The sequence below is a fragment of the Amblyomma americanum genome, chromosome 2, assembly GCF_052857255.1.
Source record: "Amblyomma americanum isolate KBUSLIRL-KWMA chromosome 2, ASM5285725v1, whole genome shotgun sequence".
Classification (NCBI taxonomy): domain Eukaryota; kingdom Metazoa; phylum Arthropoda; class Arachnida; order Ixodida; family Ixodidae; genus Amblyomma; species Amblyomma americanum.
Window position 1 is genome coordinate 126,619,189 of NC_135498.1, and position 72,089 is coordinate 126,691,277.

Below are 72,089 nucleotides of genomic sequence, written 5' to 3' on the forward strand. Positions count from 1 at the left end.
AGATGAGTTTGATGGTCGGGGGTTGGTGAGGGGGCGCATTGGCAGGGGTTCGCACAAGGTACCGATTGAGGTAACGCCGGTCCTCAGTGACAGGATGGCAAGCGAAGATAAGGGGCATAGCTAGACAGTTGTGTCGGGCGATGTTGTTCAATAAGATGGAAATTTGGGCTAGTTCGAGCATGTGGCAAAAAGATATGATGTCAATGTAGCTCTTTCCGCGCCATTAAGGTTAGGTAGATGATACCCCGATTTGCAAAAAAAGACAGAAAAATTTGATCATCACTCCCGCACCTGCAAGATCAAACAAAGAATGAATTTTGTGCAGTGTCACTATGATGTGGTCTACAAAATTCCCTTCTCTTGTGGACTAGTTTATATAAGCCAGACCGGACGGTGTAATAACGTCCGCCTTAGAGAGCATAAGAACGATTGTTCGTCAGGAATAGCTGAGCACGGCCGGGTATGCAGGAACTGCCGGTCTTTATTTTAGGGGAACATAAGTTTTGTTTCGTCATCCGCATCAACTCACGAGAGGTGATGGAAGCATTCTAGATCGCATCGTATGGTAATTGTGTACGCAGGCCACCGATACCGCTAACAAAACAAGAAATAGAATATCTCCGATATCTGAATTTTGTTTTTGCTTTTGTGCAGAACTGATTACCATTACGTTTTTTTGGTCTTTGGTTGCTTTGTCTTTGTATTTAAGGAAACCGCTATTTCTCAATAAACCAGTTTGAATACCACGCGTTTCCTGTGTCTTCTTTTTCTTTGTGGCTCGTTCAGGTTGCGCCCACGTATTTCCATAATGACGATGTAGCGCTCGCGAAAATTGTCAGCAGATTAAACAGGGGCGGAAAAATGCAAGGAATACCAACGCGCAGCTTATATTCATTCTTGAGAAAAAGGACGCTTTTGAGCATCTGCAAGTTGCCACCTATGTTTGGACAATGCCCCGTAGCGGGTACGCGCCATTTATCCTTTGACGACGACGACTCGAGGAGGAGTTGCACGGCCGAGTCACATTAGTCTTTTTCTTGGGCGCGTGATTGAAAATTGAAAAAAATATCTTTGGCGCAGTTTTCCGCTACTGTCGCAGCGCATGGAAATTGATAGCTGAGATAGCACATTAGGTCATTTTTGTGGTTCATGCACGACGAAGGCAAAAGAAACAGAAAATGAGTCGACCTTAAAGAGCAGAACACTGATTACCACACACCCCAGTCATCCAGAGATCCCCTGGTGCATAGAATATCCGATGCCTACGGAATTTTCGGAGCACCTGAAATAGCTAGAGAGCATAAATGTTTCAGTTTAAATCTTGTAACCATTGCCAGGATGATTCGTGTAGTTCAGGAGCGACAAAAGAAAATAATCTTTCGAAGCGACTAAAACAAGGCACAGTTACAAAAACGATACGGTTATTTCATCTCGTCTATTCTATTCGTTTTTTTTTTGCTGTAGTTCACCGCGAGGACCATGAATGCGAGGTGAGAAGAAAAAAGAAGAGGTCACCTCTTGCGCCGGAGTCCAGCAGCATGGCAATGAATTTTCTTCGCCTTTGGATTCGCAACGAGCGCAAGACTGCAAATAGCGACAGGTATGCACTGCACAAGCATTTCTTTCTGACTTCGATACACGGTGCTCAGATGGAAATCAATGCCGCGCCTAACTGATAACAAAGCCTTCAATGGAAGCAGCTGGCTTTGACGCAGAGCCAGGCATGTTTCGCGGTTGGTGACTAGTGTGCTGAAGGCCGAAGCACGGCTACCTACATGACTTAGCAGATGACATACTAAGTAGTTTTGAACGGGGGGGGGGGGGGCTAGTAACGGCATGGCATGACAAGAATTCCTGGACATCAACATTTAGCGCGGTTTGTTGGCTGTCAGTAGCGAACACTGCAAACGTAAAGTTGAATCTTAAACGTGCAATTTTAAGAAAACTAGAGAGGAGAGTTTTCAGCGATTCTGCGCGAACAGTGTGATTATCTTTGAAGAGTATGGCCTACAATATGCTGTGCGCGCTTACACCAAATATATCTGACGGCCACAGAAAATCAGTGTGATGTACCGGAGATTCCACGTTTCCACGTAATTATGAATGTTTAGTGCTGCGCGGCACGCGGCGCAAGTCCCGCATGCTAGAAGCGTTTGTGCAGATTTCCTTGGCTTTTTTATAGCCAGCATGAAAGAAAGCCGACGGCACTCATCCCGATTCTTTGCATCCGACACAAGGTTGTCTAACCGCAAAAATGCATGTCGATAGTTAGGAAAAAAATATGCCAGACTGACACATGTGCACGAAAGTGTGCTTAGGAAACTAGCTTTTGGGGAGTGGAAGCGAAAACGTATAAGAGCTATGTTCGAATCAACCTTGACGGAGGTTGAAGAACGTGGGCAGTGGAGTATTGCATATAGCAATTGAACGAAATTATATCGTGCGTCTTTCAAGATGTACAGGGAGCCGTGTGCTTCAATAGGGAGTGGGTGAATATTTAGGACATCATACAACCTTTGTCCGTAAGGTTCCGAGATTGAGTCCATTAAAAAAGATGCGGGTAACATTGAAATAATGTGTGCAGCAGCCATTCGAAATAGTCTCCCTTGCAGTCTATATACAGCTTCCAACGCCTCTTGAGATCTTGGAAACAGTTGGAAAGCGCTTCTTTTGGCAGGGCTATGAGCTCCTTTGTCGTGGCGTCTTGAATGGCCTCCACTCTCCCCATCCAGCGATCTTTTAGGGCTCTCTTCACACCAGGAAAAAGGAAAAATCCCATGAGGAGAGGTCAGGCGAGTATGGCGGATGGGGAAGTAAAGTAGTGCTGTGCTTGGCGAGAAATTTTGTTACGCTGAGAGCAGTGTGCGGCCTTGAGGTATCGTGGAGAAGGCTCCATAGTCCAGACGCCCATAAGTCACGGCGACGGCGTCGCAGTGCATCACGCATGTGTTGGAGCACGCGGATAAAAACTCCAGATTCACCGCCTGCCCTTGTGGCACGAACTCGTGGTGTATGGCACCTTTGGCATGGAAAAAAACTATCAGCATCGTCTTTGTTTCAGTCTTCTGTCGCCACACCTTTCTCGATGCCGGATAGCTTGTGGACCGCCATTCGGCGCTCTGCCTCTTTGTTTGAGCGTCGTATTAAAAACACCATATTTCTTCTTCAGCAGTGATGGTGTCGATGAATGCAGTATCCTTCTCTGCCTCGGTGAGCAAGGGAGTGAGTAAGTGCGGCACAAGTCTGGCATTCTGCTTTTGTTTCCTTGTGTTCTCACTGAAAATTTGGTGGCATGTTGCCTTACTAATGTCGAGAGCATCTGATAGCATGCGGACTGTAATGGTGCAGTCTTGCTGTACGATTTCCCTGATCCGAGCCACGTTGTTTTCATTCCGTGAAGTTGAAGGACGCCCCTGCCTTTTGCAGTCTTCCCCCGACGTTCTTCCCGAAACAAACTTCGTGTGCCACTCGAAAACTCGCGCCCGCGATAATGTCTCGTTGGATAAAGCAGCACAAGGAGCTCATACGCCTGTGTGGCTGTCTTGCCAAGCTTCACACATAATTTTATGTTTACACGCTGTTCGAGGTGGACGTCCACCTCTCCACATTCGCTCAGAGTAGAATGCGCAGGCGACTAGTTACAACGTATTTTTTTTACATGTAATGCCATCTAGCGGGTGCACAATAATTAACATAAATAGCTCAGGTTAGCCCGAAAAAATGGTGCTACACATACGCACCAACATTTGTTTTGTGGAATTATTTCTAGACAAGAAAATAATTTAGTTTTGAAACTTTACGGACAAAGGTTGTAGAAGCATTCATTCACGGTGTCATTTCCGCGATCCGCTCGTGCTCGCGCAGATACTTAGAAGACTGCCTGGATACTCGCATACGGAAGCAAGACAGGAAAACTCGTTCAGTTTTTGTATTTTGGTACACAGTGAATAAGCCTCTCCCGTCATGTTTTTGGTATTGCTCCTGTTAGTACGTCTGCTCAGCACCGTCTCTGTGTAGCTATGTTTCTTCCAGCGGCATTATCGAGTGCTCAAGTTGTTAGCCTTTGCCGAGGCCGCCAACATGTTCATCTAATTTTCACATTTTTGTAATTTTAGGCCATTATTACTAACAGGGTGCGCAAGATCGGATAATGGGAGCGGACTTTGTCTTGAAGTGGACATAATTCAGCCGATGATAATGGCGACGTGAAGTGAACGGAAATGGTGTGGTGCTATTTACTTTATATGAAGGCCCAATGTGCAGCCTAAGAAGCAACTCAGCTTTGGCACCGGGCCTCAATGTAGGCCATCTGCAATTCTGCTGGCGCTTCAAAGCTCTCTGTAAAAAATTACAGGGTTACACTTAAATCTGCTTAAGAGCGGTAATGCGAAAGACTTTCCCTTACGTCTCTTTCTCCGTCCATTTTTCATATTTATTGCCCAATTTTTAAAATGTATTGTTTCAATTTTTATTCTTTCCAATTTTTTTATTTTCGGTTCTGCTTTTTGATTTATTTATGTTTATGATGTTTTGTTTTTCCTAATTTTTTGTCTTTATTTTTTAAAATTTCATTAGATATATGTTGCTTATCAGCTGTTGCTTAATCATTTTTTGTATTTCATTTTAATTCCCATACAACTTATGACTGAGAGTTCGTGCGCACACATTTGCGCACAGCCTCTGTCTACAAATTCTGTGCACAAGTTCCGTCCACGCCACTCATCAGCCAAGAAAGGCTTACGTCCTAATAACAGCTTCAAAGTATACCGCGGAATCAGAAGAGGGCTGCTGTAGGCCCCGAACACAGCGGGATGAGTGATCGAGCGGTTTAGAGTGATTATTTTGTTACGAAGTCTCCATGCCATAGCGAGCGTGTGAGAAACGCTTCCGCGTTTTGCACTGGAGTTGTGCTTATGCGCTGTTTCCTCCATCCCGCAGCATCGTGTACGTGCTGAGGGTGAACAGCCCGCTTAGTGGCTGCGAAAACAACGGCGACCCAGAGGCTCACTTTGCCGGCTTTAAGCACCGGTTCGAGAGAAAAAACTTCGTCGTATCCGCCATCGTGGTCGCACTGCTGATAGGAGCCGCCGTGTGCTTCGTTTTTGGAACGAGCCACGTATGTACTTCAGCGTTATGTTACCGCTCGTTAACAAAACACCCATATGAGAAACAGGGGCAGAAAATCTAAAGCAGTGAGAGCAAAAGTGCCAGGTCAGCCCGGTCATGCTGAGGGAGGGGGTTGCGGTCATCCACGCGAAACTGGAGTATATAAACAATTTTCTCAGTACTACGCCACCCCTTTCACCTTTGGCCTTCTTCAGGGTCTCGAGCACAATACCACTGTAGGCTTAGCCACGACCACCCTGCTGATTCGGTGTGAAATGATAGCAAATTGTTAAGTAAAAATATGACTGCAACACAGGTTCGATTTTCGCGAACCAACGAGCAGGCCCAGAGAGAGGCAGGAGCGTTCATATTTCCTGCGCTTCTAGCACGTGCGAAATACTGTGGCCCTCGCACTCACATGACGCTGGGCAGTGCTTTAAACTCCATCAAGCTCCTCGCTCACCGCAGAAATTGGCGGCCTTGTACTCTATTTAGTATTTAGAAATTCAATTTAATTAAAACGCAACTTAACTTCACATGCACGCAATGCTAAAAATTTGACCTGTAATATTTTTTCTCGTACTCAAAAGCTGTGAAAAAGTACAGGTGAGTCTCATTCAAACTCTTGTATGCGGAGCTTATGAGGCGGTGATTATGATTGTGACGGAACGTCACTGGGATTCTAAATTTTCCTAGCATACTGCTGAGCTTCGCGGTGCTTATGCCTAATTGCATTTCTTCTTAGGAAGAAAAGCCTGATGGAGTGCAAGAAAAAAATGCTATACTGCATCGTTAGCGTCCTTAACAGGGGTGTCACGATACAACGCCGACAGTAGACGTGGTGCATGTAAGTTTCGGTCACATGGAAGAGAATATATTAGAAAATTTCCACTAAACGGGACAACCTGTCCTTAAGCACCACACCAGAGGGAATGGCGGGAGGCAACCGTTAGGTTCCCTGCGGTCACCGGTAGGGAATAGGAGAAGAAAATAAAAAAGACGTTAACACTACAACGCCAATTGCGAGACACTGTGTTTTGTGTAAGTCAAATTTACATCCCGAATTTTGCATTAAAGTTGAGTGCAACAATTCGCTGGGAGGCTTTTGAAGGAAAAGATATGGTAGAACCGTTTATATTTCCAAAACAAACGAGAAAATTCTTCGTGCGCTGAGGCAATCTATCATCTCCAGGACACTTCAAAGGCTCTCTGTAAGACGTGGGTCCTAGCACAGTAGACCGCAGTTCCCGCTGGTTTAACTCTGTTAGCGGTACCTTAGTCCAGCCATAGGGCATACAGTGGCGGTTCATATGTGAGCCAGCTGATTGCAGACCGTGTTTCGGGAAGTTCAAATAACTTCACACGCCGGCTCGGCTATCACCAAAATAGTGTCCGACCGCGGAGTGAGCAGACGATGCTCGCCCAAACGCACACGCTGTTGAAACTTGCTGTGATGAACATCGAAGCCTGCGATGAACAAAGAAATGTTAAACTCTTTTTACCATACCATACCATAACATCATACTATACCATACCATACCATATACATGATAACATATCATACTATACCATATCATGTCATACCATATAGCACAATATACCATACCGTACCGTATCATCTCGTGCCATTTGTCATGCTGTGCCACAACATACTCGTTCTTTGCTCGGGACGCAGTCGCCATATGCCAGAGGAGATAGTTCCAGTTGACGCTGCACGCTCCATTCAATCACGCATTGCTTCGCAATATATAAATGGTGATTTCGCAAAGCGCATATTAGCTATATTATTCTTGTCAGTAGCACGAATAGATTTAGTGCTCGCCCCGAACAAAATCTTTCCTTCTCCTTCGCGTATGCACGAGAACCAACGCGGCCTCTCATGCTCGACTGAGCAGTTTGCCAAGCGCTTGATGCGCTCCGTACTTGTGAGCGTTGCATCATTAGACGATTAAGATGCTATCACAATATTTGTCTCGGATATGAAAAGAGAGGAATAAATCAACAGTGGCTTCCACATGTAGCACTGCAGTTTATAACGATGTTTATTATTTTGAAAATTATATATTGCGATAAAAATTGGCATTAAATCTAGGACCACGCGCAATAAAATTCTTTACGTTCTATGCCTGAATCACTTCTTCGCTTTGCGTCACGCAGCAGTCAAAAATGACAAGAAAAGAAACATCTGTCGGAAGCGACAGCCCCGCACCTCTCTCGGAAGCCATCCGCTACGACGATGGCCTTCGGAACCGACACCAAGGATCCGGCGGCATCATGGTTCACTCGTCTTCAACGCAGAACGTCTCAGCGACTAGGGTCGACCAGTGAAGACTCATCAGACAAGGCCTCCGCAATTTTGTTATCACTGGAAAACTTCAAGCGAAAGCCGAAGGGTTCAGCGCTTCCAGGGTGTGAAATACGAGAGCGAGGACACTGACATGGAACGTTGGCCTTAATAAATATGCGACAGTTTTGTATGACAATAAAAGTAGCCTTTATGGAATGAACCCAGGCCTCAAAATACATGCGATATAATGAAATTAAAGTTGAGCGGTGACATCAAATTGGGCAAAAGACTTTCCATAACGGGTTGTGGAAGGGTGTTCTAGTTACTCAGTTAGCAAGATGAATCTACCGAACTTTATATTGAGATATTGAGATCTAAGATAATTTTGTAAGAAGAAAATATAATGCCATGTGTTTTCTACATCTCTCCGTCAGGCATTAGCCACAGCGTGTGTCTGCATGCGCTTTCAAGCACCAGTGTGCCTACAGGCTGATTTGCAACTTGTTAGCGTACGCTATTGGTAACGCGCGTCCATCTCAGCACCGTAGCGCTGATTTATCCGACACCACGAAAATGCCGCTTTTGTTCGGTATTGAGAGCAAATGTGTTTTTCTCTACTGAACGGTTTTCAATGCAAAAAGGTGTGCAATGCACCTTGCTGTGCCCCTGGAGACCACGATATATTCAACATTGAGTTGCGTGCAAAAATATTACAGTTCAATAATTAATTGCACAGACAAAAATAGATTCTGAAATCAATTTTTTCACAAAACAACACTTCAAGTCGCACAGTACTAGCGCCGCCTCTAACATTTCGATGGAGGCGGAATGTTAGAGGCCGATATACTGTGCGATGTCAGTGCGTGTTAAAGAGCCCCAGGTGGTCAAATTATCCGGAAGTTAAATCAGTTATTGGTCGCTCAGAAAAATCAACCCGAGAGCACCTGTAATCGCCGGGCAGTGGGGCATCGCTTAACCGCTGCAGCACTGCGCCAGGACAGGCATGATGACTCTCATGTATTCATGAATGTAGAGAATGACCTTCTGCATATATGGGAATTAACTCATTGCGCTTTCGCTTTTTAGTTTTACAGCAGAGCTTGAGCGTCCCCTACAATTATTCGCAACGTATAATTACTCAGCACTTTGAAACTAATGTGAGGAGTATAGAGATTGCACAAGGTATGAGTGGCCATCATAGTCACCACTCATGACATCATATAATTATTCTGCGAAGTAGCATGACTCAGCACTTCTGCCATCACAAGCCGAAATTATAAGCGCAAGAATTTTCATGCCTCTAGTTTGCATGGCAATGAAAAAGATTGACAGACAATCGGCGGTCCGATCCGTAGGAAACGTGTTGCATGGGATTTTAATTCCACCTTGGATGACGCGACACATCACACTCCGTTCTTTACATTCGCTTTCATTGCACACTCATTCTCTGTAGTTCTTTATACTTCAACCGAAGGGTGGCGTCTGGTAAGGGCGCGCGTGTCTGATATCTCCGCTGCGCATTGCTGCTGCGCATTCCTCGGCCCCGATAGCAACCCTTTGGGTTGTTCTCGTGGTAGCCACCTGCGGACCTCTTCCTCCTTTCCCTTACATGTGGATAAAAAACTTTTCTCGCTTCAGTTCGTCACCTGCCACCCGTAGCAGGGTGTTCTCGGAGGCTTCAGAAAACGCTGGACACTGGCAGGTTTTCCCGATATAAAGGTTTTAATGCTAACGCTATAAAATTAAAAGGCAGATTTCTTTTATGGCTCTGGCTGCACAGTGGAGTAATAAGGAGGCCACGGTTCATGGTTTGTAGTAACCAACTGCGGCGTCTTTAAAGTGCGTACTACAAGTACAAAGATCCGGAGAAAAGACGAGTAACGGTGCGAGACAACAGGTGTGCAGAAAATGGGGATGGGGGTCGTGACTGTCTTCATATTTGTTATTGTAATTGCTTCTCACATGATCTTGACTTGCTGTTTGGACAGGCTAGATGTTCTCAACTGATGCAATAATTATCGGCTTTGCTGAGGCCTGCTGAGGTCTGCCGATGGTCTTGCTGACGTCATTATTTTTATGAATAAAGAGACCAGATATATTCTAACCGGCTTCGTGCTATGTCTGCTTTCTCAGAGCCTCTTCAGTTGCTATGAACTAATAGGTTTCAGTTGTAGCGTTGTATAGGATGCGGCGGCAGCGCGCGCATTTCTTGCGGTGCAGAAAATCGCCATACCGACTGAATCATTGTTCTTGCGCACAGATGCATCTGTGAAAATTCGGAGATGACAAGTGTCGTTTCCCCGTGTGCATGAGCCTAAGCGGAAGAAATGAATGTGGATTAGATCAGCTAATCTAGGATATACAAAGCGAAAGCTGTTGGCCTTCATTTCTTCATTGGCGTTGGCGTTGACAATGTTCTAGACGGCGATGGCTTTGAGCAACGGAAGGGAGGGCGCATAACTGGCTCCTTGGGTGAGTGGACGCCGCAATCGCGTTTTGAGGTACGTGGCGGTGATGAGAGAGAGATGTGGCCTGAATGCATTAGCGCTGACAACGTTGTGGCAGAGACGCGGCACTGCAGCAATAGGCCGCAGCGTTATTTGGGGGCCTACCTTTCGTGACCAACCATTAGCTGTCACCTGCCATAGTGGTAGGCTGGGCGCGGTGCCTATTAAGTGTGCGGAACGCTATGAAAGCAGGTTTTTGCATTTTGAAACCAACGCCACGTACTTGGACAGCTGCTCCCTTGCAGCGGCGGCTACGGCTACCAACCCCGCCCTGCGACTGCACAGCCAGCAACACGCAACCTTCCTGGGCTCCTCCAATACGGCGGAGTTGATGGGGAAATAAGAGGAAAACTGGGCGGGTTGGTAGGGATTCATGTTCATCTGCACAAAAAAATCAAGACAGAGAACGAGAAGGCACGCCAACGGCGCAGACTATCAACTGATTTTTTGTTCAAGGTAAAGAAGCCTATATATGTATCCTCAGCCCGCGGTAAGACAGACTAAAAACACGAAAACGCAAACACTATCACACACTATCTTGGCGCATGTAACGTGATTCCACTGTTATCACACATCTAAAAAGCAAACTGCGCATTGTCAGAGACAACATAGAAACAGCAAACCCATGGGCACACTCCTATAAGGCTAACACTCCATACTACCTGCTCGCGCTAAAAAACTGCGCAAAAAGGGTATCTCCCTATAAATCATGCCCACCGATGGTGATGCTACGCAGTAATCGGATTCTTTATCAGGTAAGCTTTCACCAACACCCTGCATACCTGATCCCTGTGCTTAAATAAGGCGCTGGTCTTGTTTAACCGTGGATAACAATCTTTGCAACCTTTGCAGTGCAAGGCAAGATTAGAGGAAGCCGATCCGGCTCGGGCTCGGGGGAAGGATCCGGCTCGGCCTGGACCTGCTGCTCACCCTCTGTTTTCCGCCGCCCAGGAGTGCTCTGCTGTGCAACTCCTGCGCCGCCCTCCGCCGCCTGCTATCCAACGGTCACGGTACCCCACTAGTGCGGGACATTCGCTCTCGCATCGAGCGCCTCGCGCAGAGAGGATGCGCCGTGCGTGCACAGTGGGTGCCTGGTCACTGCGGCATCGCCGGCAAAGAAGAAGCTGAAGACCTCGCGACCGCTGCACATCAACTACCTCCCAGCGGTCTATGCTTTGCACTGGAGGACGTGCGTGCGGTCATCCAGGAGCATCTCCGAAAGCAGCACCCCGACCCACGCATCGCAGGGGGTGAGCGCATCGACAGCATCACCGGCTGTCGCGCACTTACGCGGTCGCAACGTGTAATGATCCTCCGCGCGCTCATTGGCTGCGTGTGGCCCGGGGAACGACGGGAGCGTCACGGAATCGCGACGTGTGATTTGTGTGACAGATATGATTGCGGCCTATAGGGCACTGGGAATACTACCAGACTTCCTCAAGAAGCTATTGTGGCCGCAGGGCAGTGCGCGCACCCGTGAACAAACCTTGGTGAGCCTCTATGCATTCCTCAAACAGACGGGCTTGCCGTCCCGTCTGCCCTCCGCCAGGTAGTTACACGCAGTGACCGAACGGTCCGTGAGTTCTACCTTAGACGTTTAACAACTGGACGCCCCTCTCCAGTTATAGTCAACATAGTGCTGTGCGCGTGTGGTTTTATTCCTCCATCACGAACTAATCACACACAAAACCTGGACACATTTCTTATTGTGTAAATAGTTTGTGTATATTACTTCTCCCCCTATCCTCTCTTCCTGTCTCCTCAACTCTTTTATTTCATTTATCCATTCTGCCTGCTATCCTTTATTTCCGCTGCCCCAGCTCACGTGCTTCAGTATCGATGGCAGATGTTGGGGCTATCAGAATTTTTCCTTACTTTTTTGATTATTTTAATAAAAACCACTTACTACTACACCAACGCCACGTAAATTAAAGCAAGATTGAGGTGTCCACTGACCCAGGGAGCCAGTTGTGCGCCTTTCCTTTTGTGAAAATGAATGGCCTCTACAACGTTGTCAATGCCAATGAACCCAACGAATGCCGGCGAGTCACCTGTTTTGTTTGGTTTTTGAGGAAAGGAAATGGCACAGTAACTGTCTCACATATCTTGGTGGACCCCCGAACCGCGCCGTAAAAGAAGGGATAAATAAGGGAGGGAAAGAAGAAAGAAAAAATGTAAACTTAAAATTGAAATTTGGGTTTTGAGGAAAGGTGCGGCGCGGAGGCGGAACACCTGCGGCTCGGTGCAACTAGTGGCGCATGCGCAGTAGTGACTAGCGACGCTTAACTGAAAATCGCTGCTGACTAGCCTTAACAACCAATTTTTCTAGCCTTGTGTAGGTTTCGCTGCAAAAGTGCTAAAATTGGCTGATGAGGCTTTCGCAAATTCGGAAACAGAAAGCAATATTGGGAACATGTCTTGGGGATGGTGCTGACAGCGCATAAGAATCGTGGCATACGATCATGTCTCCATGGAAGCGAAACCGCCGTCGAACGCAATCAACGTCTGCACCGCAGTCGGTTCACGAAAGCTTGTCCACCCGCGGGTCAATGAATTCTTTTGATATAGTGTAGCACCAATTTGTCTTCTAGAAAGCTTAGCGAAAGCTGCATTGCCTACGAAAGTAAATTGCAAATTGGTAGCTTAGGGTCCAGATGCGACGCACAGGCTTCGTGGGACGCCATAGTGCAGGGCTCTGGATTTATTTAGACCACCTGGGATTCGTTGAAGTTTACAGACATTGCACAACACACCATCGTTTTTCTATTTTTCCTGCATTGAAACTCGGCCGCCTCGACGGGGTTCGAGCCCTTGACTTTGCAATCAGTAGCCGAACAAAAAAGTCACAGAGCCACCACGGTGAGGTTCTTAAGAGACTAAACGGGTTGACTTAGCCGAGCCGGGTAAGCCAAGCAATGACTTGAAATGTACAATATGATCTCATTTCACTTTAGCAGACAAAGGAAGGAAAAAGGTTTAGAAAAAAAATTCTTAGCTTCTTGGTTTCATTGGCTGCTAGCTTCCGTCACTTGGGCATGTAATGCAAAGAGCGGAGAAGAGCATACACTAATTCTATAAATTATGGGCGCGTATAATGATCTTCTTTTTCTTCTTCCCCTTAAGATCTACAAATGTAACTTCTACTTCTTCAAAGCATGCTTAGGCAATATTCATCACGCGGGTTCACCTTCTCAGGAAGAAACAGAAGACCAAGGCAGAGCGCACCACAGACAGAATGGCGGCACAACCTACGCGCCATTATCCTATGGAGGGAAACAACAAGAACAGCGACAAACCGTTACGGAGCATATTGCGTGGGTCACCGAAGGCACCCCCGGCAAATGGTATTGCCCCGCTACCAGACGTGGGCATCGACGCTGGCAATCGCAGGCGCGATGACTCGCCTCCCGGCAAAGACTGGCTCGATCTCAGTCAACCCGGCCACCAGGCAGCGGCGGCTTCTTTCTTCATGTGCGTCCTCATCAGCCTCGCCGTGCTAGTGTTGGGCGCCTCCTTCTACTTCAGCGGCGCAGCCGGTGGAGGGGGAGATGCGCCCCCGACGGAACCAGTGACTGTCCCAGCCCCCAACGCCACCCAGGCAACTGAGAGAGCGCTACCGCAGCGTGGCGTAAGTGAAGTCACATGGAGCAATGAAGACGGCAGCGCCGTCAGCGATACCAACGAGTTGACATGGGACGACGACCTACCTATGTTCGTTATCGAAAAGTAGCATGCCTAAATGTTGTGTGTGATGAAATATGCCAGCAACTCGAGTATGTTACGCTGCCACCTGCGTGATGACACTTAGCTAACTTATTTCTACCTTGAGTCCAGGAACAACTTCATTCTAAGGATTCAGAAGAAATAGATCATTAAAAAACTGATTATTTCCTGGTTCTCTGAGCTCTTTAATGTATTGGGTTTCTGACATCACTGAAGGATGTGCAGCTCAATATGCTGCTTAGAAGTAAACTTCACCAGAAAGATTTTCATGTTGCGAGCATCTGACTATTCGCCAATGTGTCGTAGTTGAAATGTGTTTTTTTGTTAGTGGCACTCTCACCGGACCATCCGGATTCATATATTGCATGGACACAAGGTCGATATCATCATTCACTCCTTGATTTCATCAGATCAGCTCAACTTTTTTCATTTATTTAAGCATCTTACTCATCTCTCACTTCATCATTTTTATGCCCTGAGGCAATAAACATCGCTTCAAAAAAAAATGTGCTTTTTTGCGTAGCGAGGAGTATCTAGTTGGAAACCCGGCTGCGGCGGCTGCGTGCCGACTGTAAAAGCGCCCGTGTACTGTGAATTTGTCGCAAATGTGAGAAACTACAGCTGGTCAAAATGTAATCTAAACGGCGCGTCCCACAATGCGCCATTCTTGAATGCCTGATAAGAATAAAACTGCTACCATGCATTTTCCGGAAATAGAAGAAGTCGCAAGTTCAATCCCCGTGCGCCAGATTCCCCTTGCACGCTTCATCTCATTGCGCCAGATGTGACAAATGCGCACCTTGCTTCTATTCGACTGCAGTTGCGCCATAATCGAGAGACAAGCTAATAAGAGAGTGAAAGGAAGCTTACTGCATGAAATCGGGAAAAGGAGGGTCATGTGTAAGCGATACGTATGTTATGCTTTCGTGACAAGAAAAGGAACTCTTGAAAAACTAAAAAAAAATGTAGCATACCAGTCGGGTCAGTAATGCATGAAACGGATTGTGCTTGTCCATACAGCAAAGATGAAGTCCTGACTGCGCTTCGGAATTTTGCTTTCACTTGAAATGCCTGTATATGTATGTACCCCGGAATAAAATTTCTGTTCCGAGTTTGTGCATGCGTGCTATGCGTTGTTTCCCTCTTGTGTTTAACTGTTCTCTTTTAAGGCAAGGAAAGCAGACTGTCACATTGAGCGCGTACCCTCCAAGCAGCACATAGCTATGAAAAAAAACAAGCAGGCTCCCAAGAGCAGCGACGAAGACGAAGCTAGAAAGGTGGCGACAATGTCCGAGTTAGGGCACAACAACGAAAGCAAATTGCCTCCTCAATTGCCTCATCAGCTGTACTCAAATGACAGCGGCTACTGTAGCGCCGAGCAGTGGGCGGTCATGCTGGACTTCCTGTGCGTCCACACAGGCTTGGGACGAGACACCAACGAGTTGCGGCCCGAGACGCGGCAGCGGCTCTGGTCTGAGATGACCAGCCTGCTGAACGCACTGGGTCCTGCCTCCAGGTCGCGTGAGGAGTGGCGCCGATACTGGCAGAATCGCGTGACCGCCGCAAGGAAACGGGCCTCGGAAATGGCCGCGACCGAATTAAGGTGAGGTACTTAGGATAGACACTCCGTCGCTTACTTTTATTACCCATGGCATGCTTTATTAAATGGTCTGCGTTTTCTTGGACTTGAGGGCAATATTTAATTGGCGATATAACTTGTTGTTTGTGCTTGTGGGTACTTCGTCACCAAAAGTATAGCACTTAAAACCGAACGACATAAAGAAGTAAAGCAAATGTCTCTCACTCGGCTTCTTCCCTGCCTTTCAAGATCTACTGTCTTCAAGGTTACATTGACGGTAAGAGAAGAGTAAAACGAGGACGTATTCGTGAAGGCAGGCCGCTCTTCGGAAATTTTCAGTATACGCAAAAGTCTTGTTTCGCCCGGTGCATGGAGCATCCAAAACAGGCGTAAAGCAGAAAATTTGTGACGTAAAAAGAATCCTTGTTCTATCCTTTCAAAGGCCTTCCTATGACGCTCGGAAAAGACCGGACCGTGGGGGCCGAAGACTTTAGACAAGAGTGTGCTTGTAAAACGAAGCTAAGGGTCATTGCAATTTGGTTTGGTTTGGTTTAGTGGGTTTAACGTCCTAAAGCGACTCAGGCTATGAGGGACGCCGTAGTGAATGGCTCTGGAAATTTCGACCACCTGGGGTTCCGTAACGGGCATTGATCATTGAAATTTCAGGAAGCATAGGTTTTTAAATAGTGATGCGGACTAAAGTTACTTGGTTTAAGTGGAACCAAGTTGTAACTGCAGTGGACAGGTACTACATCAAGGTGGCCAGAACCTGTTTTCGTGACAGCGTGCATACTGTACTATGGTCCCCGGGTTCGGGGCTGCTAGAATCGAAAGGCTGGACATTTGTTGACAGACGAGCGCGACGTTGTCTTAGAAATCTTGCTACCCTGTGCATAAGCAGTGGCTGACAATCTGTGGCGTACCTGAAACTTGCAAAAACTTACTGGAAAATGTGTTTAGCGTTTGCACAGTGACCGCGGTCCTCCAAAGGCAAAGTTATAAAATACCAATCAGGAGAGGTGTGATGCAGGGAGACGCGATCTCTGTACTACTCTTCTCTCCGTGTTGTTAGATTGGAAACAGAGGGGATAAAATTTGGGATAAATATGGAAGACACCTTTGTCATCTCCAATTCACTGATGGCGTCTTGTAACTGAAGGGTCGAATTGCAAGGCACAATCGAAAGTCTAGAGAGGGAAACAGACCAACCAGCCTAAAAATTATTACGCGAAAAATAGAGCATTGTCAACACTCTCGGAAGGAAACAAGAGATTACGATACACAGGGAAGCAATGGAAGCAGTAAGGGAATATATTTATTTAGGTCAGGTAGTGACCCTAATGTTAGCATGCATGCAGCGGGCGCGGAGAGCGACCGACACGTTCGGTGCCTCGGCAGGAGAGCCCCTTATTGTCCCGGTTCTTTTTCCAGGTTTTCGGCGCCCCCAGCGCGGGGCTTCTCCCTGCAGTTTCTTCATGCGGGCCTTGTTCAGTGTAGTCTACCGCGCGCCACGAGGATGGCCCGGTTCTCGGTGCCCTTGGCGCCGCGGGCCTCGTGACTCGCAGCCTAAACCACATATACTCTTTCTAAAGCTGAATTCTTTGGATCGGCTTAAGCGTACGACTCCTTCGTGTCTTGTATAGCTATTGGGAGGACGCGCCTTTGAGCGAGGTTTGTTTACTTCCGCTCTCTAGACAAGGTATCTCTCGAAATTGCGTTTCTTCGGGCCTTTGCGGCAGACGACATTCTTGTTCTACGCCACGCAGCAGAGCTAGATGAATTCTACTCCTCACGTTGTCCATGTCTGTTTTTACGATATAGGACCTCGAAAACCCTGCAGAAGACTCGATATGGCCACTATCTTTTGGTGTTTTACCCACGCACTTTGGCCTGGCTATAAATCATCACGCGGGTGAGCTGCATGGCTCCTGTTGGGATATTTCTTTTACGCAAGAGCGTATTTAGAACGTTCGTTTGAAAAGCCGTCGACGTAGTAGTAGTCGACACTGCGTATGGGAAATGGGTCATGGATTATAGGGGTTTAACGTCCCAAAACGACTCAGGCTATGAGAGACGCCGTAGTGAACGGCCGCGGAAATTTCGCACACCTGGGGAATATTCGGGAACTACGTAAAAAATCGTATCATGAAAATTGGTGGTTCTGGCGTTTGATTGGAGTGTCATAGGCGATGATGAGTTCCTGAAATAATTGTAATTGACCGATTAATTATTAAAATGAAAAAAAACGGAAACAGGGGGCTAAAAGGAGTCAAAATGCTGTGAATAAAAAGCAATGCTTGATGATGTTAATTAAGAGATTTTAGAGCATCTAACTGATCAATTTTGAAAGGCCTCCTGTAGACTCTAAGCGATTTGTCCAACGGGCAAGGTCTCGCGCCTAAAGGGCTGTGGCGTTTCGTGGACTCCCTGGCAGCGTAGCAACACGCTGCCGCGTTCCACTCTTAAAGGCAAAGCTTAAGCGTCCAATTTTTGTTTGGCTGTTCTCGTTAATTCTCATTCTTGAAGGGTCTGCCTGCCGAATAATGCAGGTTCCAGTTTGCTGCTTGGAATTGGCACGGACGTTCGCAGCCGTCGTCTCATTAACATTTCCGCAGGACTGAAGCCATCAGCTTGTGGTGTACCTCTGCAAGTATGAGTAGCAACCTGTCTCCAGTTTTTCATAGGCTCTCCTTGACGACGTTTACCTTTGCTTCAATGAAACCTTTGCTTTCAGGAAATCTCTGGCTAGAAATGGCATGCTCATAGCTCCTTTCCTCCAAAAAATGGTGGAAACCAGAGCCGATTATCCTGTTGAACAGGGGTTAGTCATCGCTGTACACTTGTACAGGTGTTCCACTCTTTGCTCAAAGAGACTTAACTTGTGTGATGACTTCTGCAGCGAGGTGCTAGAAGTGGTAAAGGAATACATCCACTTAGGGCAGGTAGTGACAGCTAATCCGGATCATGAGAGGGAAATAACTAGAAGAATAAGAATTAGGTGGAGCGCCTACAGCAGGTTCTCTCAGATCATGAATGGCAGCTTGTCAATATATCTGAACAGAAAAGTGCACAACAGCGGTAACTTGCGTGTACTCACCTACGGGGCAGAAACGTGGAGGAGAAAGAAAAGGGTTCAGCTTAAGGGAAGAAAAACTCTGCGAGTCGTGGAAAAAAATGATACGTGCAACCGTTACAGATCGGGAGCGAGCAGTGCGGGTTAATGACATCTTAGTAGAAATCAAGAGGAAGAAATAGGCTCGGGCAGGGCATGTAATGCGAAGACAAGACAACCGCTCGTCCTTAGGGTAACGGAGTGGATTTCAATAGAAGGCAAGCGTAGTAGGAGGCGGCAGAAGGTTAGGTGGGCGGATGAGATAAAGAAGGTTGCAGGCATAAGTTGGGCGCAGCTGGCAAAGGAAAGAGTTAATTGCAGAGACATGGGATAGGCCTTTGCCCTGAACTGGGTGCAGTCAGGTTGATGTTGATGACTTCGGCCGCACTCATCCTTGAGAGTAGGGCAATTTCTGGTTAGCGGGAATAGTAGTAGGTGACCAGGAGGCAATCTCTTCCTCCGCAGTGGAACCAACTCATGGCTACTTTCTCCCACGGCCACTCAGGAAATTCGGATGGCATGAGTGGCTGATGCCCTATGTCGGATCCTTAATTAATACACTGTGTACGCTGGCGGACGAGTTGTTCAATTCGGGTTGATATGCCGGCCACCAGACAGACTCGGGAGCTATTGTTCGGCACTTGAGAATTCCCTGATGGCCTGGGAAATCCTGTCGAGGATCTCTTTGCAGATTACTTGCGGAATGAAGATCCTAGATCATTTCATTAGCAGTCCGCTATGAACTGCAATGTTTTATCTGTGCTGCGAGTAGCCTCTACATTCCAGTGGCTGTCGAGAAAGCGTGTCAGCGGCGACGCGATCATTGCCAGGGACATGCGCTATATCGTATGAAAAACGCACAATGCGGGTCTTCATTCTCTGTAATCGAGGGGTAATGTCACCAGATTATTGGTCTTAAAAATGGGCATCAAAAGTTTGTGGTCGGTTTCGATTTTTAAGTGAAGACAGGTGACCTACTCCCGGGACCTCTCACATGCCCAGGTTACTGCAGGACCTTCTTTTTTTTTTGTATGTGCGCGCCTCCTTTCTCTCTCTCTGTCAAAGATGGAGAGGCACACGCGATCGGTTGGTATCCTCCATCTTCCTGCTTTTGTCGCAGATCATCAGGCAGTCCAGAGGATGATGCATCTGCAAAGTCCGCTGCATGCTTCTCTCTTGGTGAAGGAGGAATGCCAGAACTGCACTGTCGGTTAGTCTTTTCTGGATAATTTCAAAACAGACTTCATCAGGTAGTTTGCCCTTCCAAAAAAAGCTTCTCAGTTCGTGAGTGTTCGAAGAACGCTTCATGTTCACTGCTCCTTGCACTTTAGCGGGGCTAGGGTTGATTCCTTGGCGGTCTGCTATGTGTTCCAAGAACTTTGCTTATTGTATGCTGAACTCGTATTTGACTTTCTTCAACAAAATACATTTGCTCTGCAATAGCTACAAACATTTTTTTAGTCGGGCATTGTCATGTGCATAAGTCCTGCCATAAATCAGGATATCGTCCATGTTACACACTACGTCTTCTATTCCGTCTAGGAACTGTGACATCGTCTTTTGGAAGAATTCAGATGAAGAACTAATGACAAATGAAAGCCTCTTAAACCTGAATCTCCCGAATGACGTGATAAAGGTCATGAGGTTCCGTAACTCGACTGCTAGATAGAACTGCCTGAATCCTGAGTTGGCGTCAAGTTTCAAAATTTGACGGGCTCCAGCAAGTTGCTTGAGTACATGTTCACTTATCAGAAGAGGGTGAACTTCTCTCCGTACAAACTTGCTTACTTCTGTGAGGACAACGCATGAGTTTGTCTCCTTTAGGCGTTTGCGCGATAACCATACCAGAGCACCGTTCTGTTGGCCCATCAAATGACTCGATGACATCACGCTTGATCATTTCCCGCAGCTTTGGTTTAGTCTTTGACACAAGCGGCATGTACACTACAGAAAGTCCTCAGTGAGAAACATTCAGCAGCTTTCTTTAGCTTGATCTTGTATGCAAGGTTTACGTTACCAAAACAAGTGAAAAGCATTGGGAGCTCACATGTTGGTTTGCCTGTTCCGCGCCTGCTGATGCTGACTTTTGCAAGAAGACTGCCGATACCTACTTTCCCTCGCTTCCCTTCTCAAAAGGAGGACTTCAAGACTACCCACGACGTAGATGTAGGCTTCTGCCGTCTTGTCGCATATGATATATCTGCTTCCATCATCCCAAGAATACTGAGCTGCTGCTGATCCGGTCCTCTCAGTACTCTTTTTGGTTGTCTGCCACCACGTGTGCCGCTGTGGCTACTTCAAACTTGACTGATCAGGCGTGAACATCTATTGTAGTTATCCACTCCTCTCGGGTGTCGGATGAAATGGCTACAAAATGTGCACCGCTTCTGGTGACGATTTCGTGCACTGCATTTTCTCCTTTGCACAATCGGGAGTAGTGTTGCTTTCTCTTGCGCAACTTGTTGCAGGCGACCTTCTCCACCGGACACCATCCTTTCGTATGCTCTTCGTAGCCGCAGGAAAGGAGCACCTTTACATGAGCAAGATATGTCTTTCTCTTGACTGATGAACCAGCTAGTTTGTGAGTTTTGGCGAATCTGTCCATCATTTCTTCGAAATTTCCATGTATAACTGCAGCTTGTTGCTTCAACACTCCCCACTGGAATACCATGGTTTTATCATTTTCGTGCGTAAAACTATGTATCCAGCTCCATTTTTTCCGACAGCTTGTGGTTTCTGATGCCTGGGACGATTTGGTCGCATCATGTCGTTCTGCAGCCGCCGCAGTCGCGTAGCTCTGGAAGTTTATGCAAGTCAGTTGGGAACATTTATACTATTTTCCCTCCTTCTTTTCTCTTCTGAACAGCGCAGCCTGTTCGTAGATATTTCCACGAAAAACGAAGTGCTTCGCAAACAGCAGCTGCACATCGTCGTATGACATCTTCTGATCCTCTTAACTTGAGGGCGAGCAAAACATTGTCTGCTTTACCCCCATGAAGTGGACCAGTGCGTGCACGCCGCTAGCGAGTGATCGGCGACCTCGCTGACATCTCGAAAACGTTCGAAACGCGGCTTCCATTGTGGCCGCTCACTTTGTCTTCTAATGCAAAATTTCTCAGGAGGCTTGCACTGGAAGCTGGAATATGGCTACCGCAGTCCAAAACCTGGGCCATCTGCTGGCGCTACTTTCTGGGGTGTTTTCACCTCTGCCACAATGTATTCTTACCATGCATGCAGCGTGTGCAGAGAACGACCAACACATTTGGTGCGTCACTAAGAATGCTCTTTAATACACCGCAGCGGTGGCTAATCGGTTGAGCATCCACAGCGCATGCGGGAGGTGCGGGGTTCGATCCCCATTGCCTCCGGGTACCCACCGGTGTTACAATGAGTACAAGCTTTCTCCTGGTCTGGTGCTCGTCTTATTGAGGGTGAAATGCTTGGAAAATGGGCCTTCGACCCCACCCTGAGTAGAAGAAAAATATATTGTGCCCTGCCGCTCTTTGGGCACACATGCCCATATGCCCGTGCGCCATAATAATCCACCACCATCCCCACCATCACCACCTTTAATAACATGATAGTGTTAAAGGCCCCATTACGCCGATAATCCGGCGTCGGCGTTGTCGGGGTTGCCGGCATTGTGAGCGATAAATAGGCTGGCGTAGGGGGGCTCAACGGCCACTCTGGAGAAGCAACATAGGTCGCGTGACCTGGTGGGGTCATCAAAACCCACCCACTGGATTGTGAGCGAACAAACCACCCTGGGAGGTAGCAGTTAAATTAATGACTCATCGCGAGAGGCTGGACGGGAAAAGTGACTTGGGTCGCACGACCCACCGGTGGCAGCACATGCCATCGCAGGGCAGTGGCGTATCATTTAACCACTGCACGACTGTGTCAGGAGTGGTATGAGGACTCCCAAGGACATTGATGTGAAGTTGATAATGGCAAATTCCGCATATATGGGCATTAACTGATTAAAGGCGGAGCCTAAGTGTCCCCTCCAATTTTGTCTCGGTTCTTTCCTCATGTTCCCTGTGCCCCCAGCGCGGGGCGTCTCCGTGCAGTAATGTCTTGCGGGTGTTGTTTAGTTACCGAGCGCCGGAGGGTTGCCCTCTCTTGCGCCGTCGTCGGCGCCGTGGACCGCGTGACCCGAAGCCTACAACGCAGTGGCCGCCGATGCGGACCATTAGAGTGAAATAGTTAAATGAATGAGATTGTGCTAAAGTGGATTTGACGAACTTCCTGATATCACAAATCACAGCTTACCAGTATCCTTCAAGACGGAAGTATATAACAGCTCTATCTTAACGGTACTCACCAAATGGCAAAAACATGGAGGCTATCGACAAGGGTTGAATTCAAATTTAGGGCAACACGGCAAGCTACGGAAACGAAAACAGTAGTTGTACGGTTAAAAGACATGAAGTGAGCAGAGTGGGTCGGGACCAAACAGGCGTTAATAATTAATATCGTAGTCGAAATCGTAAAGAATGGCCATGGGCAGGGCATCAAATCCGAAGGCAAAATTTACCGTTTCTCGTTAAGGGTAACGTAGTGGATTCAACAAAAGCGCAGCCGGTGGCGGCTGAAGTCTGCAGTCAGATGGACACAAAATAACAGGAAAACTGCGAAGATTAAGGTGAACGCTTCTGGAGCAAGAGAGGATATGGCAGATGCTTTTGTTTTGCCATAGACAGCAGTCAGGATGATGATAGTTAGTGTAGCAAAATTCGCGACATCTGGAAGTTGCGTGTAGTGCGTTGCCACCTGAGCTAAGGTGCTGCTGCCTGCCTTTCTATTTTCGGATAGATTCTTAAATATATTCACGTAATTTTTCACTTCGCAAACACAAACATTCCATTATGCTTCCTTTGGATCCACAGGCTATTGACTTATTTTTACACTGGCGAACACAGTGGGGCGCGGTTTACCCTAATCACGACATTTTGTCCAAGAGCGAGGATGAATAGCTGTGTGGTCAGCGTGGGTCGCGTGAATGCCTGTGCCAATACGGATGACTGCACGATTCGCCTTGAACATTGCGCTGCAGTACGGTTGTCTTCTGAGCTGAGTGTAGCGCACTTCTGAGTTCAAATTAGTTCCTGGCGCACAGAATAGGCGCAGCCATGAAAATCGTATGCTTGCAATTTCTGAGCAGAGCTACACCGGCAGCATGTGTTAACAATGTAGGAAATGAAAGATTCAAATTTCCTACAGTTTACGTACACTGTGTGACAATGAGGTGAATACAGCAGCACGAAAGATACGGACATCCAGCTTTAAGATCATTTGAGCTACAGAATGAACACCAACTGCTGCTGTTTACATCTTAACTTTTTCAGAAAGCGCTTCGAATATCTCCTATGGTTACCGACATAGGCTACTGCGCACATAAAAAAATAAGATGGCAAGGGTACAGCACAAGCGCGGCATTTGTTGGATACCGTTCTCGTCCTTCTGTGTGCGCTTTACCCTTTGTTGATAATGACTGACAGAGTCGTCCAAAAGCCTACTCTCTTAAACTCTTGAGGGTGAGGATCTTTGTAGAGAGTGCGTTTTAGATTAACTCAATATTAGATCCTTCAAGGTTGTTGCACTGGATATCCGCTACGCGAATTCCAAGGCCATAAAGGTATACTTCACGAAGCGTCAGATTTCTCGCGGGGCGTCACCGTAATAAATACGTCGACTCGCGGCATTCAGTACCGGCACCATAGTTACAGAGCTACAGGAACTTCTCGTGGAATACATTGTGGGCATCTTATAAAGGTACAATGAGAACAGCGGTCATGGGCACGGTTCAGTTGTCAAACACATTACATTTGTTGCGCCCAAACGAATGCGTTATGGGCTCAAATTACTCGTTGGTATCATACCGACTCCCTCCTTCTTCCTTTCACCATGCCACTATCACATGGACCGGGCAATCCGAAAATCACAAGGGAAAAAGACTTTTGCGGCTACTCTACCCTAAGCGCGGAGAGTAAGCAGAGAACGCCGCAGGCTAACAGCTAACATCATCGTACTGGATAGCAATTTAGTGCGGCACTAGCAGCTGCTGAAACCGAAAATGTTCTCAAAGGTCGAAGCCCAAAATAAAAAGCCGATGAGGAAAAAACCAGGGGCCGTATTCTACAACAATCCCTTCCATTTTCCATTTCATATGGATTTGACGTCATTCTTACGTATCGAATAGGAGGTGGGAAAGCAAGCGACCCATCACACAAAGGCGCCTGGTCGCGTCACCGCCGCTAGTCAGACTCATGCCGCCGCATCCAGTGAGGCTGAGCCACATGCACCTCGCTGTACCAATTCGTCGCACAAATAATGACCAGTTTCTTTCGCGAGACGTGGTTGGCAGCGATAACTCTTGTCAGACGTGTCAGACGACTATCGTGGTCCATATTTGGAGGAAGGGGGTTGGCGCCTGTTATCCAGTGTGACATGGGCTCGAGACTCGTTTTTGAAAGGTAAGTGGCATCATGGGCATTTCACGACCAGCGAGATGTCTTCTTTGATGTCCAACGTCAATGCGCACAGGAACCAATGGGAAAGTGTGAAATGGAATGAAAAGGTAGTAGTTCGTACTGGTTGTTCTGTTCCCATACTTATGGCCAAGAGGTTTTGCTGCGGAATCGAGCTCGCCGATAGCGTAATCTGGGATATAAGCGAATCATATGTCTTGGCTGAAGTTAAAGCGCCCTGGTATATTTGTGCTCTAACCTAGTTCGAGTCATGTACAGTGCTAATTTATAGTGTTTTATTCATGAGTTTCTACTTCAGTCAGGCTTCAGCCTCTTTACGCGGCGGAATGCGGTGTGTCACATATTATCCAGTCGTCTGCAGCGATTACTGAGTAATCTTGATCGCGTCTTTTGGCTAATACGCAGTGGCTGGCTTGTTGGTTCATCATACTGAGGATTACAGCGCAGTAGAAACAAGTACAAGAAAGACAGGCTTAAAAAAAGGCACTGTTTTTTTACATGCAACAATCTTAATAAACGGAAAGTCTCTTGCGTGACCACGGCGACGTAACAAAACGTCAACGCCTTCCGAGACGCACTTTTTGGCCTCAGTTGTAGGGGCCAGCCTTGATATTTTTTTCCCCACCGCGAGCTGTTCTGCTGCGTTCTTTCTTGGCTCCGCGGCAAATTTTGGACAATGGTTGAGGAGGTGCTGCACTTCTGCTAGCAACTGCACATCATCAACAGTGTGCACTGCATTCTTGGAAGGCGTCGCCTTTGATGGAAGGCATTGCTGCAGCTTTCGTATTATCTTTTATCACGGGAGCTCGGTGGCCCTGTCGATGTAGCGGGATAATTCATGCCAGCGCCACTTCCAGCTTTGAGAGCAGCTGAGAAGTAGGCGAAGGTGATCCTTGTACTGGCGTGATTGCTGTTGCCACTCGGGTCGCAGGAGCTTGCAGATACGGGTGGCGCCAACCTACAGCCGGAACTAATCCGCCACAGAACATATGGACATGGGAAGGTAGCAACTTGCGGCGACTGCCATACGTTCTGGATCTGCGCCGCCCAACCGCTATGTGGTGAACGAGATGCCGCGGATGACAAGGAAAAGGAGGGCCAGCTGATCTAGAGATGAACTTACTTAATAGAAAGTACCTGCCTTGTTGGTTCAACATACTCAGGACTACAGCGCAGTAGCAACACGGACAAGAAAGATGGACGCTGACACAGGCGCTGTTCTTTTTGGTTCTCGTTTTCCTCTTTTGGTTTCCGGGATCAAGCAGAGCTCTTTCGATGCTCTCTTGATCGCTTTTAGAGTAATGTGTTCTTTTGTTTACCAGTGATGTTCTCCTCATAAGGAAGGTACTGAAAGGTAGAACATGTATAAGGTTTCTGCTGCATGGAGCGTAAGCCGAAATAAAACGGTTTTCTCGTCAAGACAAATACATTTTAAAATCTGCGAACCGCAATTGCCGCATCAACTTTTTTTCTAGAGTAAATGGCAGGCAAGGGTAGCGGTAATATACTAAGAAGAAAATGCACGTTGTGAAACCCGCACTTGCTGCGTGCATTTTCGCCAATTGTTGACCATTTCAACTGTGCGTAAGACCAGGTGCACCATGCATTCAAAGAAGGAGGCTTCGTTACGCGGTGGCATGAAAGGCAGAAATTAGCGGATAAAAATGGACTTAGCTTCCCGAGTGCAATCCACTTGTTATTGAAATCTCTAGATATTTTACCTTCACTTGATCACCAAGAGAGCAGCAACTCAGAGTTCTGCAATAGAGTTCATATCTGGTCCAGTTGGTACACAGTTAGGCGAAAAAACGGTCAAAAACAGACGACGAAAAAGAGGAGTAATGCCCACACCTACAACTGAACTGATGAAGATAATGAATTTTTATGGCTCAAGGGCTGCTTTGGCCAAAGAGCGCCATGGCACAAGGTAGCTTTTATTGCACAAGGTAGGGTGAAAGACGCACTTTCCAAGCATTTCACCCTAAATAAGCCGAGTACCAAGTAGGCGAAACCTTGTACCCATTTTATCACCGGTAGGTACCCGGCGGCACTTGGGATCGAACCCCGCACCTCCCGCATGCGAGGCGCATGCTCAAGCCACTAGGCCACCGCTGCAGTATGACTGAACTAGCAATTGTGCTTTCTTGAACTAGACACTTTCCAAGTACGGCTCACAGGACACGCGCAGCAAATCGAATTTCTTCACCGCACAATGACATCAAATAAAGAGCAGAACTATCACCCGTGCGACATCTTTGAGACAACTGAGACTATTAACGATCCCTTTCTACATCAATTTCTAAAGAAAACCCCGGAGATTAATTTAACCCTGCATTCAGCATGGTGAGTCGTCATCACGCAGCGAATGGAAATATCACTTTGTATACGAAGCTTAAACCAGTCAGCACGGAAAATGAAAACGTTGAAGTGAGAGCAAGAATTCATTTTGAGGCACACATAGGTGAAATATAACTAAGAGCGAAGAGGAGAACCAGATGTTGTTGCCTTCTTTTATTACGCGCGCTAAACCTATGCAATGCGGGTTTCATGTGCATTCTTTGGTGAAAACAGTGACTCCAACCGCAGTGCTGCAAACAGCAGCGATGGCCGTCCGATGTCCGTTGGTCTCCTGGAAGAAGACGCCCGAGTGCTCAGCGTCGTTGGGGACGAGGTGTCGCTCGAAGTGTTCCAGGGTCACGTGGTCCAGAAGCGACGCGAACATGTACACTCTGGCTGCAGCTCACCGGCACTCACGCCTGCCTCCCCCACGAATGCTGTAAGGCTTGCTTAATGCATGACTGCTACGCGATATGCTTTTATTTCGATAAACGGTGGACTTGCTTGACACTTTCATCAGTGATGCCATCTTGAGGAACATAATCTCTCTCTCTCTCTCTTGCTCCTTAGAAACCTGCACTTTGATGCTGCCCTAAAATAAACCTCAATGCGTTATTAAGACCTGCATTCTAGAGGGAAATAACTGAAGGCTCTGAAGCCCTATTCCTGCATTTTTCCAGTATGTTATACGCTCCAGTTCATACCTAGGCATCAAATGCATTAGTGTTTTGCATTTCGGCACTGTTATATTTTGCTACCTGGTTTCATACTCATTTCCACTCATTCACGTGAACCTATTATCCCAGAGTTCGCGAAGAAACTGAGCGGAAGCACAAAATTCGTGATATGCGTTCTATCACAGAATGCTTCAAGCACGTCGCCCTGTGACACCATGCAGTTGCTAGTAAAAGCCGCGGTGGCTGATCGGTTATGGTGCTCGGCTGCTGACGCGAAAAAGGAGGGTTCGATTCCGGCCGCGGTGGTCGCAATCTGATGGATGCGAAATGCTAGAGGTCCACGTGCTGTGCGATGTCAGTGAATGTTAAGGAATCGCAGGTAGTCAAAATTATCCGGAGCCCTCCACTACGAACCTTCATATCCTCAATCGCTTAAGCGCTATAACGTTGTGCTGTAACGGGTATGTTATAGCAGAAGTGCGGTACTGGGATCTTATCCATGGAATATCCATCCATTTTAATGCAAAAGCATTACAGGGCTTGTCAGCTACTATACCTGAAGTTGTCAGGCGTTGACCAGCAGCGGTGGTCCCAAAAATCCCAGATGCGTCAGCGCGGTATCAAATAGAAATAAAATTTTTTTTCTGAAAGTATGACGAATTGAACCCAGGATAATCAACTTGCGAGGCGAGCACACAAGCCATACAAAGATCACAAATCCGCGTTGGTTCTTGGCGAACAAATGTTAGCCTAGTATATGCGTTGCCTTACGACTGTATGCTCGTGAACAGGTGTCATTAGAAAGAATGAGAAAAAATATAAACAAATAATATTGAAATGAAAAATTGACTACTTTCGCAACCAAACCACGGAAGCCGTCTTAACTGCCCTTCATAATTTTCTTTGTTTGTCCCTCTTGATCCTCGTTCCATCAAAACCCGCCTATCTTCCCGTCCGATTTGCATCAAAATGTGTAACGTTTTCAATAACTTGGATAAACTTGTAATGTTCATAATGAAAAGAACTTCAATATTACCGGCTGGATGTTGGTCATGGCGTGATCTGGCCTCAGAAATCTGAGAAGGAAAAGTACCGACATCATGGATGGAGTATTACCGCAAACGGCGTGCGTTGACGATAGCTCTACCTTTTCATTCGTCTTTTCTAACTTGGAACCGCTGATTTGAGAGAAAGTTGTCTCCTTTTCTCACAAAGGGGTATTCAGGCAATACAGGCCAACCTAAATTTCTCCTCAATGCAACTTGAAGACCCAATCGCACCGCATAACAGCGACCATTATGACCCGCAGTGCTCCAGAGGCGACAAAATCAAAGTAAATACTATTAATGGGCGACTGCAACGTAAATCTAGCATGAGATTTTAATTCTTCAAAATGCAATGTAAAGCAAATTACGCTGCCTGAAGGTCCCATGAGATCGCCGAAACCGTAACATTTAAAAGTTTAATTATCTTCAGAAATGCTCGTTTCAAGCTCATGGGGTTCCAACGCCGCGGCGATATTCGGCAGTGGAAATGAACTGGCATAGATATTGGGAGTTGCGTTTCCAATTGGTTTGGTGTCCTGTTTGAGCATAACTAGTTACTTTGCACTCAACGAAATAGATAGAAAATATAAGTCTTTGAATGTTGTTATATTTTGGTGCGCCCAGAAAATCCGAAAAGAAGCAGTGAAAGCTAAGTAAAACTAATCAGAATAACGTGGGGTATACGACACTTCCAGATTCGATTGAACCCTTAGAGGAGGGGACAGCTGTGCAAACAACACCAAGAAGAGAGCGAAAATAAAGAAAAGCCGTCGATATCTGGAGCTTCTATGCAGGCCCACTTGTTCGACATACATTGCCCAAAAGTGTGAAGAAAAACGCCGGACAGGAGAAAGGAGGCGAAGCTGGGAGGGGGGACCGGCGTTAGCTTTTCAGTCATATACCAAAAAGAGCGCGTTGATGGGCTAGATGCATGGTGAAAATATTGCGCAAGGCATAACGAAACAGGACTGAAACAGTGAAAGACACAGAAAAGCCCGTGAGTGTCTCTCGCTGTTTCCGTCTTTTCGTCGCTGTGCCTTGCGCTGTGTTTCAGCTATTAACAAAGAAACATTGGGGAGCTTCCCTTGTTGAGTTCGTCGCCCCTTCCCTGTGTACGGAGTATACAAGTATTGACAACACCGTCAAAATGCGTGGCGGTGGAATGCCCCGGCAAGGCAACGATTGCCTGCAAGCTTCCGCTGCATGTGTGCAAGGCGCTGTTCCGATTGGTAGCACCGAATCTCAGCATTGTTGAGTGAACTGGGCGAGTGTAATGCGCTTTTATCTGATATTGTTATTTTGATTTTTATAATGGTAATGACGTTCGTTTGCCAGCTCTGATTTCAGTATATGCGTTTTGCCCTGGTTGTGCGAACTCACAAAGAATACAATTAATTAGATTAATGGGAACAGAGGAATACATCGCGATGCCTCTTTAAGCACGGGGCATAGCCTTAGTGGTTTGAGTTGCGCGACAAATTTGCAGCATGAGTTTAGATACCTGCTTTCATCGTTAAAATAAGTGAAGTATAGTACAGGTCGAGTACGCTTTCTAATTGTAGCAACCTGCCTTCACAAGCTGGGACAGCCGCTGCCATCACAACGATGTAACTTTCTGACCCCATAACATGTGCATTTCTTTCCAGCGAACTTTGTGCACAGCCACTAGTAACTAGACAACGGAGCGTGTGTAACTAGGGCAGTTTCATTGTTCAGTTTTTTGTTAAGAAAACAAAATGCTTCCATCGCAGCAGCGCACACAAATGGGCTTTATCAAGTCCAACGGTAAAGTTATGAAAAGAAGCTTGCCAGTGCCTATTCTTTGCTCGTAAACTGCAGTCAGCATTGACAACCTTCCATTTGTACTTGTGCATCCAAGCCTAGAGCGCTCTCAGCAGATCTGCTACTAGGCACTTAAAATTTAGCGTACGCTGCAAGTGTGTATGCACAATACTCCCATGTGTGACTTTTTTATTGTGCTTGTTGTAGTGCCTCTTAAAGGACATACGTTGACGATATCGCGGTTCCTAGTGTGATAAGCCATTGCGCTCCAGCGCTGGGCTGAAGAAGCGCTTATGCAACCAGTGATGACAACTGTGACTGCGTAACGAGACATCCTTCTATTAAAGCAAGGTTACTAATAAATAAAGCAAGAAGCGATAGCTTACGAAACAGTGAAACAGTGCTTCGCCACTTGGCATTGCTATGACGACAGCGTACATCGCATATGCTTAGGCTTAACTGCTTCAAAATGTTCAGAATATGTAAAAAGCAAAGAAAACTCTTAATTATGCCTGGAAATATGGGTCAGAGGCTGATAATAAAGACGATCGTCACTTCTGAGGAGCTATTGGGCCAAGGAATGCAACGGCGAAGTTGTATTTGGTCCGAAATAAGCTCGCAAGGTTCCGGCAGATTGTAAATACAACCAGCAAGGTATCGTAACTGCATGCATTCTTTCGTTTCCATCACATGTATTCGCTCAAGACCCGGTTAGATACGCAGTGTTCGGCGCATGTACATTAGTTTGCGCAGACATACTGCATAGCCTAAGTAAAGTTGTCTAGTGCTATAAAACGCGGCATGCTCTCGTTGATATAGAGCTGTATTCGGCGCGCACAAAAAAGCGCACTGTATCTTTCGTTTTACAAGTGAACACTCGTTATGCTCATCGAAAGTTTAACACAAAGTCCAGGGCTGCTCTTCTTTTGATGGCGCCCCAGATAAGTGCATAGGTAGCAAAAAAAAAAACGATCGAACCAGATAAGACGGAGCCTATCGAAAAGGGCTAAAATGAAGTTGCGAAGAAAGCAGCGAGCTCTCGCAAGAAAATTGTAGCTTTAACGTTAAGGGACAAGAAGAGAGCAGACTTGGCCAGGGAACAAAAAGGAGTTTATGACATCCTAGCTGAGGTCAAGAAGACGGGCATGCGCAGGGAACGAAGTACGAAGAGAAAGCAGCTGATGGTCATTAAGGCTAGCTGAGTGGATTCAAGAAAGGAAACTAATAAGGGGAAGCAGAATGAATTTGAGCAGATTAGATTACGAAGTATTTTGGGATGAGGTGGTCGCATCTAGCGCAGACGAGGTTTAAGGGGAAGTCATTTCGATAAGCCTTTGTCCTTCAGTGGGCGTAGGTAGGCTAATAATGAGCTTGACAGCGCTATACGCGATCAGCCTCAGAACGTTTACAAAACAACGCTCCATGCGATGGTAGTTCGTGGCAAGCGCTAAATTCATTCGCAGTATGCTTTGCCGAAGACAAGCACCCCGTGAATATTTAACATATAAGATTAGTTCCAAGTGTGGCAGATCAGGATGTGTTTCAGTGCGTTGCCTTGGGACAAATAGGACTGAGATGCATGCGCATTTGCAGCCTACTGACAAGTCACCACTGCAGCACCGAGCTTCGGACGCGGCTCTACAGCAATTCGGCAGCCCTTCGGCAGAAAAATCGCCATCGGCGACTTCGGCATACGGTTTGTGCAGACGTTTTTTTCACTGTGTTCATGAAGTGCTTTGTTTTGCACCGATGAAGGTCTCGTTTTAAGTCTTGCGTATGCGTGTTCGCGTCAGAAATGTTAACGACCGTGTTTGTAAATAGAAAAATCTCACCGAAATGACACGCTGCACGACCCCTCAATGCCGGAATGCTTTCCTGCCAGCATAGCAGTTTTCTAATTAAACGCTATACACAAAAGCCGACAGCATGTGGAACAGTGGGCAGGCGGTGTGCACATGTCACCCGGTATAACCCTGTCTTCGTCCGTGAACAGCCTGAACCCCGAACGCGGGGCAGGCGCGAAGTAGAAATAAGGAAAATGTTTCGTTTTGAGGCACGAAGGTGATGCATGGAATGTCGTGAAAAATATGGAAAAGGGCGGGACTAGTATCTACAGTACAAAGTAGAAACTGAAAATATTTGCATTTGCAATGAAATTGGGTTTGTACAAACAACATATAGCACTCGTTCTGCTTGGACCTTGTACGTACGTTCTAGATGGAGATCATGTTTAAACGCCGCGATTAAAAAGCATGAAATTAAGCCGACAAGCGCCACTCGCGATAGACACCACTGGCGTTGAGACTGACGGGGCTGATCGTTAAGAGCAAAATGCAAAAAAAAAAAAGATTGAGGCATTGCTTTCCCGGTGTTTAATTAGGAAAATAAAACAATTTTCATAAAGTTTGTGTACTTTTGAGCGTCATTTCTATTCGTTGGGGCTCATTTTCCTCTTCGCTGACTTGTGTGCCGGGGGTGGCTCGTGGTGATATTTTCTCGGGTTGTTTAATGATACAAGCTAAATCACTTGACCAACATTACTTTTGTTTACAAGTACGTTTGTAACCGATTGAAATGCGTCTAAACCACCCTCCAAGGCTTCCTTCCGCCGTCCAATGCACACCGTTGCAGAAACACTCGAACCATAGGAAAAAACGGGTAGCAAATCTTCCACATGGGTATTGTTTGTTCTTTTCCTTTTGTCTGAAAAGTTTTCGATCTTCGATATTTTTATTTTGCTACTACACTGTGTTTTAAAATTACCGCCTTTTTATTCCAATGTAATGAAGAATATACTATCTTACAGCTAACCTGACACATCATTACTCATGATGCTTGAAATAGCCTGTCTATGGTGCCACCCTGCATAATTTTATATATCTGAAATACTCGTTTTATTTAAGAGTTTTTCTTCCGGAAAGAAGGAAAGAAAAATAATAAACTCATAAATGGACTCGTTCATGAAAGCAAAACTTAACAGAATAAGGGCACTCTGTTGCAGACCGCCAGGAGAAGCCTTACTCGTCAACACAGAAGAGTATAAGTTTGACCTCGTTAGGGCAGTCGTCGGACAGATCTTGCGAGCAGCTCGCTGACAACCAAGGAAGCATCACAGATCCTAAAGGGGAGGAGGAGGTGTCTGAAGACCAGTTCCGCTCCCAGGTGCTCCGACATCTTCAGCAGGTAAGCACCGCGCGAAGATGCGTTCAGCATCTATCAGGATAATTTGACGCTATAAACACAGTACGTACTAGAGTTCAAGCTCGGTATTCCTCGATTTTGCCCAGAAAATTTATGGTTCTCTATTGCACTGCCAGAAGTAACTTGACTGCCATCTTTGCCAATGACTGTTGTCCCGTAATGCCACTGCATTGCATGACATGTTGTGGCGACTGCTATAGAGGCACATGCAGTGTTGTGCTCTTTCCTTAAAGTGCATCCTGAGAGCAGCAGAAAAAGGTTGCTTCCATCCTGATTAAATGAAGATTGGAGTTTTGCGTCAGTACACGCTTCCGGTCTTGTCCTGCGAGGCTTAGTAACACGACGGAATGCAGGCGCCGTGCTCTCGCGTTCGCTCAGTACATCTGGTCACTTCTTAATGCATTACTAGTCCCATTACGAGAAAAGCCGGCGGCGTGCGCGCGTGTACTCGCAGATGGCAGAGAAAATCCCAGCGGTGGCAAAAGAACCAGGGCGACGTCATGAGGCGGCCGCATGACGCACACAGCAAGCCCAGCACCGCCACATCAGACACCCTTACACATGTAGTTTGTCTATTTAATCCCGCCACCGGCCGACCTCACTTTGGCGCCAGTTTTCACGACAATCGTACGGAAATATGGACGTAGCCGTTTGTAGTAAAGCGTTCCGGGTGGTGTCGTAAGATCTCTCGTTGCATACAGCTTCCATGTGCTAGTCAATTTGGAGGCTAGCTTGCTGCAGGGATTCAAACCGACGACATATGTAACTTCAATTGCATGCCTTACCAGAGTTTCTTACCAAAATAGGGGTGCAACTATTCGTTGTACAGCGTTCCGCCGGGCGGTGTCATATACGCGCGCGCACGTGTGTGTGTGTGTGTGTGTGTGTGTGTGTGTGTGTGTGTGTGTGTGTGTGTGTGTGTGTGTGTGTGTGTGTGTGTGTGTGTGTGTGTGTGTGTGTGTGTGTGTGTGTGTGTGTGGACAAAGATGGCCATGACACAAGATGGTATTTTTCTTTTACTCTAGGTGGCGAAAAGGACCCATTTCTCAAGCATTTCACCCTAGAGAAGCAGAGCACCAGGCCGTGGGAATGAGTTTACCCATATTATATCACCGGCGGCGGTTGGCACCCGGCGACATTGGGGATCGAACCCCACACCTCCCGCATGCGAGGCGGAAGCTCAAAGCACTAGGCTACCGCTCCGGTGTGGTTAGGATTTCGAGCAGCGCCGCAATCGTGTCGTGAAGCGCCGTGGCATTATGGGGCAGCGATCACCGGTGGCGATGGCATTCAACTTCAAAATTTTTCTCGCCTAAAATAAATATTTCCAATTCATAAATCGCTAAGCGTAACTGTTATCATATTAGCTATGTAAGCAGATATTTTGTATTGTTACTTGCAACAACATAGTGTGAAATTTATTACTGAATATGCGTCCAATAATTTTTTGAAGGTTCAGAATTTTTTGCTAATTTATTTTGTTCTCTTTGAGTTTGAACACTTTTCCGAACATTACGTGTGTGCCAGGCAGCCGATGAAGGTAGTAAGTTGCTGATGAACGTAGTATTAATTTTCTGAAAAAAACCATAGAAATGGCATATGTTGGGTAAAGTAAAGAACAAAAACTGTGTGAAAGGCTTCTTGGTGGCATTTTATTCTTGACTAATACTCAAGAAAAATGCTTCCGCCTAATTGAGGATTAATTTTGAGCATTGTGAATGGAGTGAAAATTTTTGTAGTATTTTTAACGACAGCTTCTTTTGCACTCACTCAATTCATGCTGTATTGATTGGAAATAGATATTGTGGTCTTGAACTGAAATGATGGCCTGTTCTCGCAAGGTGGTTTTATATGAGGGAAGGATGTTGATGACGTAATGTTATTGTCTGGAACCTTCGAAGGGCCGTCACATAACCAGAAAGCTTTGCCACTAATATTGGGGTGAGAATATGTTCCACCTAGCTATACAGAGTCATAAATATCCTGGATGAAATCGGTGAGGGCCGAGTGCGAAATCTGGTGCGTTTGCTTGGAACGACCTATATATGAATTTTTTTACGAGAGAAATCGTAGGCTGACTACGGAAATAGGAAAGACCTAAAGGGGGGAAATATATTTTTCGATCGATCGGCTCTTTGATGCTGGGAAAAGAAAGCGGGTTTTCAGCAAAGCAGTACATGTTTGTATCTGAACTCGGATTTTGGTCAAATAGCTTCGGAACAGTGGACGTTAATTTCTGCTGTTATTAGCACGCCTACACTTGGTGCACACTAAATGGTAAGGAGATTCCGAACGAATTCTTTAATTTCCTCGTTTTTCTGTTTCGTGCAGTAATGAAGAATACAGGCGAGTGATACACATTTTTAAAACGGTACACAGATGCTTTTACCATACGAGTTATTCAACGCCATTTTGAGTTCGATTATCGCAGCGGAAGCAGGGAAGACCGTCTTTTGTTGCCGTGAAATGAAAGCTCAAGCGCTTTTCGTAGCGCAATCAAGAGTAAAACGAAGTTAAGATGTCCCTATTGAAAAGGCTTCAGAAATACAGTTGGGCGAGTTGTTTCAGTATTTTCGAAGAAAGCGCGCGAAAATTGTATTGCAGAGATTGGCGCACACAACATCGCACTAACGAGGAACTGTTTCTTGCGTGCGCGTAATTCGTTGCGGTCGGCAAGCCGTAAACATGCGTAAAGCTGTATTGGCTTAGAGTGGCTTCTCCACTTTATTTATTTTCCTTTTATGCTTTGACAGGTGGAGGCCACAGCTCAGCGACTGCAGGCTTTGTCCGACCGTCAGGCGCAAGTTGTGAATGGGCTGACAACTACGCTGCAGCGTGTTTTACGCCTTCTGGCGGACAGGCTTCATCCACTGTCGTAAAGACTAATGCAATGATGACAAGGGAAAGGTGAGGACTAGGCTGCAGTTCACGGGACATCGTCGACCAACCAAAGCGGAGGAAAAGAGACGTCGTGTTTGCTATGTGCATGTTTTTAAAGCTAATTTCTGCCGGATGAATCTGCGCAAAATTTTGTGTTAGATGTGCTTGATTTGGTTTTTGGTTAAAGAATGTCTTTAAAAGCGCCGAATACGTAGCGTAAAGTTTTCCTGCTTCTTAGCCGGGGCATATTTCTCTTAGCGAGAGTAGACTTACTGCCGGATGTGACCAGGCAGGCGTGTGTAAACGCATGTGAGAAGTTTAGTACAGTTGTCCCTACACCTGTCTAGAGCGCTCGAACGGTGCACCCGGAAGTACACTTCCCTCATTACGAGTGACATAGTACTGATAAGGATCCCTTGTTGTACATGCTGATTGCCATGAATCGTGTTTAACTGTCCATGCAAGACTTTAAAAGCGGTGCCGGGAACAGCAGGGCAGCGGCAATCGCGATAAATTCACAAGCGCTCTAGACAAGTTAGTGGACGACTGTGCAGACGTCCGCGCACTTGTCTAGAGCGTTCAAACGGGGCGCTAGATTGTGCGTCTGCAGCATTCCTCGTTATCTCCGGGACTGGAAGTAATGGACTTAAAGACAAGAAGTAAAAGACAATCTATTCGATTGTTCATGAATGATCCGGCGGTTTTTCTTGAGCCCCGGGCCGCTATTAAGTTCATTGTGGAAAATTCAAGCGCTTGCAAACAATGATACAAGGGGGGAGGGGGCACAGAGCTTCCTTACTGTACTGGAAGTAATTTCAACCGGGCAGAAAATTGAGCAAAATGCTAAACGTTCATTGTGAAAAATTCAAGCGGTAGCAAACAGAGGCACGAAGGGAGGACACAGCGCTCATTCACTTTATTCGAATTTAATTGCAACAGGGCGCCTTTGTCGTTGCGTGCTAACGCTTGAATTTTGCACAGTGAACGTTAACCAACTTCCCCAGTTTTCAATTTGCTCGTAAATGGCACAGGATTACTATCCGGCGCGCTGCTCGAGCGCTGTAGACAAATATCCTCACGTTTTGAAGCGACAGCATTACTTGCCTAGCAGGAGCGAGAAAACTCGGCTCCGAGATACGTGGCGTAAAAATCACGAGACGCCACGTGACGTGACGCCGCTGCCATAGCAACGCATCACGTGACTTCGCCGTCGCGGCGCCAGGGCTCCATAGTCTCTGAGCGGCTGCTGCCTGACGACGGGACGTAGACGAGACTCAGCTGGGCAGAAAAAAAAATTAACTGCGGTTTAACTTCTGCTGAACCTGGTTAGAGAGCGAATGCTGTTGTGTATCGGGAAAGTAGAGAGAAATAGAGACAGCTTTATTGTCACAGGCGTCGGGAATAAGAGCAGGTGTGTCCTATGCGCCCCCAGTTGGGGGCGACGTCCTGGGCCCACGAAAGCAGTTCAAGTTGAGTGATCTTGTCTGGCTGAGTGAGGATTTGGTCCCAGCTTTCCGCCGAGGGAGTTGTCAGGAGGGCCTGTGTTGACAGGGTTATTTTGGCATCCCCAGAGAACGTGAGCTGAGTGGCGGGTTGTCCGTGGTTGCAATTTGGGCATGTGGGGTCACGTTCCCCGTTGGTGATTAATGACAACTTAGAGTCGACGCCGCTTGGCATCTGTAACGTTGATTGCGTTACGCACACTGGATAGGCAAGGCGCCCACCCTGTCACCCTGCAGGTTGCAGTTAAACTAAGGGTTGTTCGCGAAAGGTTGTTCACTCAATGAAAGCTGCGGCCTACTGCTGCAGTGCCGCGTTACTGTCACAACGCTGTCAGCGCTAATGCATGTAGGCCACATCTCACGCTCTCTCTCACCACCACCACTTACCGCAAACCACGACTGTGGCGCCCACTGACCCAGGCAGCCAGTTATGCGCCCTTTTCCTCAAAACAATCGGAGTCTAGAACGTTGTCAGCGTCAGCTCCAATGAACACAATGAACGTCGACAGCCTTCGCTTTGTATATTCTGGGTTCGCTGAGCAAATCGACAGCCCAATTTTTTACTTTTAATCTATCCGTTTTTGCTGCCACGACATTTTGAGGCGCTTCAAAAAGCAGTTGTAAAAACTGACGCAGGTTGTACTCAGCAGTCATACTAAATCTGCAAGGCTCGAGACCTCGCTTATGGCCGCCGCCTACAGGCTTTTAAGCACCCAGACCTGGCCAGTAAGAAGCTCCTGGTCGGTTTTTATTTAGTTTGTAGCATAACTATAACGCTGAGCCAAACTATCTTTTGGACAAAAGGGGAAGGAACGGAGGCGATAAATTTACGCTCGGTCATTTAAAGGTGGAAATCAGCACGTGTGTCATTTGTCCTCCTCTCACTCGAGCAGCACATTGCAGCCGTAAGAAAATAACTGACCGCATTTTTGTGTCTGGTCAGATTCCAATGATCAGGAGTGTTATGAAATTTGACAAGACATAAACCTGCTCCGCATGGCTGCAATATAAGGCACTGCTGTACTTCAAGGTGTGAGATATTTGCTCAAGTACTGCCACCTCACTGGTGACCATTTCGTCTTAAACGAGCCTAGATGTTGTGTTTAAAACGTATACATTACTGAGTATATGTGCGCAGATATTGCAAATTTTGAATAATATTTATTGTTTGGCAACACATTTATGGGCGTAGAACGGAAGATAATCGTTTGTGTAAGGGCTAGGCTTATGTACGCTCATAAATAGACACTTGAAATTGGAAGGAATATGCAAGGAACAGTCCTTTCCTAAGCATAGATATATCATGTTGCTATTGCTGCACTTAATTTCAGAACCTCCAGAGTGCAGTGTTCGTTGAGAAGACAACTATTAACTTGAAGAGACTTTTTTGTTTTAATACAATTATCGAATTTGGAGTACTGATAACGCGACAAATGTCATACTGACGCTATCCTCTACTTACGCCCTATTGATTGCAATCATGAGCCACAGAAGGAAGCATAAAATTTTACTTCCTGAAATATGACATCGCAGTGATGTTTTAGTTAGTCGGTAGTGATACACGTTGTAGATGTCACTTACCATTGTATCACTTTGCGCCTGCTGTTTATTTTTCTTTGATACGGGCATTCACAGCGTGAAAAGGACAGCCAGAACACAAGAACCGGACATACACACTTCGATGAGTATGAATTCATGAGTTTATTCAAAAGGCCGTCAATAGATACAAATATTACTGCTTGACAAACGGAAAACAACGATGGGGAGAACATACGTGAAGGTGAGCATGTGAGATGAAACCGTTTATTTATAGGCTTTTTTACAGGCATCCGATTTTTATATGTATTTATTTATTGATGCCTAAAAGGCGCCATTACGGGGTATGACATGAGGGGTGGGTGTGGTGTACGGCAATAAAGGTTACAGGTGATTTTACAGGAAATTTTCTATGGCGGTCTTGAATTTCTTGCATTTCATTTATTGTTGAAGAAACTGAGCGATCACTGACGCATGGATCATGGTACTTTGCAATGAGGTGATTTTTTTTTATATTCCTCGTTACCTGGGATTTTCCCGTAGCTCGAATCTGACAGTTATTGTAAATCGGCTGCAGTTTTATTTTTTGCTGCACACGAGACAATAGGCAGCCATGTTTGCAGATACGGGTATATTGTCTACATTCTTTCTGTACTCATGTAGACGCGAATGAACGCATCCGCACGTCTGTCCGACGTAAAAGCCATCACATGGGGGGGTCAAAGAACAAATCAATTGACTGTCGCATGGGACATATCGGTTTTGATGAATCATGTGAAGTGCCTACCGAGGGGCTTCCGGAGGCTGGGGTGAGTTTTCGAGCTTAAGGGTCTTTATAATAAAGATTGCAATACATATTTAGTGTGAGGGAACGCATTTATATTCATTTTTATAAATGGCTTATGAATAGTTTAAATCTTTTGACTTTATATGACTCAATGACCTTCTTCATGATTTGGTTTTGTCATGCAGTGGTTGTGAAAATTGACGACCTGGTTATCTCATCATTTGAATGTCAGGGCTATGTGTGTCCTGTTCTTGTGTTCTCTTTGCGACTACTCTTATCTTGAACATCCACCTCGTCCGAACTTCTACTTTTCCTGTTGTAAGCTATCTTGAAATCTTTGGTCTTCAGAATACCCCATTTATCTACGTGGAGCCTTTCTTCGCTCATGAGCGTGTGCAAGATCTGTCCACAGGAAATGTGTACACGTGTCCGCTCCTCCCGACAATCAAACAAAACGGTAAAAAAGAAGTAAAAATAAATAACAAATAAAAAAGGAAAATAAATATTAAAGTAGAAGTAAAAAGTTTAGCAATTACAAAGTAAGAAATAAAGGGTAAAAATAAAAGAAAAATATAAAGATTCAAGAAAATAAATCAACAAAAAGTTTATGAAGTTGAAAGAAAAAATGAAAAAAAAATGAAAAAAAAAACAAAAAGTGAAAAATGGAGGGCGTAAGAGAGGATAGAAAAAGGCTTTCGCATTTCTGCCCATAAGCAGACTTCATTGATGCAAGAATTCCTTCAGGGGCTGCAGGTCTCTGTAATAAATGAATAAAATAAATAAGTAAATAATTAAATAAACTTTATTGTGTCGCAGAGATTTCATGCTCAACATATGCTATTTCACATGCTTTCATGCTCTTTTACATGCCTTCAGAATGCACTGTTCTTATTGACTGCGCGGCGGTCGTGTCCCTCCATCGTTCTCACGCCGCCACTGCGAACCTTAGGTTTGTAGCCAACATCTCTCGTAAGGAAACACGCCGACCTTTACTCCGTGCAGCGATGGTCCCGTTGTCATATTCCTCTTGAAAGGACGAGTATACAGTCCCCCCTCCCCCTCTCCACCCCCTGCGGCCAGAACACAGAAGTTCTGTGCGTGGCGCTGTTAAACCAATGTCAAAATTTAAAACGACGCAGGCAGCAGACGCGTCTGTATAACAGCGGCAGCACATTTCTACCAGGTCGTCATTAAGGGACAATGCGAACGCAAGAGAAGAGAGGGATCCCTTCATCTAACTCGCAGTACAGTGCAAGAAGATCAGAACATCATCGAGGATGCAGTGTGTGTGTGTTCTGTCCGGGAAACAAGTACTTGTTCAAAATAAAGCGTCGTTCGCACGGAAATACGAAACCGGCGCAAGCATATCGACGTAGGTCGCTTTGATCCCTCGCACAGCCACAAGCGGTTCATAATAAACATCTAAATGCTCGAAGAGAAATAACCCTGTGATATATAAAGACATGAGGCGAACGCAGCTAGAAAGCAGGAAGACAGCTGAACAAGCTGAGTTTGGAGGCTTCCGGGTCTTTATAAGTGTGCGTGATATTCTGCGAGATGGTAGTGACAATCTTCAGTATTTCTTTCTGCGGCATCCATATGCCTTTGGTTTAGGCGATAATGTGTACACCTCGTTTGGTCGAAGAGCCGTCGACTAGGATTGACATAAAGGCCTCAGAAACATCACTGAAATAATCCCATTAGTTTCGAATCAAAAAAATTATTCGCCGGCAATGGGTTTCGAACCCAGGCCTTCTGAGTGCCAGACGGGCAAGCCACACATAGGGTATTCGAAGTGCCTTTGGTGTAAGCCTGTTAGAGGGGCACCAAGTGAACGCGTTGTGGTGAGCATGACTCTGAAATGTGTGGGCGGTGTGTACTGATGTTATGTTTTCTTTTGTCGCAGTCGAGTCAACTTTTTCCTGTTGCCTCTTTCGCATAGGATTACGTGATTTGCACTGCTTTCTTTGCGCCCTTATTAAGCTTTCTTTTGTTTCTCTGTTGCCCATTATTAACTGAACTCGAATTTTTTCCTTGTTTTTCTTGACCGTTGCGTAGCATTATCTGCGTAGCACTCTGTGTTTTCTGTTGTGCTTAATTTTTGAAATAATCGCTAACATGTCTCTGATTTTTTGCTGCTATTTTACCTTGCACTGTTTTCTTTGTGATCCACTCCTGTATGAGCCTTTATAGGCTCATAGTATCTATAAATAATTAATAAAAATAAATATAAGTATGCTAATTCTGAGTCAGGAATCGCGCGGAAGGAAAAGGCGGTGCTATGGAGCATCATTGCACTGATACAAATGGCGTATATGTGTATGAGTAGTTAGAGGCGTAGCATGTCGTGCAATCTAACGTATACTGTGATTGGTGGTTCATAATCGATAATTTTGATTGTGATTGGTAATCCGTTACGTGACCGGTAATTGTGATCGTAATCGATGAATGCGATCGGTAATTTATTTGTGTATTGGTAATCGGTAGCAAACGAGAAGGAAAAGGAATAAAAAGAGAAAAAAGAGAAAAAGGCTCGATAGCGTCAACTCTTAAGGCGAGGATTAAGCGTCTTCTTAATATTTAGGTCTAGGCAGAGCGGTAGAATGCTGCCAATGAAAAGTTATGCTGCCTCTAAGGATAGCCCCCTTCCCCCTCCATCCGAGTCATCTTCTATAAAAAAATCACGCTTCGCGCTATATATGATTTTTTTTCTCGCTTCACAAGCTTGCGTTCCCTGCGTTGTTAAGCTTGAAGCCACTAATATCGCATGTAACGTTTTATTGAAATTTATATGTATACAATGAGTTTAAGTGGTTTCTTTCCATACTCGGCAACGCGAAAAAGATAGACCTTCTCCAGCCCCGGAGGACCGGCAGGAACCACTTAAGGTGGTCGATAGAACCCATGCGACTTCATTTAGCCGTCTGGATAAATGTACCTAGCGGTTAGGTAAGAATGTCAAGATGGGCGAGCTAGTTTGACATGTTAAAGGCGGTGAACAGCGCGAAGGATAGGGACAAGGAAAACACAACAGGACAGGCGCTGACGCACAACTAAAAGTTTATTAGGTGAAAAGGAATTGAAGAAACAAAACACATTGTATGTCGCCTGGGTACGCTTGGTAAAAAATTTGTTTTGTTTCTTCCATCCCTTTTCACCTAATAAATTTTCAGTTGCGAGTCTATGCCGGTCTTGTCGTGTCTGTCTTGTTCCTGACCTCCGCGTTGTTCACCATCGTTTGTCGTATAGCTACTTCGGAGCACTTTCATACAGCGCTTGTTGTTTCTACTCTTTGCAGCTTTGGCCGACAACTTTGCCTCAATGCCGAAGAAGCGGTGATGATAGCTGCACGTCGACTTTTATGCTACGACTACTTCGATCACAGTAGTTGCGCAAAGTACGCAAAATAAATCTGCATTTTGATTTTGAGCGCAAATTTTTCATGACTAAGTATGACCTAAAATGCTGGAGCAGTCAGGGAATCCGAAGCGACCGAAAAGCATTACGGAAATGATATATAATCTGATTATGTGCATTTCTTAGCAGAAAAGAAGGAAAGGGTGTAGGGTTTAGACTTTTATTATCATTTGTTTATCTCTTCCGTGTGACTTTGATGCCTACATGCTCTGCAAGCAGTGTGTGCATCAGACCAATGCTTCTGGAATTCTTGTCCCTGGGAAATACGTGGTACGTGCACAGCAGATGCAGAATACCACACAAAAAAGTCTTCAGGAAAAAACCGTAGAATGGCTCTTTTTGCAGCGAGAGCTACACGGGGCTACCAGTCGAGCATTTTGAAGTGAATGGGAGAAAAAAGTTGTGCGCATGCGCCGTTACCATGGCAACCGGAGAGGAGCAAGGTGCGGTGTGCGCTTCGCCGCGGCCGCACGCCAGCTCCAACATCAGAGCCGAGCGTGACGTCACGTGGATGAGCAGTTGTGCGTATGCGCCGATACCATGGTAACCAGCGAGACCCCACAGCTGCGCCGCGTTCTTCGTCGTCGCCTCGCCGCACGCCGCTCTATCACCCGAACCGCGCTTCGCATACGCAACATTGCATATAAAAGGCGTATACGCAGTCAACTTCGGTATCACAGCGTTTGACAAGCATGCAGAGAAGAAGAGTCCAGACGGTTCAGAACGGCGGTATAGACAAGAGAATATTAACTCTTCTGATCCTGAGGTTTTCGCCTGGCAGTTGGCTTGAACCAAATAAGAATGCTGGAGTCGGTGTGTACATAGGGCAAAACGATTGTCTAGAACAGGCTTTGGGCGTGTTTCGGACTGAACACGCGGTATCTAGCGGTAACATTTGTTTAAAAATTTTCTGGATGTAAGCACGTGCAATTAAACTAATAGGATTTAATCGTCATTTTTTACCTTCCTGGTAGGAGCAGCTTTGGGAGCTGCGGAATACGCAGTTCTGCCGTTCTAAGCTTGCGCTTTGAACTCTGTATAGACAAAATTGCGACCGCTGCATGCTACTTGACAGATCATCGGGCAGTCTTCGTCTCTGTAAAGCGAAATGAATAAAAGATGTGTATACCCAGTGTCTCTCATTGCTAAACATACAGTGACCACAACAAGCTCAGCCAGGGAAACGCACTTCTCGCTACGTACATACTCTCATAGCCGAGCTAGGGCACTGCCAACTTTTTATGTTGGGAGTGCTCACAGGATAGCCATTCCAGTTAAGTCATTATATTCATTTATTGATGAGAGAGAATCAGCTATAAGTGCTGCATAGTGTATTACTCCAGTTAGTGTGGTTCACCAAAGGTTCTGCTATGGGCACCAAAGTCATACTAAACGGCTGTTGTGCACTCGGCTCCTGGGCCCTATCTTTAAGGACGGTATCACCACGGTGAATAAATCGAAGAGCCCGCTTTACTTGAGAGCGAGTTGTATGCTCGCTGAGATGTTTGAGGTGTGGACATTTGAGAACGTTATCATTAGTTTTAATAAACTCGCGTGATTGCTTCTGCTGCAAAGGCCCTCTATTTCTACATATGAAAAGGTAGAATCTGTTCAGGAATAACAGGTATATAAGCCAAGCCGTCACGATTTCCGATCTTCTCATTGCAGTCCTGCTATACTGTAAACATTAACTTCATATAGTGCCTATGCAGGACAAACCTTTTTACTCATCAGAACGGATCACTGCGGTATTCGCTTAATTGCACAAGATACGGGTTTTTCACCAGGAGAAGTTTACTGCACCTGTTCGTGACTTTAGAAACCCGTGACGCGCACGAACTCTGAACTGCCTTGCTCAATGCCAAAGCTATGAAGACAAATCACTGCAACGGCTTGGAAATTGAAAGTAGTTTTTGAGGAAAAGAAATGGCACTATCGCTCTCATATCTCGGTGGGCTCCTGAACCGCGCCGTAAGAGTAGGAATGAAGGAAGAATTGAGTGAAGAAAGAAAGGTGCCTAAGTGGAAGGCTCCAGTAAAATTAGGCAGTGGCTCAGCTCTGGTTAAGCATGCATCCTGCATATAAAAGCGAAAAGCGATACCCATTGCTAACACTATAGAGAGGGACTTTCTGTTTCACCAGAGATCCCTTGCACGACGCGCGAACAATAGCCACGGTTCCACTCAACTCGACAGATGCTAAACTTAACGTCTCACGCATGCTGTCACTTACCGGCGTCAAATCTTGCAAGTGCCAGTCTTTCTCAGACATCACAAACATGGCCGAATGAGTTGTGCTCAAAGTCTGTCGTAAACACCCTAGTCGTACTCGCACTTTCACTAAGTCGTACCACGTGGTCGTTGTAATGGCGAGTCTTGGGATTTTCCTCTTAATCACTCGCTTGGCTGCTGCTGGCTGAAGATACGGTCAAGACACGCTTTTCGGCTTCTTTCCGACGTCGTTTAGCAAGGCGTATTTCCTGTTCAGGCATTTCGGCCGCACGTTTAGCTTTGGCTTTATCATTTTTTCGCTGTTGTGCAGCCAACTCCCAAGCGAGTACATCTGGATCGGACGAATTTAGTTTCTCAGCTTTTCTGCGTAGTCTAGCAGCAGCCGCACTCTCCTTCCCTGCCATGTCGAGTGCGCACGCATATTCTCTGGCAAGAGCATTATATAGCCTCCTTGCGAATGCACATGACGCCCATGTGCAGTAGCGTGGGGCTCCGCCGAAAGGTCAGGCGACGGAGTTGGCGGCGGCGAGGAGCGACCACCTGCGCTGCGCGTGACGTCGCTCGTTTTCGCACATGCGCATAACTCATCAGTTCGACTGACGCGAAGCTGGGCTCTGAACCGCGTATTGAAGCTTTTCGCTTCAAAATAATTTCGACGACCTGGGGATCTTTAACGAGCACTGACATCACACAGCACACGGGCGCTTTATGCGTTTCGCCTCCGTCGAAAGGTGGCATAAACTTATTTGGCCATTAAAAAAGCAGGTAGGGGCAGAACCCCCCCTCACTGCCGATGAGAGGGGCCCACGCAGCGGTCTCTCTCTTAAAAGTGCTATGCCAGTCCCTAAAAGGCCAGCCTGTTAGTGGCACTGGTGATGGTGCGTCTCTGATCTTTTATAGATGTGCTTGGAAGAATGCAAACATTATCTTAATTCATAAGAAGGAAGACGCCAAGGACTTGAAAAATTACAGGCCGATCAGCTTACAACCAATTGTCTACAAAGTATTTAATAAGGTAATCACTAATAGAGTCCAGGCAACCTTAGACTTTAATCAACCAAATGATCAGGCAGGCTTTCGCAAAAGATATTCCACAACAGATCATATTCACACTATAAATCAGGTGATAGAGAAATGCGCACAATATAACCAACCTCTCTATATAGCTTTCATTGATTACGAGAAAGCATTCGACTCAGTGGAAACCTCAGCAGTCATACAGGCGTTGCGTAATCAGGGGGTAGAAGAGCCTTATGTCAAAATACTGGAAGATATATATAGCAACTGCACAGCTACTATAGTCCTCCATAAAGTCAGCAATAAAATTCCAACAAAGGAGGGCGTCAGGCAAAGATACACGATCTCGCCAATGCTGTTCACCGCATGTTTAGAGGAGGTATTCCGAGGCCTGAATTGGGAACAGTTGGGAATAAGAATAAATGGAGAATACCTAAATAATCTGCGTTTCGCTGATGACATTGCCTTGCTGAGTCACTCAGGAGGTGAACTGCAAATCATGATCAATGATTTAGACAGGCAGAGCTGAACGATGGGTCTAAAAATTAACATGCAGAAAACCAAGGTAATGTTCAACAGCCTAGCAAGGGAACAACAGTTCACAATTGGCAGCGAGAGCCTGGAAGTTGTGACGGAATATGTCTAATTATGGCAAGTAGTGACAGCTGATCCGGATCATGAGAGGGAGATAACTAGAGGGATAAGAATTGGGTGGAGTGCATATGGCAAGTTCTCGCAGATCATGAGCGGCAGTTTACCAATTTTCCTCAAGAGAAAAGTGTACAACAGCTTTATCTTACCGGTACTCACCTACGCGGCAGAAACGTGGAGGCTAACGAACAGAGTTCAGCTTAAGTTGAGGACAACGCAGCTAGCCATGGAAAGAAAAATGATAGGTGTAACTTTAAGAGACAGGAAGCGGGCAGAGTGGGTGAGGGAACAAACACGGGTTAATGACATCCTAGTCGAAATCAAGAGAATGAAATGGGCTTGAGCAGGGCATGTAATGCGAACGCAAGATAACCGCTGGTCCTTAAGGGAAACGGAGTGGATTCCAAGAGAAAGTAAGCGTAGCAGGGGGCGGCAGAAGGTTAGGTTGCCGGATGAATAGAAGTTTGCAGGCAAAGTTTGGATGCCGCTGGCAAAGGACAGTTAATTGCAGAGACAGGGGAGAGGCCTTTGCCCTGCTGTGGGTGTAGTAAGGCTGATGATGATGATGATGAGATGTGCTTGACATGAGCTGTTCCCAGTGAGTGAGTGCCACCTCTGGGGGTGGGAGGGGAGGATGTGGGTAAGTAGAACAGGTGAGCATTACATATGGAAAATCAGCTGGTTTGCCGTATATTCTTCAAAAGGCGGAGAAAAGGTCGGGGAAACGTCCGTGCATTACTATCGACCTACTTTACGCCTTCTTTTAACATTTCGGCAAGACACTGATCTTGTTTCTAAATGGTGACAGCAGGAATGGACTATGGTCTACTGTGATTGAATGTGTGCGTAGATGCGGTCTTCCGGAGTTGGCTATGTTATAGTGTGAGTGAATGTGTGTAGGGATTGTGGCACTGCAATGGACTATGTTCTACTGTGACTGAATATTGTTGGGATTCGGGTGGCGTGGCTGGGCCGGAGAAGAGACGAGGACGATCGAAGGCAGAAATCTTGGAAAACTTTATACATAGACTATTTATATAATGTACATGTAAGGGCAACTTAGAGTGCATCTAAGTAAATGGAGCTTCTTAGCAGTCGGGAGTCTCTCCCAGCAAATGGTATCTCTATGGAGGGGGCTCTTTTCTGGTACCAAACCAGCAGCTCGTTAAATACTCGCCGTATTCGCCAGATCCCTAGCTGGGGAATACAGTTCGAAGAATGATGTCCAATCAAACGATGGCACTGATAGTACCACCCACGGCCGGGCGGTCCTGATGTTCTCTCGCAGCTCGGTCGATGGAAAGGGAACAGGACCTGGTCACGTTGTCTTCCACACGGCCTCCAGGTGGGCGCACATGGGTCCGGACTGCGCCCATGTGGAACAGGAATGCTCCTGAGTTTCCCAGCAGGGGCTGAAAGATCGTGTACTTCGTCGTCTGATGACTGGAATGTGGAATCTCTGTCGAAGGCGCAGCTCCCGGTCAGTTGTTCAACCCTAGCGTGACTGAAGAAGACAACACTCCGTTCGTCGACCCGATGGCCTGTTCGAACACGTGGGGACGCTATTATTGACGCTGCTTCCGACATTCCTGCAGCCACGTTTCTTCCAGAGGGCTCATTGACCTTCGCGTTGGCCTTCAGGGAATCCTCCCCATGTCCAAATTCGCCGAACTCAACAGCAGGAAGACAGCACGAGCGCAACAGCACCCCCGCCGCCAAATATTGCGCCCGGAAGATGAACTGCTCGCACGTAGCTTGGCTGACTGGGCGTGCCAGGAACCAGATGCTCACTGGAAGTCTTCGGATGACTTTAAGTGCCGAAGCTCGGTATCGCTTCCTCTCGTCAGATGTCCGTTGTTGGGAAACTATCTGCAATGCTAGGCAAAAGGGATCATAGACGCCAAAACACACCTGACAAAAGCAAGCGCCCTCAGAACCCACTCATCCCGCGAGACCAAAACTTAGGGCCAAAACTGCACTTAGCTAAAAAACATCAACTAAAACTTGAAGAGATCAAATGTTTTGCTTGCATGAACACATGGTGTCTCCCGACGAGGAGTTTAGATATGGCACCTGTCCAAGGCGTGTGCAATTGGTGCAATTGGAAAGAAAAACAATTTGCTAAATGTAATGAGGTTGGTGCATAGACGGCACGCGGTACGGGAATAGGTGACTGGTTTTGGCCGACGTGGCGTTCCTTTTTGCCCGCCCCAATACCTCAATGTCAAGGTCCGTTGCTCTTACATATCCTTGGCCGAAAGAAGGAAAGCGTACTCCTAGGTATGTGACTTGATTATCAACAACATAACTGGGCGAAACGTGCCCGCGGGGGACACGATTGCTGCGTACCTGCTGGCGCGCTCAGTGAGTGGCACCTTCCAGTAACTACGAACTAAATCCAGTGTGGATATATATTCTGATTTAGTGACTGTTTCAACCCTCTCCTCGATGTTCGGAATGGGGGTAGGTGTGGTCCACTGTGATTGAATTCAGTCTCCGGTAGTCCACGCAAGGTCTCGAATCCTTGCCTGGAACCTCTACAACAATGATTGGTGACATATAGTCACTTTCGCAAGGCACTATGACGCCATGTTCGCACATACGGTGGATCTCCGTCTCAATGATTTCCTTTTGTCTTGGAGAGACACGGTACGGTTTGCTCCTGATCGGCTGTTCGCTGGAAAGCTGAATGTCGTGTTCGATGAGGGTTGTTTTTTCTGGCTTGTCTGAAAACACCGCCTCAAAGTCGCGGACGACGTTTTTCATGTGTCCTCGTTGACTTTCCGTCAAACGTGGCTCTCTGTCGATTGAATTTAGCAGCTCATTCGCTGCTTGCTCGTCCTCAAGTGGGACATAAGGTATGTCTGAGATCTCTTCCTCTGGCATGTTCAGCGCCATGTTAACCATGTCCTGACGTTGTACATAAGGCTTCATCAAATTACTGTGGATTATCCGATTGTGTTTTTTCTTAAAATTTACCTCATAGTAGGTGTCCGAAAGCTTAGACACCACCTTAGCTGGCCCTTCCCATTGCACCTCAAGCTAGTTCCTTTTTGACGGGCCAGCAACATTACCTGGTCGCCAGGTTGAAAGGTGCGCTTGCGTGCAGATTTGTCGCAGTACACCTTAGACAGTGACTGTGCTGCTCTGACATTTTCTTCCACGAGGTCTCTGGTTTTCTATGGGACTGCACAAAATTCCCCGACGAGGCTTCTAAAAGCATAACGATTCCGCCGCGACTCGCGGCTGCGGCGGAAAGCTCTGACCGTGACGTGCAAACCTGGGCCGTCCAGCAGGTCTCGGCGGCTCTTGAGCGACAAAGGCCTCAGATCCTCCGCTCAGTTGCCGCCTGGGCCCCCGTCACGGCGCCATTAGGTCATGATGCCATTAGGCCATGACGTAAATAAAGTTGTTCCTCCTCCTCCTGCTTTGGTTTTCTAAAGTCTGTCCAGCAGCTTTAGAACGTATTCCACTACACAGGGATCCTCTCCGTAACCCTCCCACGACTCCCTCAGCATGCGCTACGGGGTCCTCAAGTCACGGCCGTAGACAAGTTCAGCGGGGCTAAATCCTGTGCTTTCGTGGGGGACGGATCTTATTGTAAATAGGGGTGCTGAAATGCAGCCTTCCCAATCAACCTTATGCTCAAAACACAGAGACCTAAGTATCCGCTTCAGCACTGAGTGAATGCAATCGACTGGATTTGACTGAGGTTGGTGAATGGACCAGCGGATTATTTTAATCCCACACCGTTCAAAGAACGTTGTTGTCAAGCAGCTTGTGAACACGCTCCCGTTATCGCTTTGTATCTCTGCAGGGAAGCCCACGCGAGAGAAAATTGACAAAAGGGCGTCTACAACACATGCGGAACTTAGGTCCTTCAAGAGAATGGCCTCGGGAAATTTGGTTGCCACGCACAGTGAGGTCCGAATGTAGCTACAACCACAGTTGGACGCTGGCAGCGGGCCGGCACTATCTATTAGAAGACGCCGATAGGGCTCTGTAATTATGGGAACTAGTGTTATGGGCGCTTTTTATTTATCCGTCAACTTGCCGACCCGCTGGCAGGCGTCGCAAGATCTAACAAGCTGTTCCACATCTTTCCAGCAGCCAGGCCAGTAATATTCGAGGGCTAATCTAGCTTTTGCTTTCTTTATGCCCATGAGCCCGCCCATGCATTTCCATGTGCGAGCTCCAGAAGCTGCCGCCGATAGTTCTCAGGCACCAGGAGTTGCTCATATGCGCGTCCCTTTGAGTCGCAGTATTTCCGGTACTGAAGGCTTGATTTTGCCTGAAAGTTCACATTATTCCTTAGAGCTCTTAACGATGGGTCGCTTTTCTGCTCTGCAATGAGTGGTTTCCTATCAACCTTAGTCAACTCCTCCCAACAAGTCGAAGCAGGTGTTAATGTCGAATCTTTCGCGTTGGTTCCTGTTGCCCCCTTCTCTACAGAATCGGCAGTTCCTTGGATTTCATGAGCTACCGCTGGTTCGGGAACACCTTCATGGTCATGCTCATGCCGTTTAGACGGATCAGTTTTCCTGCAAGTGTCCCCCGGCTGGTCGGGAGAATGACTCAATACGTGCTCATTTATAGGAGCGCAGTCGAGTTTCTTTGAGAGCTCTCGCGCTCGAGAACGTTTTAGCGCATTGCAAGCCAAACCCGAGGTTAATGAGAGACCTTTCTCTTTGAGCAGCTGCTCGGATTTGTTCGAAAACAGGTAGGGCAAGTGTGCCGGCAAGTTTGCGCTAACTGCTGCTTCTGCGTCTAGCATGCCAAAAGTCCCCTCTAGAGTAACCTTCGATATAGGCAAGCATGAACTCTGTTCTTCGGCGACCTGCTTAATCGAGGCGAATTCGCCGGTGTAGTCCGTGGAGGAAACACAGGACGGGTGAGCAACATCCATGGTAGCCGCTGAATCCCGCAGTGCTCTGAATTTCTTGCCATTTATCACCACGTCCCGCATGTATGGATCCAGAAATTTAAGGTTTTCCTCCGACTCTCGCATGCACGCGAACGCTATCTTTTGCTGTTTGCTGTTCAATGAGATGTGACCCTCCTTGTTGAAATTATAGCAGACAATGGGCATTCGCACTTCCAACGCGCGAGCTGCTGGTGCCTGCTGTTTCGGCGAATCGTTTGATTTGGGTGACTCAATCTTTTTTTCGCTACCTCCTCCTTTTGATCCTGCGTCCTCTGTTCGGTGATCCCGGCATGATGGTGGCACCCTTTGGTCGGAGATTCTCTTTAAATAGGCTTCTTCCTTTCCTAACCTGTTATCGTACCCTGCCTTACTTTGGAGGTTTTCGCGAACATAATACTCGTCTGCGAGCTGTGCCGCTTTGTCTAGTTCTATATCCTTTAGCCTATCTTGAAGCCATATCCTCAGATCTTCTGGAATCGCGCTATAGTACTGCTCTAGTGTGATGCACTCCAGTACGTTGTCGTGACTTCCGTGCACTTCAGGGGTCTTAAGCCACTCGTTTAAGTCGACTTTAAGCCGGTACGCGAAGTCAGTATGTGACTCTCCGCCTTTCTTTGCCTGCCTGAATCGCTGCCAAAAGGCTTCAGCAGAAAGCCGGTACTTTCTAAGCAGTGCGCTCTTTACCTTCTCGTAGTCAACACACTCTCCCCGTGAGAGGCGAGCCACCACTTCGGCCGCCTCGCACGGAAGGAGAGGATGTAACTTCTCCGACCAAGCGCTCTTGTAGATGTGCACCTCCCCGCATGCACGTTCGAAATTTACCAAAAAGAGTGCAGTATCTCCTTCCACGCGGTATGGTGAGACGAGATCCTGCAATCTCTGCCTCATTGCTCCTGTACAGAACCCACAGGGCTAAGACGCGCCGTATTCCCTCCGTTCGACGCGATTTCGAGCTCCATTTTTCGAGCATGTTCTCTCGCTTTTTCCTCCGCCTCACGGACCTCCCGTCTCTCTTGAGCCAACCGAAGCTCTTCTTTTTTTTTCTGCTCGAACGACACCCCTCTTTCTTGAGCCAACTGAAGCTCTTATTTTTCTTTCCGCTCGCACAACCCACGTCTTTTCTGCTCTTCTTTGCGTCCAACAATCGTTTCCCAAGCCTCGTCGACCTCCTCAACAGTCACCTCCTCCTGCCGCATAACCTCGAGAGTTTCTTTTTTTCTTTTCGTAGAGCGTAGCGAAATCCCAAGTTCGTGACAAATTTTGAGCAGCTCCTGCACTTTTAACTTCTCCATCGTGAGTTCCACCATGCGTTAGCAAGCCCACTTAAACAAAAATTCTAGCTTGAAGTGAGCTGAACAGTTTCCCTAAATCAATTTCCCAGACAACAGGAATACGCACCTAGCATCTGCCTGTGCTAGTATGGTCTGGCGAAATGAACGGAAAACATTTGGCACCCACCCTGCCAAGGTATAGCTGACGCCCGTCAGTTCCGCAGCTGCCGAAGTACGTTGGAGCCGGTAACTTTACGCGGACGTCTCACAGCTGCTATCCAGTTTTTGGGATTCAGGTAGCGTGGCTGGGCCGGAGGAGAGACGAGGAAGATCGGAGTAAGAAAACTTGGAAAACTTTATACAAAGACTATTTACATAATGTACAAGTAAGGGAAACTGAGAGTGCCTCTCAGAAAAGGGAGCTTTTTAGCGGTCGGGTGTCTCTCCCAGCAAAGGGTATCTCAGGAGGGGGTCTTTCTTCTGGTACCGAACCAGCAGCTTGTTTAATACTCTCCGTATTCCCCAAATCCCTAGCTGGGGAATAGAGTTCGAAGAATACTGTGCAATCAAACGATGGCACTGATGGTACCACACACGGCAGGGCGGCCCTGATGTTCTCCCGCATCTGGGTCGATAGAAAAGGAACAGGACCCGGTCACGTTGTCACCCACACGGCCTCCAAGTGGGCGTGGTGACTTCTGGAGTGGACTGTAATATGGACTGTTCTGTGGACTGTGTGGAGTGAATGTGTGCATAGATGGTGACTGCGGGAGTGGAATATGTGCTATTATAAGTGACTGTGCGCATAACGCGGTAGATCCGACAGGTTTTAGGAGAATATTAACTTATTAGTGACGCTACGGTGGAGCGATTGCCGGTAGAATAAGAAAGGGTAATCCCACCAGTAGCATTCAACACCTTAACTCAACTCATTACCATCGGGTATAGTAGTGTGCGAGTTTGGAGCCTGCACCAGAAAGTTGATTGCTTGGTGGATAGCAATGGGTGAGGTGCGTACATCTTTCTGTTGTAGTAGTAGTGTAGAATGTCTCTGAAGTTTATTAGGCACTCCCTTCGATGGAGGCGGTGGGTTGCTCTCCTGCCTAGAGTCCTGCAACCCCTTGTTTCCGGGTAGGCCCGCATGGGCGTGCTCCCAGATGTGAGTTACGGTTCTGGTGTACGTCCATCACCTGAGTATGGTGCTGGTTTGACGAGAGATGCGTCCGGTGCTAAACTTTAGGATGGCTGTTTGCGAATCCGATATAATTTTGGTGGCGGCCGAGGAGGAGATGGCTAGAGCAATAGCCGCCTCCTCAGCCGTGGTTATGGATGAGGTGCAAATGGTTCCTGCAGTGATACGGCGACTGTCACTGCGAACAGCCACTATGGCTGCACGCGCGCCTGATGCATAGAACGAGGCGTCAATGTATGCCACATTGGAATCCTCTCCGTATGTCCTGTGCAGCGCTAGGGCACGGGTCTCCCGGCGCTTTTTATCGCGCGCCAGGTGCATACGTTTAGAAAGAGGGGGTATCCGGAGCGCGTGTGGGATTTGGGATTGGTTCAGTGTCGGGTATTGCACCGGCGGGTGATAGGTGAAGCGACTGCACCAGAGCTCGTCCCGCCGGGGTGAATGTGAGTCTGGCTAGTTGGACCGTTTTGGTTGCTTCACGGAGTTCCTCGAAAGTGTTGTGTATTCCTAGTCGAAAAAGCCGCTCTGTGGAGGCGCTTGGCGGAAGGCGTAAAGCGGTGCGCGTGCTGGTCCTAATAGGACCATCTAAGCGCTCCTTACCTTTCAACAAGAGAGGGAGGTATGGTAGTGCATACGTGATTCTGCTGGTGGTGTAAGCCTGTGTTAGTCAAAACGTGTTTGGTTCCCGTAGGCCCGTTTTCCTTTGTGCAGCGCGGATGATGAGCTTAATTACCTGTTGTGTGTGCTTTTGGAATGTTTGGACTGTATCAGTGTGAGAACCGTGGGCTGTGAGAAACATGCCTAGTATGCGAATCTTTGGGACTGTGTGAATTGACTCTGGCTAAAGTGAGCTGAATATTGGGTGTTGTGCGATACGTTCGGTGAGGCTTGTATACGAAAAGCTCCGATGTCGCAGAACATGACAGTCATCTGTCGTTGGCATAGGTACAAATGATACCCACCGCTGCTTGTAAGCGGTGTTCTATCTCCGCGTCGCTACTTCGGCATGTCCAGAGCGTTATGTAATCGGGGAAGAAGCTGAAGTGTAGGTTGAGGATCGAATTAAGTAACCTGGGTAACCCCATCATGGCTATGTTAAAGGGACACTGAGGAGAACTGTATCGAATTTTTTTCGTTAGCAAAATCTGATAGTTCGGCACTTCATGGAATTGTTTCCGCTTGTCCGGGAGCGAAAGATGCATTCATTTCAAAGAAATTTGGATTCGAAGCTGAAAAATTTTTCCCGCCACGCCAATTCAAATTCGAGGAATCTAATGACGTCACGGAGAACTTTCATGACGTCGTGGGACGGAGTGACGTGAAATGTGACGTAAACGCAGACTCCGTGATTTCTGGGGCTAGCGGTGCGGTCTAGAAGCTGCCGTAATGAAAGCTGCCGCCGCAGCACGTTGAATGCATCTGTTGGGTGTCGCTACCGTCGCTTAGTTTACGTTTTCACCGGCGTCTTACTAGCGTTACGATGGATCCCGTTCGCGAACACGACGACGTAGTTCTCGCAAAAACTCCGGCCTGCATTTCAGCCACCTCAGCCCCACAGAGCGTGCGTTGCTTTTGAAGGAGGACGGTTAGGTCAGGCGCCGGCGGGTCGTTTCCCGCTTCCTCAGTGAACAGCCGTTTCAAACTAAATATCATAACCCCAGAGCGGGGAGTCGCGAGGGGCCAGAGCAAGGTCGGCGCGTTGCACCCATCGGAGGTTCGCCGGGACTTTGGGGCCAACGGATTGTGATTCCTTGAACGGCGTGGAAGGGCCAAGTTATTTATTTTTTTTTGCTACAAAAAACGGGTGGGTGCTCAATGGCGGTGGCGTGTAAAGTTGGCGGCTTGAAACTACAGCCGGCGCACGAGGCTTCAACGGCTTCCGCTAGATCTAACCGGTCCACTAGATCGGGCTCTCTCGTCGACTTGCATGTGCCTTCAGGGTCGTACTGTGAATGGATTAAATTAGTCGAGAGCTCGAAAAGAACAGCTCCGGCCAACTGCCGAAGCTATTGATGTATGTCGCAACACGCACCTCCCCGCGGAGCCGAATCAGTCTGGCCAGGCCGGCGGCGGCTGGCGCACTCGGCGCGAAATAAAGACATGCTCCAAGTCACCGCCAGTACGGTCCGAGTGCACCGAAGAGGCCGAACGCGTCGGGGGTCAAGCGCAGTTGGAGTATAGAGGGTCTCGCTCTGGCCGACGAGACGTCGGTGTGCAGCGCGCGCGCGTTACGCCGAAGCATAAACAAGCCTTAACAGAGCCTGCGGTTAACCGCTAACCAACGTATTCTGTGGCGGAAACTATGGAAGCCACTGAAGCTCCCCGCCCACTCACTGAATAAAAAAATATCCTGTGCCGAGGCTCGGAATCGAACCAGAACCTTTGCTGTTTAAAGCGGAGACGCTACCACTCCGCCACGACGTCTCACGGGAAATTCGACGATAAAGGCGCGTCTAGTGAATGCACTCCTCCGATGCAAGAGATATCCGCGCTTTCGCAACGTATATCCTGGCCTAAGAAAGCTAGGTCATCAGCAGTTTTTGTTTACTGCCTTGTGCCTTGGCTCCCGTCCCTAATAAACGATTTCCGTTAAGTAGATTTGAAGTTGACTGCAACAGCCCGGAATGTTTCGCCGGGTGAGCGTGCGAAGACACAAGTGCTCTTTATACTGGGAGCTGCCTTGTACGATCACCGACCGTCGTGCCATCATAGTTTTTCATCGACAGTGGCGATCATCTGGCCAGCCTTCACAGGCTCATTCAAAGGTTAACTAGCACTTGAAGCGGCACTTGGAGTTGCTCTGCTGTTCGGCGTTTGTTAATCGAGGCGCGTCAAAAACAATACCACGGGGCAACCAAAGCTCATAGACGCCAAGCGGTGTAAGAAATCGAGACTCTCCTGGCCGCCTGTGGCGCCGCCAAGCATCGATTTTCTTTGCTTCCAACATTCAGGTAGTCTTTTGTCTGTCTTCCTTGTGTGATAAAAGTGCACTATAGGTTTTAAAACAAAACTTACTTCAATAATTAACCGCGCAACCTTCCTTTGTCAGCCTCAGAGATTTGAACATACTATGTAGAAAGGAAATTTCCTCCAAGGTGGCGTCATTAGTCCTATGACGTCGCCACAATTGTACTTGCGAGATTGGCCTGTGGTGGCGATACCTGTATTTTTGTTCTTGCTGTTTTCTACCTGAAAAAGCTTTGTTTTCAGTAATAAAGGCGTTTTTGTGATCAGGAGCTGGCATTCTATCGATACAAGCCAACTTCAATTTCTCCTCAGTGTCTCTTTAAAAAGAGGCAAGGAGAGGACCGCTCCTTGTGGGGTGCCTCGTGTACCGAGGGATATGTCGCTAAGGGAGCGCGGGCCGAAAGATTTTTGGTCAGTACGGTTAGTGAGGAAATCGCAGATGTAGTTGTACATGTGTTTCCTAACCTGGAAACTTTGAAGGTTCGTTAATATAGCCGCATGAGTAACCTGGTCGAAGACGTTATTGAGGTCTACCCCTAATGTGGCTTTGGTGTCCTTCATTTTGGATTCTAGTATCTAATGTTGGAGTTGTAGGAATACGTCCTGCGCTGCCAATCCTGGCCTGAAACCGAAGATGCTGGAAGGCAGGAGCTCATTATTCTGCATGTAGCTGCTCAGTGGTGTCTCAATAACATCCTCGAAGAGTTTGGCTACGGATGAAGTGAGTGAGATGGGCCAGAGATTAGTCCGTTGGAGCGGCTTGCCTGGCTTGGGAAGAAAGATAATTTTCGCTGTTTTCCACTGAGGAGGTAGAGAGCCGTTTTGCCAGCAGTCATTAAAATATGCTGTTAAGGCTTCGATGGAGGGGGAGTCATGATTTCTTAGTGCCCTGTTGGTGACCCCTTTCGATCCTGGAGCGGAGGATGTAGCTCTGCCCATACTTCAGCCTCTTTAATGGGCTGGTCTAAGAATGACTTCGGGGTGCCTTCGTAGTCACGGTAGATTTGAGGTGGAGATGATGGAAGGTAAATGTCTAAGTTTTTGTAAGAGGTGCTATGGTTGGACCATGCTAGCGGGACGGAGTTTAGTGAGGTTGCAATTTTGCGTTGTTTTGAATATTGTTGGGTCTACAAGGTGCCTAAATAAGCGTCATTTCTGGGAGAGACTCATATTTCAATTGAGACGAGTGCATTTCGTTTCCTAATTTTGCTTCTCTAGGGCGGCTGCGTGCTTTTCTAGTTGCGCATTTAGGCTTCAAAGTCTTCTTTCAGAGTTGACTTCGGTTCTATCGCTGCGTGCTCCAGCGGCGCTCGAGCCCTGATTTTGCCTCCCACAAATTCATGAGGCGTGCGTCTATCGCCTCGCTGGGGCAGTCCATGGGTTAGAGTGAGTAAGAGCTCTTATATCCTGTTGCAGTTTGGTGGTCCAATCCTCTTTCTCAGAGATGGAAGTCCCTGCTCTATTGCTTCGGAATTATCTTAGAGAATGCCACTTTGTGATAGATAGATGTATACGGAAGGGTTGACCAATTTGACTGTGGAGCGTGATCTCGAAAATATAGTGATCGCTGCTTATGTTTCCGTTAGTGTTGCGCCATTTGACACAAGGAATTGAGTATGTGAATGTGATACCCGATGTAGTGCCCATGCTCACACGTGTACCCAAACGAGTGGGGTGATCTGAATCAGGGAGAACGATGAATCCTTCCTGCAGTGCGGATAGCCAAACTCGGCGGCCCTTGGGAGTATTGATGGATACCCCCATGTTGTGTGTGGGGCGTTAAAGTCTCCTACAATTAGCTGGGGTCCGTCGTGCGCGAGTTATTTTAAGTTTAAAAAAGGTGGTCGATGTTTGGAAGGCCCCATTTAGGGGGCTATAAATATTGAAAATATAGAGAGACTGGAATTTTGGGTAAGTGGAAGCGAGCTCAATGCAGAGATGCTCAATGTCGTGGACGGGGAGGGTGTGCACAACTACTGGGCATGATCGATTGACGAGAAACGTTACGTAATGCGGCGCGTGCGATTAGGGAAGATAGGGCGCATATCCTGGAAGTGTTATGTTATTAATGGGTTCTTGTAGCGCTAAAGCGTCTTGGCCCTACGCACATTACAAAAATTGTTGTAGGATCCCAGACCATGTGCATAAAGCTTTATAGAGCAGCATCATGCGGGACAGATGGGAGTGACGGTTGCGTTAATGTGCGAGGAGCGTGAGATACGTTCGGTGCAGAGGGCCCTGGTTTTCTGATGTTTGTTTTCTGCGTACAATAGGGGTGACTATAAAAAGTCGCCAAATGCTTTTCTATTTCCTGAAATGTGCGGGCTGTGCGTTATGCATGCTCTTACAGCGCTTTATAAAAAATTGTAGAGATTTGGATGAACATTTGGTCGATTATCTGTGAAAGCGCTGTTTCTAGTTCTGTTGCTGTAGTCTGTTCAATACGTTCAACCAGGTGAGCTTCTAGCCGAGTATAGAGAATGTTTTCAAGGCGATTTGCCACTGCTTGGATGTCTGCCTCCGAGAGAGTTACGCCTGGTATAGCGCCATTGCCTGGGGAGGGTGGCAACGCTATATCAGGCTCAGAGCCCACATGCATGGGTGGGGTGGCCGGTTTGTCGTTGCTATGAGGGTTTGTGTCTTCTTGGTTTAGTGACACAGAATTCTGTCACTAAACCTCGCACGTGAGGGTGGATAGGAAAAGAGGGAGGGAATGAGAAAGAACGGGATGTTCCCCCAGAGGTACCACTTAGATTGACTTCCAGTGTGGCGATGCGTTGAAGGAGTATGGCGTTTCCTTGTGTAGCTTAAGGTAGGCTGTATTCTTTGGCGTTGAGTTGGCCTGTATAACTCGGTACGTAGCCGGTGTAGAGCCTCGGAGTCGCTGTAGAACGTTCTGAGCCCAAGTGTCCGGCCTGTTTTTTTTTGCTTGGGATCTTGTGGGGCACTGCTGCTGCTGGGTGAGAGGAGGTGGGCACGACGACGACTGTCCCGTTTGATTTGAGGCTTGCTTCGCAGAGTGCTGATGCATGCTGAGCCCGGGTGATGGGCCTAACAGGGTCCTGTGCCCGTGAGGTGTGAGCCGTTGCAGTGGATACATTGAGGTGTGCGCGGTAGGACACTACTTGGATGTTGCACTCCAAATCTACGGCATAGATGGGTCTTTGGTATGGGACAGACGTTGTAGGTGGCCCGGTTGATTGTAGTTTGTTCAGGCGTCTGGGCTGTCTCTGTAAGGGGTGCATCTGTAGATGGTACCCATATAATTTATAGCATAGGGGATCTCGTCTGCGTCGAATTTAATCAGGATGGAATTGGAGTTGTCTATTCTTCGTGCGGCCAGGTTGTGGTGTGCTGGGTTCCCTGTAGATCGTAGATTTCCTCGGGCGTCTCCTGATAGTAGGAGTTCATGATCACTCACCGAGTGGCTCGTGGTGGGGTGCCGCAAATCGGTGCACTCGTGTCAGGTGTTGGACGCTTTCTATGTCCGTTGTGGCTGCCGTGAAGCTGTTGTTAATTGGGTGGATACGAAACATAGCGTCGGGTGGCAGAGGCTTGTGTAGTTTGGCTTCAAGTGCTGCTCGTAGTTTCATTCCGGGCATGGTAGAGAGTAGGATCTCGCCTCGCGGGCGGATGACAACCTTGATTGCCTCTAAGGGCAGAGGCGGTATTCGTTTGTTGTGGTGGTAGACGAGGAACGAAGCGCGTGTGATCGGCGGTGACCGTTGCGGCACCGCACCCATGTTTAACGTCATGGCCGCGGCGGTGAGCGACGCGTTCCTCCTGTTCTGGTTAGCGCTCCCATTGGTGCCGGGCGTCTCAAGCAGTCTAGTGGGTCGGCTGCTGCAGTCACTTGCCTTGTTGCCCGAGTCTTGTATGAGCGGTGTAAAGCGGTTATCCACTCACAGGATTAAATTTCTTGTTCTGGGATGGTGCGTCACTCCACCCCGACTTGCACGGGTAGGCCGGGCTGGCTGGCTTGGCGCGTTGGCGAGACCTCCGCCAGGCTTAGCTAGGTGGCGATCCGGGGCTGCACAGATTACGACCGGAATCCAAAAAGAATGAGCTATGGCTCACGCACCTTGGCTTGAGTAGGTCCCTGGTGACCTTAAGTGGCTGCTTGCTCTGTGGGTTGGCCGATGTGATGAGGTTTCTGGGGAATCACACACATTTGGCCGGAGCAATTGTGCAGAACGCCCCACTCGCGCGGCCTCTTGGCAAAACGAGGCCGCTGCGGTTGGGTTCCAACCTGGGAACTCCAGCTCAGTAGCCGAGCACCTAACCACTGAATCATCGCGGCGGGTCTTGTTGCGACTGAAGGAAGAATGAAAGGAAAAGTGCACGGGCCTGCCCACTGGCTCCGGCTGAGCCACAATCGCTGCCACGTGCCGAAAGTAGGAGAGTTCAAAGAGAGGTTAGAGGAAAGATTGAAAGGCAAGACGCATGTCGCAACAACCGCGTCATCCGAAACGACGACAACGGTTTAGCAGCAGATACATCCGGTGACAAGGAGACCTCTTCACGTTGGTGAGAGCATTTAGGTCGCAGCTCTATAGAGCCAGGAAACCACCCATCATCCCCCTCGTGTGTATTGAAAATGGAAAATTGGTTTTGAGGCGATGGGAGGCGCAGTAACGTTAACATTCTAAATTGTTTTCGAGGTCATTAAAGGCGCAGTAGCGTCCCTTCTCAGTTTACACCTCAGCCGTGCTGTGAGGGAAGAGAGGATGGTAGAACTGAAAGAAAAGAGAAAGAGGTGCCATAACGGAGGGATCCAGAATATTGTCTAGCGATTGGAGATCTCTCATGTGCACTGAAATTGCACAGAAAACCGACGACGACTCGAGGACGCGCTAACCAATATATAGAGCGATTTCCAACGCGAGGATATGAAGAATTAACAGTCCCTTCATGGTGGAAGCCTCAAAAGCGCCGTAAGATAAGGGTCGAAGGTTGGAGTGAAAGAAGAAAGCTAAAAAGGTGCTGTATTAGAGGGCTCCGGAATAATTTTGACCACTTGGGGATCTTTAATTAGTGGTCTTTTGAGGAATAAAAATGGCGCAATAATTGTCTGCCTTCCAAATGGACAACTCAACTGTGCTGTAAAGGAAGAGGGGAAGTTGAGAGAAAAATGAAGAACATTGAAAATTGGTTTTTGAGGAAACGAAATGGCGCAGTATCGGTCTCACATATCGGCTGACACCATAACCGCGCCGTAAGGGAAGATAGAAAGGAGGGAGTGAAAGAAAAAAAGAAATAAAAAGGGGCCGTAGTGGATGTTTTCGCAGCAATTTCGACCACCTGGGGATCTTTAACCTGCGCTGATGTCGCAGAGCACACAGGCGCCTTTAGCATTTCGCCTTCATCGAAATGCGACCGGCCCGGCCTGGCTCGAAACCGGGTTCTCCGGCTCAGTAGCCGAGCACTCTAACCACTGAGCCAACGCGGCGGGTATCGAGCCTACATGCCAGATAGAGAAGCTACGCGCTTCTCTGTCTTGAAATCGTTGAATGTTAACAGGATCGAGCACGCTCCGCATGCCTTGCTTTAGGACAGATGCTAAGTCTGTTTGCTTCAGAGGTTGTCAGTACTTTACGGCTTCCTACCAGATTCCGGCGCCGGTAACCCGCTTGAATACTCTTCCATCTATAGCAGGCTCGTTTCCAAGAAAAGATCACTTTGAAGGGATGCACATGCAGTGCAACATGAATGAGTTTATTGCATTCAAGGATTTAACGAAACTGCGCAAAGCTTTTGGGCCGGATGAACTTACAAATGAGGTCTCCAAAATATCGACGGCCTGTCACTGGATTGCTTACTTGAGGCCCTCAGCACAAATTTGTCCTTCCGAGATGTCCGAACCCCGGGGAAGCTGCGTAGGTGGTTCCAATCCTTAGGCCCTGAAAGCCTTCTACGAATTTAAGCAACCTTGTGCACCAAAGTAGTAGTTCGGGCTAGTTCATGGATATCGTAGTGAAAAACAGCGTGAACTAGACAAAACACACTGAGAGGTAAGGCGCCACGAGCGCCGACAAGTGCTTGTGAGTCAACACTTTTGGTATCTCCTTTCTTTTCCGTGTTCCGTGTAGTTTGTGCTGTTTGTCATCATGTATAAGCAGCCTTCGCACGACAGCGCTTACGTACACAGTATGTAAGCTACTATATCGATTCGCAGCTACGATGCTCATATTGTGACTGGAACAGTATCCCTGGTACCGCCCAGCTCAGATTGCCTTTCGCCCTCATTTGGGCCTTCTGTCAACTACGGCTCCACTAGGAGGTAGATATAGGAGAATCCGCACGCTTCTAACCATTGGCAGTCACAAGGGCTATGACGACGTCAGCCACACAGCCATCTTGGCCATTCTACATTGGCTTCATCTCCCAGCCCGACTACTCAACAAGGGCGACAGACTGGCCTTGTGGAGTTCAATAGTCGACACTAGACTGCATATATAGTATCGGAAAAGTAAATTTACCACCGCGCAGTGTTACGGAGCGCCTGCAGAGTCGCTGCTATCTTGTGCCGCTCGCTTTCTGCCAGAATTCCGCAAACGAATCCGAAAATCGCTCTCGCTCTCGCACGGGTTTTTTTCATGCTTGAAAAATTTCTAATGTAGTCCTCGGCGCCTCTGCTGCTGACGGTCGCGACGAAGTGGAACGCGCATCGCCAATCTTCGAGTGTATCGTGCTTCGACAGAGCAATGGGGCAGCCGCATTTTATCAAACCGCTGGAGTGTGAAGGAACGAGCCAAGCAACATTATCCATTTTGTTGGCCAGGTACATTGCCATCATGTTAAATATTGCCTGTTGGCTGCGTTCACCGCTGCTTCATTTCAGCTAGCACGGCCCAAGGCGGCGCATCCGCTGCTGCCGTGATGCGCGCTTCTGCACGCCGACGCGATAAGTAACAGAGGTGGCCAGCTTTGCTGCGGGTGCTGATTCGCTTTCGAAATTGCCTTTTCGGCATTGGCTACACAAAAGGCTTCATATTCCATTCAGGGAGTCCTCTGAAAATGTTTGAATTGCGAGGTTTGATACTCAGTCTCATGAAATTTTTCTACGACAGCACCGTCACGAAGAGATTGTTAGGACGACGAATAAAAAGATGTAGTCAGTCTTGAAATTGTTTCACGAAAGCAGATAAAAAAACTCCAATCGCTGGCATGACAGTGTCCTCAAAGTGAATAAAAGTTGCCATCGACAGTGGTGAGTAAGATTACTCTTTAAGGCATGGTGTCGTACAGCGCCGCCACAAGATCCGGACGTCCGAGCAGCGCTTCCCATTCTCCTTGGACGGCATGCCAGAGATGATCCACTCGCAATTAATATTTCATCAGAGACTACGTATCGCATACTATCTAAATTAAAACAGTTTTGAGAGGAATCTGAAAAGCATACGAAACCTATTACGGAGCGAAAGCCAAAAAGTGAACATTGAAAGAGAAGAAGATCAAGCAGCAAAGCGTGGTAGCGCCTAAGTACCTGGCGGTGTTGCGCTAGCTTGCTCAACTTCTCCGTCTTGTCTGTGCCTGCTCCTGTTCTAGGGTGATTAGGCGTGGGACGAAGGTTTAATGTCTGCTTCTTCTCCCGGCCAGGGGTTTTCCCCTTGGTTGGCTTGTCTTCATCGAGACCAGCTCCCAATTATTCTCTTTTTCCGCAGTTGCGTTTACAGCTTTCCTGTCGTTTCAGTGGCTCCCGATGGAGGCGCGATGCGATTGAACAACCCGAAGGCAGTAAAGGCGGCTCTTCAATTCGCATCGAAACACTTCATGCGCATTTCTGATGTGCGGCAGTTTGGCAGGGGTGGTATTTTGTGCAGGTCACAGGATAAGGACTGTATAGAAGACCTGCCAAAGTGTACGTCCTTCGCCAGCCACCCGGTGAGCGCTTTCATGCCGCCTCATGTCGCGTGTTCCAAGGGCTTAGTCCGAGGGGTCGACTCTCGAGTGAGCCCTTTGGAAACGCTTGAGAACCTCTCGTCTGCAGGAGTGATTGCTGTCGAACGATGCAGCAGGATGGTCGACGGAGTAAAAATTTCTATGGAGTCCGTCATTGGCACATATGGAGGAATATTCTGCCCGTCAGAAATAAAGCTGTGGCTATTGGTATTTCGACTGGATGCCTTTAAGTCTGGGTCACTTTAGTGTCAAAACGGCTCGAGATTTGGCCCCAGTGGCAAAGCCTGCAAATCGGCCTTACGCTGATGTGCATGTGGGCTAATAAGGTGGATTGTTGAGCTAGTTGGTGCATGATCGAATAAATGGCAGCGGAAAGTAAACGAAGACATCGAAGAAACACACAGACGAGGACGATGCTGCACTGACAACTGAACGTTTATTGGAAAGGCCGCATATTTATACTTAGAGACCAGCCAAAGCTTCGAATGATATCTTATCAATTCCTGCTTGCATCCCGGCGCAGATATCTCACTTCTTTTTTCGACAGGCCAACCGATGGCGTGCTGACGCATTGCTCTCCGGATTCACGGATGGCCCAGGCTTCCAGGATTTCTCTTGTCAGCTTGTCATTGCTCTTTTTCACTACCTGCACGTGGTGAAGGTCAGCAGGGCTTGTTTGTTTTTTGCAAGTTTCGCAATCTCTGCAGTGTATAGCAAGGTTGGTGCCAGACTTGCCTGCTATGGCTGTTGCGTGCTATCTTGCTCTGTCGTTGACTCATCTCCCGGTTTGGCCTATGTAATGCTTCCCGCAGAATAGAGGGATACGATAAACGATGCCCTGAAAGCACTGAGAATACCTCGTTCTGTGTCCGATTTGGCAATCGGATTTGTTTTTCTGCCCATTCACTCGCGCGCACATGCTTTTCGCCTTGTTTGGCGCCGTGGGAATGATCTTGATGTTTGCTTCTTCCCGATCTTTTTGAGATTGTGGGTCAGCCCATGAACGTAGGGAATAACGGAAAACTTTTTTCTTTGAGTCGATGCTTCAGGGGCACTTTCCTTTTCCCTGCCAAGCTTCTTCGGCAGCACGAGGTCTTCTGCTATGCTGCAGAGTAACCGCAAAGGACATCCGGCTTCCTGAAGCCTAGCAACTTGTCTCTGAAGACCCTGGCTCATCTGGTGTGGACACGACTTCTTGAGAGCAGATTGCAATGCTGCCCTCACAATTCCTCTTTTGACCGTCTTAGAGTGGTTAGAGCTGAAAGGAAGAAACTGCTTCTTTGCTCGAGGCTGGTATGTCCAACATAGGTGCCCCGGCAAGAACTCAAGGCGTATGTCTAAGAAGCGTAGGACGCCGTGCTCAGGAAGCTCCCATGTGAACTTGAGCCCTGGACAGCTATTCTGAAAGGTGGTAAGTGTGTTGTCTTTTAGGGTGTCCGTGTCCTCTTTTTTCTGCTCGCATAGCACCAAGTAGTCGTCGACGTACCGGACGATCCTCACGATGCGTCTGTCCTTGGTTGCTTCCTGAATTCTTTTGTCGCAGGCCGCGAGGTATAGATCACTCAGGGCTGGAGCGACTCTGGACCCGATGCACACTCCACTGTTCTGAATGTACAGGGTGTCTTCATGGGAAGCGGTGGTAGACATAAGGTAGGCTCCCAACAGCTCCAGGAAGGAGTCCACTGAAACTCCAGCGGCGTTTTCAAACGACACAGCTCCCTGCTTTTCTATAGTGTCTCGTAGAACACTCATCAATTCATCATGTGGGATGGAATAGTACATATCTTCAATTTCGAGTGAAAATCCATAAGAGATGTTCCAGTTGTTACTCTTTATCTCAGAGATTAGCTCTTCAGAGTTCTTGATTCTAAAGGGGTCATCCACGTTTACGTTGCTTAGTTGCTTGGCAAGATAAGCCGAAAGAAGCATCTGCCAAGTGTGTGCTTCTGAGAGAATCGCCCGGAAAGGGATCCCAACTTTTTGCGTTTTGGCACTGAAAAACACGGACAGTGTGCTTTGTCTTGTCGCTTTTACCTTGAGGTGGAGCGGCCCTAAGTTGGCGATTTCGAGCATCGATAAAACCTTCTTTTTTGCTGTTGTGAGATGCTTTTTGTGTACTTCACGAAAGTTCTTCTTCATGGCATCCAAGGCTCTCGTTTTGTAGCTGCCGGAATCCAACACCACAAAACCCCCTTCTTTATCCGCAAGGCACAGCTTCAGGTTTTTTCCTTTCAGTTCCTTTATGACTGGTTCGAAACTTTTCTTGCGTCGTTCACCTGCATTTGACCGACATAAAATGTCAATTCCTTCAGCCACAATTCGGCTAGCGTCTTCATCATCCGCTTTGGCGGCGACATGTCTAACGATGGCGAGCTTCCCGGCAGCGTCAAGTTTAGGTGGAAGCGCGAACTTAACCAATGACGTGTTGGAACACGGACCTAAGTTCGCGCTTCCACCTAAACTTGACGCTGCAGGGAAGCTCGCCATCGTTAGACATGTCGCCGCCAAAGCGGATGATGAAGACGCCAGCCGAATTGTGGCTGAAGGAATTGACATTTTATGTCGGTCAAATGCAGGTGAACGACGCAAGAAAAGTTTCGACCCAGTCATAAAGGAATTGAAAGGAAAAAAACCTGAAGCTGTGCCTTGCGGATAAAGAAGGGGGTTTTGTGGTGTTGGATTCCTGCAGCTACAAAACGAGAGCTTTGGATGCCATGAAGAAGAACTTTCGTGAAGTACACAAAAAGCATCTCACAACAGCAAAAAAGAAGGTTTTATCGATGCTCGAAATCGCCAACTTAGGGCCGCTCCACCTCAAGGTAACAGCGACAAGACAAAGCACCCTGTCCGTGTTTTTCAGTGCCAAAACGCACAAAGTTGGGATCCCTTTCCGGGCGATTCTGTCAGAAGCACACACTTGGCAGATGCTTCTTTCGGCTTATCTTGCCAAGCAACTAAGCAACGTAAACGTAGATGACCCCTTTAGAATCAAGAACTCTGAAGAGCTAATCTCTGAGATAAAGAGTAACAACTGGAACATCTCTTATGGATTCTCACTCGACATTGAAGATATGTACTATGCCATCCCACATGATGAATTGATGAGTGTTCTACGGGACGCTATAGAAAAGCAGGGAGCTGTGTCGTTTCAAAACGCCGCCGGAGTTTCAGTGGACTCCTTCCTGGAGCTGTTGGGAGCCTACCTTATGTCTACCATCGCTTCCCATGAAGACACCCTGTACATTCAGAAGAGTGGAGTGTGCATCGGGTCCAGAGTCGCTCCAGCCCTGAGTGATCTATACCTCGCAGCCTGCGACAAAAGAATTCAGGAAGCAACCAAGGACAGACGCATCGTGAGGATCGTCCGGTACGTCGACGACTACTTGGTGCTATGCGAGCAGAAAAAAGAGGACACGGACACCCTAAAAGACAACACACTGACCACCTTTCAGAATGGCTGTCCAGGGCTCATGTTCACATGGGAGCTTCCTGAGCACGGCGTCCTACGCTTCTTAGACATACGCCTTGAGTTCTTGCCGGGGCACCTATGTTGGACATACCAGCCTCGAGCAAAGAAGCAGTTTCTTCCTTTCAGCTCTAACCACTATAATACGGTCAAAAGAGGAATTGTGAGGGCAGCATTGCAATCTGCTCTAAAGAAGTCGTGTCCACACCAGATGAGCCAGGGCCTTCGGAGGCAAGTTGCTAGGCTTCAGGAAGCCGGATATCCTTTGGCGTTGCTCTGCAGCATAGCAGAAGACCTCGTGCTGCCGAAGAAGCTTGGCAGGGAAAAGGAAAGTGCCCCTGAAGCATCGACTCAATGAAAGAAGTTTTCCGTTATTCCCTACGTTCATGGGCTGACCCACAATCTCAAAAAGATCGGGAAGAAGCACAACATCAAGATCATTCCCACGGCGCCAAACAAGGCGAAAAGCATGTGCGCGCGAGTGAATGGGCAGAAAAACAAATCCGATTGCCAAATCGGACACAGAACGAGGTATTCTCAGTGCTTTCAGGGCATCGTTTATCGTATCCCTCTATTCTGCGGGAAGCATTACATAGGCCAAACCGGGAGATGCGTAAACGACAGAGCAAGAGAGCACGCAACAGCCATAGCAAGCAAGTCTGGCACCAACCTTGCGATACACTGCAGAGATTGCGAAAGTTGCAAAAAACAAACAAGCCCTGCTGACCTTCACCACGTTCAGGTAGTGAAATAGAGCAAAGACAATCTGACAAGAGAAATCCTGGAAGCCTGGGCCTACCGTGAGTCCAGAGAGCAATGCGTCAGCATGCCATCAGTTGGCCTATCGAAAAAAGAAGTGAGATATCTGTGCCGGGATGCAAGCAGGAATTGATAAGATATCATTCGAAGCACTGGCTGGTCTCTAAGTATAAATATGCGGCCTTTCCAATAAACGTTCAGTTGTCAGTGCAGCATCGTCCTCGTCTGTGTGTTTCTTCGATGTCTTCGTTTACTTTCCGCTGCCATTTATTCGATCGTGCATGTGGGGAAGGTAATGGATGAGAGGAATACCCCGAACAGCAAGAAAAATGTTTGCATAATGGTGATCACCCTGCCGATTCGCCTGACTGTCCTGCACGAACACAAAAAGTTCAGATGCTCTAGCTCATGGACAAATGAAGAATCACTCGGAGAGAAGCTTTTGGCTCAGTCAAGGAGAGAGCTTCAGGCTACTCTTCTGTGGTCGCCAAATTCCCACCCATAAGGGATGCCAGTTGAACTCAGGCTATCACAGCGGCAGTTGGGAAAGCTGTGGCAAGTGCACTGAATCGCATTATGGAAACCGTATCCACGGGCATTATGCAAGTCATAGCTACCCAGATGACCAATTTTCTGCAGGTGCCCACCGCTCCGCTATTGCCTTCTTTAGCTTCGGAACCTGCTCCTCCTTCAGTGGTAATCAACTGCGCTCCACAGGGCCAAAATCAATATGATCAACAAAATATTTCTGAGGTCTCCCTTCCGAACAGCGTAATGGACGCATCTGCTGTGGATTGTGTGGATATGGAATCGTGCACCCGCGCCCAGAAACAAAGGGAGGCTCATTTGAATATTGGACTTCTATGTTGCCCCCAGTCGTAGAAAAAGAAAAATACCGGTGGTCAAAATCCCAAGGCCAGGATTCTAGAAAAAGCAGTCACGCTGCGACACTCCCACCAAGATAGGGTTCTTAAGTGTACTCCAGTGGTATTGAGGTCCTATATTCTCAGCTTTAACAGATATAAATTGTATATGCCGTCAGTCTATACCAGATGTAATTGCAATATAGGAAATATGGGTAACTACAGGTTTCAATTATCATCTAAAAATTACCGTACGTTCCGGCTTGACCGCTCATCACGATGGAGAGGGTTGTTTGTGCTAATCTCTACAGAGATTTGTCACAGGGCATGCATTTAATTCCAATTTGCAGACAATGAATGTGAAATCCTTGCGGTTGGCCTCAGTTCCCCAGCTCAACAGCCCTTTACAGTAGTTAATACATATTTCCCGTCAGGTGTGCATTACACTCGGCCCCTGTGCATTACACTCGGCTGTTCACTTTGATGTGCTGATACTGACCTCGAGAGTCGTTTAAATTAGCTCGCAACAGAAAACAGTTTCCCGCGCTTGTTACATTGAATGTCAGTAAAGGCTACGACAGCGTTAAGCGCTCGACGCTGTTACTAAGATTACAAGAACTCAATTCCCAAAATATTTTGTAGTCTGAATTTCTGCTTTTTTGCAAAACAGAGAATTTTATTGCTCCCAAAATGGTGGTTCCGCTAGGAGATTTCAACAGGCAAGAAGTGTACCGCAAGAGTGAGTTCTCTCCCCTGTTCTTTTAACATTTTCTAAGCTCAATTTTATGCATTCAGAACGTGAAAAAATATATGTACGCCGAAGATATTGCATTGTTTTGCACATGTAGGTGCTATTCACACTCTTTATTAAAGCTA

At 47.3% G+C, this 72,089-nt stretch overlaps 1 long non-coding RNA gene across 1 annotated transcript; it reads left to right on the top strand.

The window, feature by feature from the left end:
• The first annotated feature begins 27,490 nt into the window (after positions 1 to 27,490).
• Positions 27,491 to 43,982, top strand: LOC144119072 (uncharacterized). The gene is made up of 5 exons (XR_013312250.1): positions 27,491 to 27,581; positions 32,241 to 32,343; positions 33,649 to 33,830; positions 36,602 to 36,755; positions 43,852 to 43,982. It is a non-coding gene; the product is annotated as an uncharacterized LOC144119072 (long non-coding RNA).
• The last annotated feature ends 28,107 nt before the right edge of the window (positions 43,983 to 72,089 follow it).